The sequence below is a fragment of the Musa acuminata genome, chromosome BXJ3-6 (assembly GCF_036884655.1).
Source record: "Musa acuminata AAA Group cultivar baxijiao chromosome BXJ3-6, Cavendish_Baxijiao_AAA, whole genome shotgun sequence".
Taxonomy (NCBI): Eukaryota; Viridiplantae; Streptophyta; class Magnoliopsida; order Zingiberales; family Musaceae; genus Musa; species Musa acuminata.
Window position 1 is genome coordinate 12,639,139 of NC_088354.1, and position 70,167 is coordinate 12,709,305.

Consider the following 70,167-nt stretch of genomic DNA (forward strand, 5'->3'; position numbering starts at 1 on the left):
GGGAAAAAGTACTCAACAAGTTTGCTGAGAATACAAATATATTGGTCAGATGCTTTCACTTTATTCATCATAATACTTTGTTAATTATTTCATGTGGTCATGCATTTGGAGTGACTTTGTTTATTACTACAGGTACTTCTAATGTCACTGAAGGCTGGTGGTGTTGGAATAAACCTTACGGCAGCAACTAATGCCTTTCTTATGGTATGGGAGGTCATCAATTTTCTAATGCAGAGATTAAATCTCATATTATAGAGAACTGCTATGAGTTTTGATGTGTCATCCTTTTTGGAGGTTACAGTTTCTTGAAAATGTTGTATATGTAATTATGTATCATGATGAAGGAACTCAGAAAGCCATGCATGATACTAGTCATCGCGACTATTAATTTTTTAGGTAATCACTCATCAGAAAATCACAGAACATAAAAACTGTCATTATGCTTCTGTTAGACTTAAGATATGTCACAGAACGTTCAATCATTCTGTTTCACTATTGGTGTTAGTTATTGGAAAAATACAAAGCTCTTTTACTTGAGTTGTTTGTTTATGTGAACTCCAACAGCCTTTCCAAACTTCCTGTCTGATAAGATTAGCATGTGCCATGCATCATGGAATTATCATGTTGTGATCATTTGTATTTGCATCATCATGACCTGTTGTTATTGCAGTGAGCATAAGCTATTTACAACATACAGATTGTTAAGAACCATTGTATATTTGATCAGTTAATATTGGTAATAAAAGAGGTCTTTCGTTTGTGCTCCCGAATTCATGTGGTAATGTTTGTCGTTGTCTTCTATTTTATAGGGAACCGTGGAAGAAAGAATGGAAATGGTACAGGCTCGAAAGCAGAGGATGATATTTTGACAGGGGAAGCAGAAAGAATTAGGCGTCGTAGGGGCCTCTTTGCTCTTCGGGATGAGCCAGAGGTGGCTCGTGTATGGCTGCCTAATATTGACTCCCCTGGATTGGCAATGGCACGAGCCTTGGGGGATTTTTGTTTGAAGAATTTTGGTTTGATTTCTGTGCCAGAGATTTCATATAGATGCATCACAGAAAAAGATGAGTTCATCGTCTTGGCTACTGATGGGGTAAGATGGATAATGATTTCTCTCTGTTTCTGTAGCAGCCAACCAAAACACCATGTACTTATTGTTGAATGGCCTCTTTATAGTTTCCGAATGAGCATGACTATGCTACTGCTAATGCTTTTGCACATTATGTCAGGTCTGGGATGTCTTGTCCAACAGAGAGGTGGTAAAGATTGTCAGTACTGCTTCTGCAAGGTCCTCCGCAGCTCGTATTCTTGTTGAATCAGCAGTTAGGGCATGGAAGCTCAAGTATCCAACCTCGAAGATTGATGACTGCGCTGTGGTCTGCCTCTTCCTTGGTATAGATTCATCCAACGATTCCTCCGTTGCCAAGGCCGGTGAAGTTGGTGTACCACTGGATGTCATCGAGATTGGCCACGACAAACAAGAACCTGCACGGCCAATTTGTCTGAACCAATCTGGCACGATCAGAGCTCGCACTACAAATTATCAGGATAAGGAAGCAACAAAAGACCATGTCTAGATCTCAGTCACGTCAAGAACCTCCCGCTGCAGTGACATCTGAGTGCAGGGTGATGACGGGGGTGCTCTAGAGAGTTTGTGCCAAGTGAATACCTTAATGATGCTGCCAAAGTTCATTGCAGGGAGGAAGCTGTCAGCAACCGGCAGCTTAATTAGTGTCCGTGGGCTTGTTAAAGATGTCAGCGGTTGGAACTCTTTGTTTTCGATGAGAAGAGCAGCCCGACTATATTAGAATGTCCAGGTGTTCTCTCTCGTGTGATCTCTCCTATATGTCAGTGTGTTGGATTGCATTTTTTTGTTTGTACAACTTCAACTTGTTTACTATAATTTGTTCTATTTGTCATTTGAGATTTGAGAAATCTACCATCTTAACCATGTCAAACAATACGATGTTTATTTATTTATTTGTTTTGGTATCTCATGGTTTACATGAGTTGTACGAGTAATTATATTGCCTTTCCACAAAACACACTGTCATGTATCATTTCAGTTGAAACGAGTTGAGTACCTGAAACCCTTTCTTCAAACACATTATCATGTACCATTTGTGTAAGCATGAGTTGAGTTCCTGGAAGAACAAAGTATATTTTCAGCTTGCAGATAATAGATCACTTTTCTTGATCACTAAGTTGTCACAAGATGTTGGAAGATGGCAGACACTGCTGAATACAGTCAGTCGTAGAGGATCTATCATAGGCAGAGTGTGACTTGAAAGCGACAGTGAGTGGTCAATTCTGAAAGCAGGGGAAACACATAATTCAAGTAACAAAATATTTGAGGTTCTTCTATTTTCTTATCAAAATTAAGTACAAGGTGTTGGAGTTTCTTTTACATATCAAATATGGATCAAATAATTATTTTATAAAATCAAAATCGAATTTTGATCCAAAAATAAACTTAATAGATTCAAAACAATGGATTAAGAATGTTTCCATAAAATTTATTAAATCCATTATAATATACATAAAATCCTACGACAATTAAGAAACATATTAACACGGAAACGTACTTGATGAATCCATTAGAGTATTTTCTGAATTAATTGATGATTTGATAAGTATCATTAAGAACTTTAGATTTCTCCTTGACAGGTGAAGAGAAGCTTCATTAAATAAGGATCATAACCTTATTTATAGTCATAACTGATGAATCTACAATTATGATTATATTCATAATTAATGAATATGCAATTATACCTCAAGAGTTTCAGATTCCTAACTTATCTCGTCATTAAGTTAGAAATATGACTGATGGTATCCACACAATTAATTTTCATAATAATAATTATGTCCCTTAGCCAAATAACTTTACTTTAATTAGATCATTTTAATTTTGACTAATAAAAAATAATGGCTTAACATATTTAATTATACATGTGTGACCCTTAAAATTCTAACAATCTCCCACTGAGTCACATATGTATCCTTATAAATATGTTATATTTTATGAGCTCAAAACTGTTGCCATTATTAAACAGGACATATAAAATAATCTCGTCCATTGGCCATATTAATATAGAACTAAAGCGGTCTTCACTATATCAATCATAGCTAAACTCATTAATGATTACTAATATTAACATAACCAAATGACATAGATTAATTATGAAATGTGTAGCATGAAAATTACATAAATGTGATATGTACATGTTAATTTTCAACTGGTCCAACTTTATCTTTACGAGATCATTAATAACTTTAATAGCCATAATGTATAAAGTATAATAAACTGAAGCTTTATTTCTGATCAGAAAATATTTGTACAAATACAGAATCTAGCATAGAACATATAACAAACATATGACAGACTCCCACTAAACTAAAGTTTTCTCAAATTCTGATATACCCATATGAGCAATATGCTCATGAAAGACCTTGGGCGGTACACCTTTTTTGAAAGGATCTGCCAACATAAAGTTTGTTCCCAAGTGTTCTATAGAAATTTATTTATTTTGTACCCTTTCTTTCATAATTAGGAACTTGATGTCAATATGCTTTGACTTAGTCGAGCTCCTATTGTTGTTGGAGTATAAAACAGTTGATTTATTATCACAGTATATCTTTAGTGGTCTTTCAATCCCTTGTACTATTTGCAACCCTGTGACAAAATTCCTCAAGCAAATTCCATGATTGGATGCCTCAAAACATGCTACAAATTCTGCTGCCATAGTGGCACAAGCAATAAGAGATTGCTTGGCACTATGCCAAGAAATCGTCGCACCAGCCAACATATAAATGTAGCCTGAAGTGGATTTCCTACTATCTTGGCATCCAGCAAAATCGGAGTTAGAATACCCAATGATCTCCAAATAGTATGATCTCTTATATGTGAGCATATAATCTTTTGTCCTCTTTAAATATCTCATGACTCTTTTAGCTGCCTTCCAATGATCCATTCCAGGATTACTTAAGTATCTATCTAACACTCCAACAATGTACGCTATATCCGGACGCGTATAAACCTGTGCATACATTAGACTCCCTACAGCTGATGCATAGAGAATCTTCTGCATTTCTTGAGTTTCTAAATTTCCTTTAGGGTACTAATTGAGACTGAACTTGTCTCCCTTTGCGACAGGGGTGTCTCCTGATTTGCAATCCTACATGCCAAACCTTTTGAGTACTTTATCGATATAGCTCCTTTGTGATAATCCTAGAATACCTCAAGATCTATCTCGGTGTATCTGGATTCCTAATACAAAAGAGAAGTTACCAGGATCTTTCATCTCAAAATTTCTAGATAGAGATCTTTTGGTTTCTTGCAATAAGCCTATATTATTTGTGGCAAGCAGAATATCATCCACATATAATATCAGGAAAATAAATTTGCTCCTACTGAATTTGTGATACACGCAATCATCAACAGCATTCATCTCAAAACTAAATGAGTTAATTACTTAATGAAATTTGTGGTATCACCGACGGGATGTCTATTTTAGTCCATAGATTGATTTTATCAATTTACAAACCATTTTCTTTGGGTCTCCTGACACAAAGTTTTCTGGTTGTACCATATAAATTATTTCATCAATGTTTCCATTGAGAAATGATGTTTTAACATCCATCTGATGAAGCTCTAAATCAAAATGTACGGCTAGAGCCATAATTGTCCTAAAAGAGTCCTTCGTTGAAACCGGTGAGAAAGTCTCTTTAAAGTCAATACCTTCCTTTTGAGTAAAGTCTTTTGCCACAAGACGTGCTTTATACCTCTCCACATTACCTTTAGAATCCCTTTTGGTTTTAAAAATCCATTGACAACTAATGAGTTTTACACCATCTGGTAATAGGACAAGTTCTCAAACTTTATTGTCTTGCATGGACTTATACTCTTGATTCATTGCTTCAATCCACTTATCCGAATTAGAATCCTCCATGTCTTGACGGAAGTTGATTGGATCATCTTCCATTATACCACTACTTTCTTCATGTTCCTGGAGAAATACCATATAATCATCTGAAATGGCACTTCTCCTTTCCCTAGTGGATCGTCGCAAAGGTGCTGGCTCTTACGGCACAGATTCTTGAGGATGTTGAGTTTGTTCCTCATGAATAATTTCCTCATACTATATGGGAGTTGAAATGACTATATCCTTTTGAGGTACATATTTTGCCATATTAGTGGTAATTATATGAATCGGATCAGACTGAATCAATTCTTCCTCAAAGGTAAAGTCTTTAATCTTATCTCTCCCCCCAAACTCAATATCCTCAAAGAATGTAGCAATATTTCTTGATTTGGGATCATAAAATTTATACCCCTTAGATCGCACAGAATAACCAATAAAGTAACTACTCACTGTTTGGGATTTCAATTTATTTTCATTAGGCCTATAAGGCCTTGTCTCAGCTGGACAACCTCATACATGAAAGTGTCTTAGACTAGGCTTTCTCCGAGTCCAAAGCTCATAAGGTGTTTTTGTAGTTACTTTAGTTGGTACTCTATTAAGAATGTAGGCTGTAGTTTTTATTGCTTCTCCCCAGAGTGACTCTGGCAAAGTTGATTGAGGTATCATACTTCTTACCATGTCCTTAAGTGTGCGGTTTCGTCTTTCAACTACACCATTTATGCTAGGTGACCCAAGCATTGTATACTAAGAAACAATTCCACACTCCTCTAGGTATAAAGCAAATGGTCCTAGATGTTGTTCACTTGAGCCGTCATTTCTGTCATAAAATTCCTCTCCACAGTCAGATCTGACGCTTTTTATCCTTTTGCTGAGTTGATTTTCAACTTCAGCTTTAAATGCTTTGAACACATCCAAAGACTGAGATTTTTCATGTATTATATACAGTTATCTATATCTAGAGTAATTGTCTATGAATGATATGAAGTATTGTTGACCATTCCATGAAGGTGTAGGAAATGGTCCACAAATATCTATATGTATCAATTCTAAGACGTCTGTAGCTCTATATGCACCTGATCTCTTAGGTTTGGTTTGTTTACATTTAATGCATTCAACACAAACATCTAAACCTGATAAGTCAATGGGATCAAGAATCCCTTCTGACACAAGTCTTTCAACTCTATTTCTAGAGATATGACCCAAACGTTTATGCCATAATACACCAAAATTTATAATTTTACATTTAGTACCTCGTAATTCCGCATTCAAAGATTCATGATAGGATGCTATAGTATCAAGTAAATATAGATTGTCAAGTCATAAGTGAACCAGTTCCAATCATATTTGAATTTAAAGACAAAGTAAACTGATTGTTTCCAAATGAACAAGAATAACCAGATTTGTCCAAATAAGAAATAGAAATTAAGTTTCGTCTGACAGTACAACAAAAGTGTCTTTCAAATCCAAATAATATCCAGTACACAATAACAATCTAAATGTACCTATAGCTTCCACATCTACCCATTTTCCGTCCCCCACATAAATGCTTCTCTCAACATTATTGGGCCTTCGGTAGCTTAAGCAACCTTGCATCGATACACTGATGTTAATTGTTGCACCGGAGTCTAACCACCAAGTGTTTCTAGGTACTGAAATTAAATTGACTTCTGAACAAACCAAAGTAAGGAATGTTCCCTTTTTAGCATGCCAAGCATGATATTTAGCACAGTCCTTCTTTAAATGCCCAGATTTCTTGTAAAAGAAACAAATATCATCCTTATTTTGTTTCTTCTGTACTGGACCCTTATCAGCCTCATTCTTTCTAGATTTGTATTTTCTTTTCTTGCCCTTAAAGTTGTTTTCATTTAGAACCGGTACAAGTTAGCAGATATTTTTACAAAAGAACCTAAATAAGAGAACAACATACAACCATAAATTATGCTCATATTTATTACCAAAAACTTAAGTAAATTCAAATAATGATTTAACCCATCTCAAAATACCAAGTGCAATATTAGTATCTTGTCTTTAGACTTCAATATTAATTGCTAGTGGTAGTCTTGTTGTAATGATCAAACACTGATAATAAGGCATGTCAAATAAGAAACCCATCTTTGGATTGATTTATCATTTACATGTATAACTTTATAATTGTCACGTGTTTACTATTACAAGTATGTATAAAATCCTACCAGTGATTAACCTTCCTTTGAGCCAGGTAATTATAGCATGGATATAAATACATAATACATTTAATATTTTCATGAGAAATATTATATATGAGAGGTCACTTTGGCGACTTCATATATTAGATTATTCAATCTAATATTAAATAATCACTAATTGAATTTGAACCATATTAGTCAAATTAGCTTGACCTTAATTTATTGACTAAAAATATTTAAAGCATGTAAATCATTCAATTTATGTTAACAAACAACTTTATAGAACCAATATTATGTTTAAACCAACATAATATTATAATAATATTATTAAACCAACATAATATTTCAATAATATCTAATTAATTAAATTCATATTAATTAGATAAAATCCAAAAAAGAATTTAAAAAATTTATGCCTTGTAGTGCAAAAAATGAATTTGCATACCGATGAAAAGGAAAAGAGAAAAAGACATTTTAAAATTGAAGTGATATAACATCAGAAAAAGACACTAAATTGAATGTGAAGCATAATATAACATAATTACATAAAACCTTCATATTTTTGGATGATAGAACCAAATCACTCTAAAATAGCATGATTACATAAAACCATCATCTTTCCATGATAGAACCAAATCACTTTAAAATACCAATGAAAACATCATTAAAATACATGAAAAACAATCCTAGATGTTCATCAATTATTGTAGGAGGGCTCTGATACCGTTTGTTGGAGTTTCTTTAACATATCAAATATGGATCAAATAATTGTTTTATAGAATCAAAACTGAATTTTGGTCCAAAAACAAACTTAAATCCAAAACAACAGATTAAGAATGTTTCCATAAAACTTATTAAATCCATTATAATATGCATAAAATCCTACAACAATTAAGAAACATATTAATACAGAAGCGTACCTGATGAATTCATTAGAGTATTTTCTGAATTAATTGGTGATTTGGTCTTCCAATTGCAAGTATCCTTAAGAACTTTAGATTTCTCCTTGACGGGTGAAGAGAAGCTTCATTCGATACTGTAACCGGGGACCATAATCTTATTTATAGTCATAACTGATGAATTTATAATTATGATTATATTCATAATTGATGAATCTGTAATTATGCCTCAAGAGTTTTATATTCCTAACTTATCTCGTCATTAAGTTAGAAATATAACTAATGGTATCCACACAATTAATTTTCATAATAATAATTATGTCCCTTACTCAAATAATTTTACTTTAATTGAATCACTTTAATTTTAGCTAATAAAAAATAATGACTTAACATATTTAATTATAATCCTTAAAATTCTAACACAAGGAATATGAATTGATAAATCACTCGAAGCAGATGCCCTGTTAGCTTGACATATATTCCAAGGTGTGAAGAAACTATATTACTTGTCCCTTGAATTACTCGTGTCAGACTGTATGATACATCAATACCCTTTTTTTTATTATATTTTTTGGTCGTTGTCAAATGATATAAGTTAGCTTACCGTCTGATGTATGGACACCATATTGGCCAATATGATATGATGAGCTCACCGTATGAAAGTTCTTTTTCCGTAGGATCTCATCGACACGTTTCCGATTCCGAATCCAAGGCGCAAGTTTTACGTGGCAACGGAAACTACATGTCCGATTCCATTTAGGGCTAACTCCCGACATAATCCGATTCCATTTCCGATTCTGAGACCGGCATGGGTATAAATAAAGCTGCTCCCATTGGTCAGAAAGCCCGGCTGGCACAGGGGAAGTGCGAGAAGGCGGCGACGATGGAGGAGGGCCATCTTTGTTCTGACAGTGTTGCTTGGTTTCTCTATGCTAAGGTAAAGGCGTGGAGGCCGGCGTCGGAATCGTGTAGGCTATTGGCTCCGGTGGTGATCAAGCTCCACTACACTGTGTTGCACTTTCATGGAGGTCAAGTGATGCAGGAACCGCCGTGCCCCTACCACTGCTACGTGTTCACTCTCGGCGAGTTCCTCCACCATGAATCTCGCCGCCGGGCGATCTCGTTCCTTCTCTTTCACGGAGGCGTCTACGGCCGTGATTTCCTTGCCGCTAGGCAGTTGGAGGAAGAACTCTTCACCTTCTGCAATGATCCAGTTGAGTTGGCTCTCCGCATGGGCAGAGGGATCGAGATCACCTTCGGCCTACGCTTCTACCGCTACTCGATCATGGAGCCTTCTTTCGACGAAGGCGTCGGCGGGGGTGGGGGTTTCGGCGGTGTGCCGGCGTCGTCGGATGCGGTGAAGGAGCTGGCGGTCGTGAAGTATCAGCGTGGAGGAGATGTCCGAGAGCATAGTTGCATGATCTGCTTCGAAGAGTTCGACGAGGGCGTCGAGGTGACGCGGATGCCATGCATGCACGGCTTCCATGGCGGCTGTCTCACTCGATGGTTGGAGAGCAGCCATCTCTGCCCTCTCTGCAGATACGCCATGGCCGCTTCCGCTGGTCCCTGAAGCGCTTCTCGTCTTCATCAGTCTTCTTCCCGAGATTCACGGCCGACTTCTCTCGCAGAGTCCCTGTAGATATTAGCGTATGGTGTTCCACATATACATTGGTGAGTACTCGGAGCAAGTTATTGGGTCCTGTGGAGTCTCGAGTTGCAAGGTGCATTCATGTGGGTGATTGTGAACGGTGGGGAACTCAACAGCGAATAGATTGTTCTTAAGAGTTCACGCTCCTTTTCTCTCTCTTTTGGACGAATTATATCTGACCTAAACCAATCATGCACACATCTTCTTATATATGAATCCATAAAATTTATAATCAGGTGCTAATGTGAATAAACTATTACACGTGCACTTGTGGACATCAAATGCTGGTAAGGAGTTGGCTTTTCATTTAGTAAGTCTGTAATAAGGTATACCTGAGAAAGTTGCTTCACATAGTGACAGTTTTGGTAATCTGGATTAATGAGAGAATTTTCCCTTTGATTGTTGTTGTCATGTAGGCTATCCAGGATGCTCTTTTGTGTCTTGTAGGAGTTGACTAGATTCTATGTCTTGTAGGATTTGACTATATATTATGTGTTAAATCTTGATTGATTAAAAATAATAATATTTATATCGTATTCTACTTAAGTTAGAGTATTATCCGATAGTGGATCTCGATTAAGTTACATAGGAAATATGTAAGTGTTACTTTAGTTATTTTTTTTATCTTTGATGAACTGTTCGTATAGACCTGCGATATACAAAACCTTATCAACCAGTCGTCTATTCTTTATGTTTGAACATACCTTACGAGGGGCTTGTATTAGATTTGATAACTCTATTTTTCTTAAATCATTTAGTCGATGGAGTTTGCCAGCAATTGTCCAAACACAAAGCCTCTAACCTATAATTTGCATGAATTTTCTTATGCCGAGAGGAAATACAAAAACATTAACTACCTTGGTATCTTAGAACTCCTAGTAGCATAAGATTAGATGAGGTTTTGAGATATGATCCATGATGTTAGGACTTTGCACATGATGGACTAGACTTGGATCATTTATCGGACAATCATTCTAAGCAAGTAATGTATGCCTATTTCATTTGTTAAATGAAGTGTTTTCCTAAGTTATGGTTGTGTGATCTTAAGCCATGCTTGGATGAAGTAATAACGATAGTTTGCTCACATAATCGTTTGTTCATAAATCTTTTTTTTTATTTTTTTTTTCTGTTCTAGGTTCTTCGTGAAGCTTGTGAGATTTTAAAAGATTGACTATTTATGGAGTTTTTTATGGTCATGGTCGAAATGGCCATATGGTGGCGAGGAAAGTGAGAGATATTCTCCCTCTAAAGTTGCTTGCCAGTTGTGAAGTATATGTAGGTAACGATGAATGCAGAGAGAACAATATCAGTAGTACCAGAAGCATGAGTTCGGAGGAAACTTCATCTCTAACCTGTTTTTTCTTTTGTGGGTCCTAAGGGACCATAGGAGACTTCGAAGAGGCTGACTTTTACGGATGGACACGCAAGAATGCTGTATGACTTAGACAAAACCAACTAAGTCCATGACATGATGGTAAGAAAAGTGAGAGATATTCTCTCTCTAAAGTTACGTGCCAGTTGGAAAGTATATGTAGGTAATGACGAATGCAGAGAAAACAATATCAGCAGTACCAGAAGCATGAGTTCGGAGGAAATTTCATCGATGAACCTCAATGAAGAATCCAAAGCTTCTGTTGGGTTTGAAGAAAGAGTCAAGCATTCAGAAACATTGACAATATTGAAAGACTCGTTCCTAAAGGCTTTTAGAATAGTGGATAAAGAACTGAGACTGCATCCAAATATCGATTGCTTTTACAGTGGGACAACAGCAGTTACTTTGGTCAAGCAGGTTGGCTATTGGTCATTAACTTCCTATCATATTTTCTTTTTGAACTGATGAAGCATCTCGGTACAAGTTCTAGTTAATACAAAGCAAATTCTACTGTTTTATGTTGTTAATGTGGGTTTCCTTCATCTATAGGGTCAAGATCTTGTCATTGGAAATGTTGGAGACTCGAGAGCAGTGTTAGGCACAAGAGATCAACATAACACCTTGGTTGCAGTCCAGTTGACTGTGACCGTGGATCTTAAACCAAATATTCCCAGGATCTTTTTGTCTTTTGTTTATTCTTCTCGGATAGGATTTGATCTTAACGATGTTCGAACCGATCTTATCTTTGTTCAAAGCGATCCATTCGAATCTTTATGTCTTCGATAGATGATGAAGGAGCTTGCTCAATTGGATATGATTCCTCAAAGGGACCAGTTGGAGAAGATTGATTACTCTTAAAGATTGGTATTTCTGATTCTAGTTCAGATTGAGGGGGATCGGTTCTTCTAAGTATTCTAACCCATATACTATTTCTAAATATACATCTCATTTGATGAAATTGATTTTTATTTATAATGTTAAATCTATCTAGCTTTATAACATCTTCGTCAGATGGTATTGCAATATCGTAGGCATTAAGTATTCTAGTGATTATACTTATGCAAAAGGCATGTGCATCTATATATTCCATTTTTGACATTTGTTTGTAAATTTAGCTATTCTTCTTTTTTATGATGTTTAAATCTATACTGGATATATTTTTATACATTTATATACCAGTCATCTATAAGGGATGCCTATCGACCATTTTTGCTTTTTCTATTTATGGTCCTCCTAGTCAGAACCGAGTTCGTGGTGAGAATCAGAGGTATCTCACGTCCAAGATGCTGGGGTATCAAACTGATGTGCCAAGGTGACTCAAACTGAGTTGTTGAGGTGCGAATCAAAGACAGCTCTAAGATGGCTCAAGTCCAAGGTGCAAAAATACTCCGCTCTTTGACCTAAGGTCAAATTGACCAAACTGAACTGATACACTATAAGAACTGACTTTGGCCTTTGCTAAAGTGGATTATATACACATGTGATATCAAATATCTAAGATTGTTAATATTTGAGTGTTCATCCGAATCAAGGTAACATGAGTTGAGGGTGCCAATCGAGTCGAGGTAAAGTACTCTGAATCAGATGAAATGTACACCTAAGTGACTCGAGGTGGATACTACAAAATAATGAGGGTTCAGGAGTGTGTCTAGCAGGTCTTCTAATGCTCACCTTAGCAACGATTTTAATAATCGCTCGGGCGCTCGCTTAGGTGCTCGAACGAGATGAGGCGAGGCTCGAGTGCCTCATTTCATGTCTAGGCGCTTCGGTTCAAAGAGGCATCACCTAGACGCTCACCCGAGCCCAGGCGCTAGGTGCTTCGGGCGAGCGTCGGGATTAAACCAGGTGACCGAACCAATATTTTACGTCTAGTTTGGTCTCCGGTGTTTTCGAACCAACTAAAACACCAATATCAACCTCCCAGCATCCCTCTCGTGACTTCCCCAATCCTAACCTTGCTCGTGATTCTGACATTGACATTTTCTCTATGTTGTTGCCTCTCTCTGCTGTCATTGTCTCTCTTCACTATCGTTGCTTGTCGTTACTGTTGCTACTTATCGTCGCTACTGTCACTATCGCCGCTCGCCGCTCACTTCATATTTAGCATCTTTTGCCTCCACCGTCAATTTATGCTCCGTGATGATTGTATATTGTAAAGAGTATATACTTCACGATGCTCCATTATTAAAGTATTTAGAAGAATCAATCACAAAGAGCCAAAATAACACAATTTTTGAGGCAATATGGAAGAGTATGAGAACATGAATTCTTTTGAAGGCTATATAGAAGAACATGAAAACATGAATTCTTAAAGTGTTGGCATTTAGTAGGTAAGGATGGTAGAACATGGATACAACATTGTGTTTCCGGGGATAGTTTGGCCTTATTGATTGTCTTTGACAATTTCGATAAACTTATGATGGCTTCCTGAAAATCAATCGAGTTGCCATCTCATTGTCTTCTAGTCTTGTTAATGAGATGATGTTACCACCTTAGTTAATCCTTTTCAATTATGAGTTATCTAGGAAACAATCACTTAGCCATGATCCATCTGCTCTTTAATCTTCTTCTTTTGCTGTCCGAGTTTGCTGAGCCACAAAGAATCAGTGTGTTATGTAGTAAGGGTCTGTCCGAGTACTCTCTTCCGTTTCCTCATCAGCCGAAAGTAAAGGAAAAGGAATGATTTGTCGGACAAACTATTGTCTGTAAGCCATGAAATCAACTCTAAACTGGAATAAAAGGTAAATATAATATGTAAGAGTTATAATTATGTTTAACATTGGTGTACTCTCACAAAGGCAAATGTCATCTCGAATGTTGGTTGAAACGCTATCATTCGTTATTGAGTCATGTTGGCGTCACACCACAGCATCATTCAGTAGAATAATTGGAAGGGAAACCTCTACCACACGTGCATTCCACGTGATGTGATCCGCCCCTTGTTTCTGGAACGAAGACGGGCGCATTCGTGTCGGCCCAGTATTGGCATTTGGGCCGCCGAACAAGCCCGGGAACGCAAGCTGTCCGATCTAGGTTTTATGAGTCCGGAGCACATATATATATGCCCTCCGCTGCGTCGGTTTCTTGCCTCGTTTGCGTCCTCGCCGAAGCGGTTTCCTTTGCCTTGCGCTCTCGGTTCAATTTTGGGCGGAGGCGCATCGCTTGTCATGGCGAAGGGAGACGACGCGGTGAGGCGGAGGAAGAACAAGACCAGCCGCAAGCGGATGCGGAACAGCGAATCCGCCGTGTCCGCCCGCGTCGCCGCAATCATCGCTGCCAAGCGGCGCCGCAAGACCGGGAATCGCCGCATCTGCGAGGTCCTTCTGATGAACATACGCTCGCTTCTCTTGGATGCGACCCCAGTTCGATCGCAATCGGCCTTTCTCGGGTGTCCTGCTTCTCACATCATGTGTTTCGTGCAGGGGATGTGCTTTAGCCTCCCGACGCCTGACGATCCCTTCAATGATCGCCACGGGAAGGAGACGAAGCAGAAACCCAGCAAGAGTGTGTCACCTCCTCCCGTCTCCGCCACCGAGGAGAGCAAGAATCAAAGGTGTGATGCTGCTGTGAGAGCGGAGCATCGTGCCAGCGAAGGTGGTGGCGTCGGCAGCGACTGCGACTCGGACTATGGTTGCCCTTCCAAGTTCCTTATCCTGTGCTTGAACGCCATACATGACGCGTGGAAGGATCGACAAGCAGCGCCTGATGGTAGCTTGGATGGTTCTCTTTTCGCCTGCGACTGGGGTGTTGATTTCTGGAAGTGTTGTTCTTCCGGCTCGCACATCATCGACACCAGTGGGTCTTGCCCCACCACAGAGCAGGTCGCTTGGTTGGTGTCTACAGCTTCTGATATCATTACGAGGAAGGAGAAGCAGGGGCATGTCGTTCCCAGTCCCTTCCTTCTTTTCCTTGTGCCAACGCGGGAGAAGGCTGTTCAGGTATTTATCTGCTGCCTTTTGTTTCGATAGCTTTACCAATTATTGCTGTCTATAAATCACGGCACTCTGGTTATTGCCACAGCCTGATTTGCTTGTGCCTTTGACTTGTATTTATGTTCAGATAAGGTCAGTGTGCAAACCACTCAAGGCCCTAGGAATACACACAGTAAGCTTGCATCCTGATGCACCATTGGATCACCAGGTGCAGGGGTAAGCAATTGATTGGGCTTTTACTTCTGTGCTGCTGTTTAGCTATGTGCTTTTGGATGCTTGTACTAGAAAGAACTGCAACAAGATGAAGACCAAAGTAGTTGTGATTTAGTACAATAAGGAAACTAATATCAAGGAAAAGGTCTCCTTGTTTTAAGTAGTGATTTAAAAAGCGCTAGGTGTTAAAAGGCACCAAAGTCCCAAAACACCCGAGGCAAGCAAAGCGAGACGCTCTAAACTATTAAAATATAAAAAATAGATAATATTAGTAATCTAGTAAACAAAAATTATTTTGTATAGTAATTAATAATCTACTATTAACAGTATATTTACTGTTAATAGCAATTAGAAGGGAAGATTAGAAACCGATAGTGAGAAGTTGCGGTGAGAAGTCGTGGTGTGAAGTTAGCGGACAACAGTCGCAGCACCAGACAGCATCAGCGGCAGCAGAGTTGCGGATAGCAGGAGGCAACAGACAGCGGCGGAAGCTGTAGAGTCGCTGACAGCAGGAGGTAGTGGACAACAGCAACATCGGTAGTGGAGTTGTGGACAGCAGGAGGCAGCGGAGTCGCATCGTGGACAGCAACAGCGATAGCGGACAGCAATGGCAGACAGCAAGACTTGATTGGTGACAAAGGAAGACTCGGAGGCAACAAGAGAAATTGTTGGCGACGGAGGTGTCGGAGGTGAACATAGAGGGAGTAATCATTGGTGGCGGACGTAGAGGGAGAAAGCATAGGGTTGGGAGTCGGGGTCGCATGCAAGTTTTGATATAATTGTGTGCGTGCGTTGGTTCAACTAACGTAAATTTAACTGAATCAGACTTAAAAAGTTTGGTTCGGTCACCTTATATCAACCAAGCGCTCACCCGAAGTGCTCGATGCTTGGGCTCGGGCAAGTGCCCAAGCGTTGCCTCATTGAAGCACGTCGCTTGGCCCTTAAACGAGGCACTCGTGCCTCGCCTCACCTCGCCCGAGCACCTAAGCGAGCACCTTTTTAGATCATTGGTTTTTAGGAAGCAACAGTGGTCCCCAAAAGGTATGAAAACAAAATCTTCCTTCTTCAACAAGTTACTGAATTTAGCATACCAATTCTGGAACGAATGATTTTTCACTGAAAATGAGATTGTTCTCACAAAGTAATTCTAAGAAGAAATATGCGAAAGAAGGAAGAAGTTTATAGAAATGAGAGAGAGAGAGAGAGCAGAAAAGCTAAAGCCCCACTTGACATACTTGCAACATGCACAATGACTAGTAAGATATGATGTTTGATAAGAAGATGCTCTTATGATTGGAAGATTACAACTGATAGGATTATTATTCTCACATTCCGTTCATCCGGATGAATCTGATAGCTAAGGAAAAAAATTACACAAATTCAAATAAATATTTGTTTAACTTAGATGTGTTTTATAATTTTATGACTGTACAAGGTTTTCGAAAGAAGTTAAAACAACTAAGTTGATGATCTTGAGAATATAATACCAGAAAGAGCAAAGGTTCCCATCATTGTGAGGTTTCCACACGTGCAAAATATCATTCAAATTATAAAAGGTTTCCATAGGCAATGTCATTCAAAGAAAATCTTTACTATTTTAGTATTTTATTGGAATTGGATCGGGCATTGTCGGTCAAGCCTCGAGATATTGGGTCATTGGTTGAACTAGGTTTGATAAAAAAAATAAATTTAAATTTTAAAATTTTAAAAATAATAAATATAACAAAATATGTGTGAAATGACTTGATGAATCCAAATAACTCATTGGTCGAGCAAACATAAAAGTGTGAATTCTTATAGGAGTTGGGTGATGACAAGATAGGGAGAATTGAGAAAAAAGAGGGTAGTGATGAAAGTCCAAAGGAGAGACGATGATAATAAGAGAGATTGATGACAAGAGATAGAGGGCAAATGACTACAATGAGCGCTGCAATGAAAGAGGATGGTAGTGCAAGAGGAAGATGGAGGTGAGATGATGACATCAGAAGTGAGAGAATGGACCGGGGTGGTAGAAGGAGAGGATATTAGCGAGAGACAATGAAGGCGACGGTGTGGGAGCGCATGATAAGGGGATAAGATGATAGCAAATGCAATAATGTTTTCTTCTCTTTCATCTTTGTAATAAAAAAAGACATATGCCACTGCAAAAAATAAAATATTTTATTAACATATAGAAAATAAATATATTGAATCAAATGTATCCGCATATATTTTAATTGAAGAATTGTTTCATTGAAGAATTGAATTTCTAAGAAATACACAAATGCATCATCTATCTTGTGAATAATGGACATCATAATGGGATATGGAGAACTTTTGCATGTTTGCTTTCATGTATAGAAGATGCATTCAATTGTTGTTAGCATTATGGCTGTTACGGATATATTTGGGAAGACTTCGTTAAGTTTTCTTCTAAGACAACTCATTATTGGCTACAAGTTTAACAAGAGTTGCATATGCCTTGATTTTCTTAATTTTTGAATGAATACTCCTGTAATGTTGGATATGTTGTTTACAGCAGGAATTCAGCACATATTTGTTCAGTAGCAATCAAGAACTAGGACATCATATCTGTGAATTTTGCTTGAAAAGTATGGTGCCACTCATGCCACTTGAAAATGATTTTTCTTTTTACTGTCTTATTGCACTTTAGGAATTCAATCATGCTTTCAAGTTTGTTGTTTCTAGTGTTTTGCAACTTCTCCCTCTTTCTACATAAGGTCATCAGTTAATTACTACTAACTGCCACTTTTCTTAGTACAGTTTGAGAAGCTGCGAGCCTGAGTTTCTTGTATCTACTCCAGAGAGGTTGCTTGAACTTGTTTCCCTCAAGGCAATTGACATCTCTGGCGTATCACTATTGGTAAGCACATTTTGTGTTTTCAAATCTATTGCACTCATGCTTCATAATTTTCTTTATATTAAAATATATTCACAAGTATCTAATCATTCTCTGGCTGGCATCTAGATTTTTTAAGCATGTTTGCCATTCTATCTGGTTATTATTTTGTTGATTGCTCTAGGTCAAAAATTTTATTATATATTTTTAAATAAGGTATTTTATTCATAATCCCTTCTTTCATAAGTGAAATTACTTGTAAAAGAATCTTTATGTTGTTGTTTTTGTGTTTGTTATTGCTATTTATCTATCTAAAATTTTTGTATTCCCTTGTTTCTTGTAGGTACTTGATGGATTCAACACCTTCCTAGATCTTGGCTTCGTGGATAAACTTAATTCTGTCAGGGAAACTATATCTGGAAATCCGCAAGTCGTTCTCTTCAGTGATTGCCACAGTGAAGTGTTCACGTCGTTTGCCCAAAATATACTTTCAGGACCAGTTACAAGACTCTGTCAGAGCGATGTCGTAAGTTGTCAAAGTGCATTCATATCACAACTAGTGCACTTCCATACAACACAAGAAGAAAAAGTAGCTAAGGTATATTCATGAATAATTTCTCACAACATTTTTTCATTTTTGGTTCCACAGAGTGGTAGTTATTTTAAACTGTGAATATTGAAGCGGTTAGCCCCAAAGACACAACTTTGTGCTAAGACCGGCTGGTTATAACTAGCATGTTGGAGTTATGGGTTCCAGTCAAATCAGCTGCTTCATAGCAGTACACTACGCATGTTAGTATCATTTTTTGTTATCTTTATTTGTCTATGACAAGGATCTTCTTTCCATTCTTAATAAAATCGATGCTTTCATCATTCACTTCAAGACGATCCTACTGGCTCAACCACGTGAACTCATTGTTGTTCATGCTGGATTCTCTTTCCTTTTTGTCTTCTTTCTTACCATTTCCCATGAGCCCTAGTTATGGTATATTATTTGGATAATGGATTACAATTCTACTTGAAAGGCATGGATGAGTACCTTCCCTTTTATCATTTTGCCAGCAGTTTAGTTTATCAGGCAAAATAGTGTCAGTTTTAAAATTTGTATTTCATGATTTCCTATTTTTTCTGCTGACTCCAGCAATGTTTCCATTATTTTTTTTTTCACTCTTTATTGTTGCAGATCAAACAAATTGTTTCCGGAATATTCAGCAGTGAAGTTCCAATACCTGATAAGATCCTACTTATATCAAGAACTGCAAATAAGTTTCAGATGTTGAGATCTTCCTTCAAAGAAGAAGGTTATGAGATATCCGAGGACTCTTCATGTGCCTTTTCTATTATCTCTGACAGGTAATATATGACCTATTACTTTGTATTTTTGGATTTACATTTTACCAACACAAAATGGTTTAGTGAGATTTTGATCCTATGTTACATTCATCATGCAGCCCTATGTTTATACTGTTCAATAGAACAAAGTAATGCATTTGTTACTGTCAGCACACAAACATTTGTCTTAGATAATTTGTGTGGGAAATAATCTGATTTTTTTTTTAATCCAGCAGAAAGGCACTCAGAGTCTTCGCTACGGACGACGATAGTTTACACGAGCAAGATCTCGAGGAATTTGGTATCACCATATTCATGGATCTTCCAACCTCGATCGAAGACTATGTACATGTTCTCACAACGATGGCACGCCATTCAATTACTGGTGCCTTGCATAGTTTCTTCTGTAAAGGAGATGTCGCTCGTGCTCAACCCTTAGTCGAGGTTCTCATGCAGTGTGGTCAGATGTTGCCTGAGGTCCTTCGAAAAATATGATTATTCAGGTTAAAGATTTATTTTACTCTATGAACAGTTACTACCAATGGTTATCGATCTCATTCTCATTCTTTACTTGCTCTATTTTTATATTTTCACTCATGTTAATAGTGGAACGCATTAATTCGTCACGCCCTTGTGACCAGTGATGGATGTGTAAGACTTTGTTATTCTGTTTTATTTTTTTTTTAGTGGAAGCTTTTTGTGTTGGCAAAACCAAATTACATAAAACTGATTGATATACTCTCAAGAAGTTTGATATGACGTCACATTGGCATGCAATTACTTTTTGTTAGAATTTCCGTTGCAATTCTCTTTCTGGATTTCCAAATATGCTTGTTAGAAATAAGTTAAATTCCATTAGAACATCGTGTATCATTTTTGCTTCTCAGTATATGATCACTGCAGCTAACACTTGTCGTCCACGGCTGGATTGCATCAGCGTACTCGAGTAAATGATTACGAGTACAGTCAAATGTTATTGTGTTAGGGACCCATTCATTCGTCCGCTACGTGCTCGCGGCTACGAAGACCATTGGTGGCGTAGGGTTCATAAAGTCAACCTATAGTGACGGTGTCATTACGTCGAACAGCATGTTCTCTTAAACAGCAGGTGACGCACCACCTGCTGATCCATGTTGAAAAGTCTTTGTTTTCGTTTATAAGAAATAACCACCACGTGTGGTTGTTCACTCGTGAACAAGACACCGATGAATGGTCAAAAGCTCACGTGTTTCACCTAACTCTTGTCACAGTGTTGCAAATTTGATTGGGTCATTTTTTCTATGGTCCGTTGAGATAGAAAGAAAAATGGTATTGATGATGTATCCTTTGATTGCTATCCATGTCATCACCATCAAGCATGTAGCGGATCGGAATCCATCATAATAAAGAGATCAAAATTTCATGGAGAAGAGAGAGAGAGAGAGAGAGAGAGAGAGAGATCCTCATTATTTTATATGATATAATAAATATTCTCTCAGCGTATAAAAATTATATCATCATATACAAATTATATCGTCTTGATTTAGTGAAACCATGGTGGGTTTACGATAGGAATAAAATAATTAATCTTCCTTGGTGTCATATGCTAGATTAAACTATGTTTATTGTGTTGAAGTCATAATATTATTGTGAATTTTGATTGTTTAATATGTTCAAATAATAGTATCACGGATTTTGATTGTGCAAGATGAAATTAACCTTGATAAAATGTCTTGATATTATTGAGGTTTGATAAGCAACCTTAATTTTTATCTAAGCTTATTATAAGCTTATTGCAAGAAATATTTAAATTTCGTCGTGCAAAAATTATATCGCACGTGTACTTGATAAAAGTTTATTTGATTCTTAAGTTTATATCAAGAAATAAATGGACCATAATACATCTCTCTCATAAAATAATCTATGTAAGGTCTTTTATAATGGGCTTTAGTAACTATTAAGAGTAAGTTAGAGTTGATTTGTGGGAGTATTTACGTGGAATCATCAAATATTGTTCCAACACAAAGACTCAATTGACCTATTACATGTTAGGATTAATGCCTTGATCATATGAGATGCTTCGATGATATGTTGGGTCGATCAGTCACTCGGCCAACAGGTCCAGTCTTTACTCGAGTCGCGTCAGCTCGACCTCCGACTTACATACTTGCCGACCATAAACCTGAGCCCGAGATCAGTTACTCGACCAACAAGTCCAATCTTTACCCGAGTCGCGTAGCTCGACCCACGACTTGTGACTCGCCAATCTCAAACCTGAGCCGAGATCAGTTACTCGGCCAACAGATCTAATCTTTAACTGAGTCGCACGGCTCGATCCCCTGACCAACGACTCGCCGGTACCAACCCTGCCCAATGCACGGGGCGTCGCCCACCGAGCAACCCCACGGCGAACTAGCCCGACTTTCCCTCACAAGCAACAAATACGCACGCAGCACTCCGACCTAGGCGTGCCCCTCGCCCTCTTGCAAGGACCCCATGGCCTTGATACGGTATATGTTGGGCCCTGGCCAAGTCACCACCGATGTCCCGTCACACCACCATCAGGTTAGTAGGAGAAGCTCTCCAACGCGCCAGCCAGGACCCGTACCAAGGCATTCCTCGGTACATCCCATCCTAGAAAGCTCGGGGCAGCGTCGTATGGTGTCGTTCCGCACTTTCCGGATGGCGACCGCGCGAAGATACTTCCTTCCCCCCCGAGGATCAACCGCCACGCAAAACCTGCGTACAGCCAACCCTCGTATAGTAGTATAAGAACCCATGATTGGCATCTGGCCAGGGAGGAGGCAAAAAACAGAGACCAAACGCTGACTTACTTATCGATGGGTCATAGTCGGTAACTATTCGATGGGGGCCTTCTGTGCAGGAAAGCGATCACCCCCGAGGCGAGAACATCTCGATCGAGAGAGGCATTTTTCCTCCCGGTACGCTAACCAGTATCCAGGCGGAGAGTTGTCAACCAGAGTCCCGACCAAGAGCCACCAACCAGCATCCTGACGGAGAGACATCAATCAATATTCTGGCGCCAACGCCATGTCTTGAGGGCGTGATCGACCTCGGCAACCAGTTCAACCGATCGAAGACTCCCGACATCGACCCGTGGACCAGGCCATGCTGACTCATCAGCGACGACGCATCAATTCATCTACACTATCCATGTCATCACCAAAAAGCATGTAACCGATGAGAATCCATCAGAACAAGGAGATCAAAATTTCACCAGAAGAGAGAGAGAGAGATCCTCAGTATTTTATATGATATAATAAATATTCTCTTAGCATATAAAAATTATATCATCGTATACAAATTATATCGTCTTGATTTAATGAAATCATAATGGGTTTAAGATAGGAACGAAATAATTAACTTTTCTTGATGTCATATGTTAGACTAAAATATGTTTATTATTATGCTTGAAGGTATAGCTATGATTGTGTGGACATCATAATATTATTGTGAATCTCAAATAATAAATATTATTACATATTTTGATTATCCAAGATGAAATTAACCGAGGTCTTGATATTATTGACGATTTATAAGCAATCTTAGTCTTTGTCTAAGCATAGTATAAGCTTAGTGTCAAGAAATATTTAAATTTCTTAAGGAGTCATGCAAAAATTATATTGCAAGTGTACTCAACAAAAGCTTATCTGATTCTTAAGTTTATATCAAGAAATGAATGAACTAAAATACATCTCTCTCATAAAATAATCTATGTAAGGTCTTTTATAATGGGCTTTGAGTAAGTTAGAGTTAATTTGTGGGAGTAGTTACGTGGAATCATCAAATATTGTTCGGACACAAAGACTCAATTGAACTATTACATGTTAGGATTAACGCCATAATATGTTGCCTTGATCATATGAGATGCTTCGATGACATGTTGGGTTGATAGGGTGTTTGAGTAGGTATCCATCATATAGTGCTAGAATGTTTGACTATAAGTTAGATGTTTTCTTATCATAATACTTTCTAATTTGGGCTATCAAGACTAATATAGAAGTGTTGATATCTCTCAAGTATATTGATATGCAACTTAGTTATGAATAAAAAAACATTAAAATCGTAGCCTGAAATCTTTTACCCAAATCAAACCAATATAACTATGGGAGTTTGTATCATTCCCTCCAATAATCCAAAAGAGCGCCACGCACAACCAATGAATATAGTCAGACATCTTGCGATCATAATTGTTATGGTAAATAACTTTTTTAGCCGTGGCCTCGGGGTCGACGTGGCTGGTTCAGGGGTCCGAATGGCGGGGATCTTGCGTGGCGTGCCTCGGGTCCTTCTGGTGGCCGACCGCGGTGATCTGGATGTCCCGTCAGGGGGAGAGCTCTGCCGTAGCGTCGGGGAAGAGGCAACCTCGTGGCGCACCTGCACACTGGTCGGGTCGGAGGCTCGACCCGACCCCTCCGACGATCAAGTTAGCGACGTGGAGAGGGTGGTGGAAGAGGGAGTGCTTCTGTGTGAGTCGTGTCCCCCCACCTGTTTACGGTGCCAGGATATTTATAGGGAAGCTTACGATCACCTGATGTACCCGCCTGTGTGAGGCGGGGTTGCGCCTCTGATGGCGTCTGACACCGTTACTGGCGTTGCGTGGAGAACCGGATCGTCGCAGGGTATGGGCGAGGGTCGGTAGTCGTCTTGCACTGCCACGGTCAGCGAGAGTCGAGTCAGCATTATTGCCTTCCACATCGGGCAGAGTGGCGCTCACGTGGGGCCGTCGTCGTGACACATCATGTCGCCATTATTTCCCCTATCAATAATCATACATAAAAGCAACACACACGCACTCAACCACAAGTCACGACCCATTCCTGCATGTCATGCGATCACATTAATCACCAAGTCGCTACATCTGAACTCTATTGACGACGTTAGCACGCACGCGAATGGTCTGATGCCTTGAGCGCTCGCTGTATCTGCCCTCGCCCACACACTCGGGAGAGCCAGAAAGGGGCGACCAAGTCGTGCCCCCATCCCCTCCCCACACCTTCTCACGTCTATCACTCGACCCTGCTCTCGTTTCACTGTGATTCCGCAGCAGAATTAACGCTTGCTTTATACTTCCTTTCATCCTTTGGTAATCGAAGAACTGCGAATAATTTAATTATTATTTTTGGAATTATCAATAGGCAAAAAAAGGGATTGACAATAAATAGCAAGCTTTCAATGAAAGGGGGAATGAATCACGTTGTTTCGCTGGTGATTCAGTCCAACCACATATCAACACATCAACCACTCAGCTGTGGTCAACAAACCCAGCTAGAAATAATAGAAAGGAAGAAGAAGCTCTTGGGGTGTCGGTGAGCCCCACCTACCTTCCCCGAAAAAGCAACGGAACTAGTGGCGATACATGCACCCGAGTCGAGCCGAGTGGTCGTTTCCGCGGTTGGTGGAGATTTGACCACACCAAACCTCCTCCTCCTCCTCCTCCCTGCGCGTCTTCCTTCTCATGGCGGCCATCGCCCCACCAAACCTCCTCTTCCCTCCGTATAAAGTGCCCCCCTCTCTCAGCTTACTTCCCCTCAGCTTCACAGTAAGAAGGGCTTTTCCTCCTCCGCCTCCTCCTAAGCTGCCACTGCAAGCTGAACGAGCTAGCAGCTACTTCTTATGGCGGCCATCCTGACTCCTGCCACCACGGGCCCTCATTCGACTCGTCTTGCTCTCCCCATCGCCAAACCTAAGCTCCCTTTACAGAGGACCCACCTCGTGCGGTGCGTCCACCGGCCGGAAATCTCCCCCTTCTTCCACGGCGCCGTCGGGGCCAACCGCGCCGACTGGCAGAGCGCCTGCGCTATCCTCTCCAGCAAGGTCGCGACCGCCTCCCAGAACCATCAGCAGACGCCGCAGCACCACGAAGCCGGGGATGACACCAACCACAGCTTGGTCCCCGTCGTCAACGGTCATGGCTCAGCTGCCGCCGCGCTTGACCTTGTCCCGGTCCAGCTCCCGCAGCCGCTCACCATCGCCGACCTGTCCCCGGCGCCGAAGCACGGGTCCCAGCTCCGGGTGGCGTACCAGGGCGTCCCTGGGGCTTACAGCGAGGCGGCCGCCGCCAAGGCCTACCCCAACTGCGACGCCATCCCGTGCGACCAGTTCGAGGCGGCCTTCCAGGCCGTGGAACTCTGGGTCGCCGACCGGGCCGTCCTGCCCGTGGAGAACTCCCTGGGCGGCAGCATCCACCGCAACTACGATCTCCTCCTCCGGCACCGCCTCCATATCGTCGGCGAAGTCCAGCTCCCTGTCCACCACTGCCTTCTCGCCCTCCCGGGTGTCCGCAAGGAGCAGCTGACCCGGGTCATAAGCCACCCGCAAGCCCTCTCCCAGTGCGAGCACACCCTGACGGCGATGGGCCTCAATGTGGCGCGCGAAGCCTTCGACGACACGGCCGGGGCCGCCGAGTACGTGGCGTTGAACGGGCTACAGGACACGGCGGCCATCGCGTCGGCTCGGGCAGCGGAGCTGTACGGGATGCAGGTGCTGGCGGACGGGATCCAGGACGACAGCGGCAACGTGACGCGGTTCGTGATGCTGGCGCGGGAGCCCATCGTGCCCCGGGTTGACCGGCCCTTCAAGACGAGCATCGTGTTCGCAGCCCACGACAGCGAGGGCACGTCCGTGCTGTTCAAGGTGCTCTCCGCGTTCGCCTTCCGTGACATCGGCCTGACCAAGATCGAGAGCCGGCCGCACCGCCAGCGGCCCATCCGGTTAGAGGACGAGGCCAGCAGCGGCGGCGGCGGCGCAGCCGGCACCGCCAAGCACTTCGAGTACACCTTCTACGTGGATTTCCAGGCCTCCCTGGCGGAGCGCCGGGCGCAGAACGCCCTCGCCGAGGTCCAGGAGTTCACTTCCTTCCTCCGCGTCCTCGGCAGCTACCCCATGGACATGACACCCTGGAGCATCACTTCCTCCTCATCCAACTCCTCCTCCTCCTCTTCCTCCTCTCCTGGTTCGCAGCAATAACAGCAACCTCTAGTTTTCCCGTTAACGGTGTGCGTTGTCATTGTTGTTGACCGAACGATGGACCTTCCCCCCCGCCCCCCCCCCCCCCACTATTGTACTTCTATCAGTTCACCGGCCCCATTCCTCAATACTGTCACCCTCATGATGGTCTTCGTCTTCCTCTCCCTCCCTCGCGGACCTTTCCTTTTTGTTTCCGCTTATCATGTAACGCCGTGTACATTCCTTCGGATCAGCTTCCATTACGATTGCAATCACCGCCTCAACTGATCCGACGGCTGAAGTTGGTCAGATCAGAGTACCACAGTAAGCACAGCAGTGAGTGGTTCATGTATAGGCTTAAAAGCAATAGTTGCATTATGATGATGATTTCATAAATTATTTGTTCAATAATTTTGTTAATTACGCATATAAATAGTTGCAATTATAATGTCATAAACTGTAGCAAGCAATCGTTGTTGATGGGAAGCTCTCTTCCTATTGTGGATTTACGAAGGCCCAGAGCACACCAAACCTCAATTGGGCCAAGAAAGCCGAGACGTATTGAGGCTCATTTAGAAGCCCATATCGTGTGACTGAAGGCAGGTTCTCAGCCGTTGATCTAAAATAGAACGGATCGGATTTATGATCTCCTCCTTTCCCGTGGTTAGTGGCCGACGGAGTCGACTCAACCCGACCTACTTTCGGCCTCGCTTTCTCCCCACCCTTCTTTCTACCTCCCCACGCTTCTGCTTTCTCCCCCCCCATAAAACCGACCCTCGAGTCCCTATCGCCGAACCCAATCCACGAATTATTGTCTTCGTTGACTCGAGTGTGGTCGAAGCCGAACCGGCTTGGTTCGTTCGAGCTCGCACGGAACAGATGGTGGGATGGCACATCGCATTTGCTGCCGACAGGCTTTGCTTGGTAGCAGCGAAGGCACGCGTCTGGAGGTATAAAGCTCGAGCATATTCCCTCGGCTTCTCTTCTTTCCCTTTCTCATCTTTCTTACCAGTATTATTATTATTATTATCATTATGCGTCCCATTTCTTAGTGTCCCGCAAGTTACCAGATCAGCTTTTTCCATCTCTATCCTGTGCGACTCTTTGTTTAAGTGGATGGCTCTGCCGTTTCATGCATCCAATCCATCACATCTGACGCCATATCTGCTGCTGTGGCGATAAGTAGTGGCCTCAGACGAGGAACACAAATTCGGTGAAGGGTATCCGTTCTTTGCACAGGGAAATGCATAAAGAAAGCTGCAAGCGGCGCCGATGTGCCCATGACAGTAGTTCCTCTTCCCAACACGTGTGCGTGCGTGTATAAATCTTGGGAACCTCCACTTCGGTGATCGATGGAAGCATGGCTTGTCACCGACCGCCACCACCACTACGAGCACGAGGACAGACACGTCCTTACCAAGACTAACATGATAGACATTCAACATAATGAACGAGGCCAGCAATATGTCGCATGTGCCCACTGCAGCAGTAGATGAGTATGGGTTTACGATGTTTAGGATGCTTGTTGATGGTTTGGATCGATGAAATGGTCGAAGTCCCATTTATGTTCTTTTTGTTTGCATAGATCTCTCTTAATCTTAACTTGGTGTTTTTTTGTTTTTTGTTTATGTTACTAAAGAAAAAGAAAACCATTTTATTGGCATCGTTAAGCAAAGAAAAGAAGATTGTTCTCGAACGAGAAGGTATTGTGTTTTATACATTGAAACCCTACTATACTTAGTTGTCAATAGCCTAATCTCTCGTTGTTTCGCTATTTAACTGACCCATGGGATGAGTCTTAGCAAATATATGAATTTTGCGCATTTGCATGTGTTGTTGGCATGATAGATTATTTAATATTTGGTCATTTGCCATATAAAATTGACTGTACAAATCAATAATTTAAAAGCTTAAACATATGAATTTTTGACAAAGTGACCAAAGAAAAGCATGGTTTGATTAACCCCAAAATAAATCCCAAAATCTTTATGCTTCCTTCCTATGCGGCAAAGTGATACTATGAATAGGCTAATGATTTTCTAATTAGTTAATTTCATATTTATCTACATTTTTACAAAGGAAATACAAACTTCCACATACGTGTGTGTATATACATATATATTCCATTCCATTGTAATCAATCTCCATTGGTTGATAAATAATTTTCATACCTATTCCATATAAGAGATGTGCTTACGGAAGCGACATATATAGATCTTAAGGGATGCAGAGGAAATATCTAAATATTTGGAAGGGATGTATGAAAATTTGGAAGAGGAAATGTCCAATTTGCAAACACCGAAAGGCCTTTATGAAAATAAATGAAGTTTAAGTTTATATATGAATTGACCGAGGAATAATAAATAAAACACGAATAAAAAAGGAAAAAGAAACATTTCATTTTGAGTTGTGTGTGTTTGCTGGAGAGAACGTTTATAAAAGATCCGAAGTGGGGCGTAACCGGGGTTGTGTATCTGATTCAACGGAGTGAGACACGTGGGGGCGTCTGCATCAGATTCATGTATGGGAGTCAGAGAGAGACTCCTGTGGTGGGTGGGTGGGTGGTCCCTCAGAGCTGTTGTCTGAGGTGCCTGCCCGCCTGCCTGCCGGCCTGCTTTGTGCTTCTCACTTCATGTGACCCCTTTTCCCTTCCCTTCCCTTCCCTTCCCTCCCCCGGTGCTCACGCGTTTATATAGACTCACCCCTGGTGACCTTCCCCACCCCATCTCATCTCCCCCTTCTTCTTCCCTACCTGTGTTTGTGGGTTGCAAGAAACCAGGAACAATGAGACACGGCTCGCACAGCTCTCGGGCACCTCTCGGCTTGCTCCTCCTCGTCATGATCCTCCTCTCCGTCCAAAACACAGCTGTTGCTTCTCGTTTCCTGCGGCCACTGAAACCAGGTTAAAAAGCCTTAACCACATCACCTGCATGTGATAGTGCATACAGATGAAGACAGCTTTGTGTTCTCACATTCTCTCTTGCTTTGGCACGCAGACCATGTGAAGATGAAGGATGCAGGAGGGGTGGAGGAAGAGGAACCTTGGAATGTGAGTGAGGCAAAGGACACAACCTTGATGGAGTGGTTTCTTTCTTTGCTTTCTCACTCCTTTTTCCTCGTTTCAGCTCATGGGCATGGAAGCATGCGAGGGTGGAACCCAAGAATGCCTTGAGAGGAGAATGATGTCCGAGGCCCATTTGGACTACATCTACACGCAGCGCCACCCTCAGCCATAGAAGAGGAAGGCAAGAAAGAAGCAAAGCCAGGATGAGCAGTGATGGGATCTCAACAAGTTGCTTAAGAGTATCTAATGCTTATTAAAACCATCTCTCACCGAACAATGTCATATATAAAAGGTGTGATGCAATCACTAGGTGGCATTCAGTGCTATCAAAGGTGTTTTGTATGGCTTTGTTACCATGTAATGTCAGTGAGCGCAGGACTAGTTGAGCCAACACCACCTTACTAGTATAATGATATAAATTGCTTTCTCTATTCCTGCTCCTTGTCTTGTCAAAAGGTTGTGGTTTCTCGGACATATAAACATATATAGGCTTGCCATCGTAATATTCAAGCAACAGTACATACATGTCTGAAGAAAGACTTACAGATTCTCCTGCATATATTTTCTGGTTCAGGACCTGAATCACCAGACCACTACAACAATGTCAACGCATTCATACAGGTATGGACCAAAAGTCCAAGACAAAATCTCTTTCATAAATACAGATGCAGAGATGAAACTTTGATGGTTACCACGTAGGAAGACACTAAGAAAATATCTGTCAGAATCTTATCATAAAAGAAGTGGGCAACTCTAATAGCTAGGGAAACCAAAGTGGGAGTTTGAAGAGTGATTTATGATGTCCCACCTACGATTTATAATGTACAAGGCAGTCAGATATGTAGACCTCAGCAACATCTTCCTATTTCAGCTCAAGCATGGGGTTTAGATTAAGAAACTTCTAGGCGTTGTTACCATGTCGCAGGGGTCAATTTCCATGGTGAAGTTTGCTTTACTTCCATTGATGCAGAAGAAAGTTTGGATCCGGCAGATCTTTTGCCTCTTACCACTTCAAATAAAAAGTAGGCAGCTACTTTTTGTAGAAGTGCTTACACCATTATCAATGGTGGTGAAGTGCTGCTGGTAGTGGTGGCAGTGGAAGCGGCGCAGGGAACAACTCCGTCCATAGGGCAGGTAAAGATGGAAACCAGATGTGGATCTTCTCGAACTGTACTTTGCTTGAAACTCAAACTAATCCTACATTGGCTATGAACTGTATGAGTTGCTACTAACTCAAAATGCACTGTCTGACTATCCTTTTTGGAAGATTAATTCTGTGATTTTGGACTTGAATCATGATGACAGATTTGGTATAAGGTCAACTGGTCCTGGTGGATGGATCACATTGAGACCTACCATGCAACACAGTGAATTTTCGGTTCGATGGAGACAAGCACCATGACCAGTGACAGCTTGACCGTCCATGACAATTCGATGTCCCACATCACTTTCGGAAGTCCTAGCTATCCATGCGGATTCACATGCAATGTGTGTGAATCTGATTAGAACATCAATGATTTGACCCGATGAGATTTCGATGCTCCAAAATAATCCCATATCTAGTGAGAAAATACATCTATAAATAGAATACTTACTTCCGAGGGTTTGACTTGTGTAGTTTAGTTTTCATGCTTAAGTTGTGAGACACTAGCCCAAAATTTTAATAGATAGAAGGGGAGTAAAGCCCTGACAAACAATGTCATGCTAGCTAAGGTTATGTGCTACCTATCTAAACAATGCATGGCTGACAGCCTGATTCCAAGAGAGCAGAACAAGTGATGGGGCATGACCAGGATCCAATCAAGCAGACTGAGTTTAGGGTGATTTGGTAAGGTCATGATACCCCTCTGCCTCTGCATGCTAACCACATCTGGGCCAACCAAAAGCAGTGATGGGTGTGTGAAGTCCAGTCTCAGTTTTTTCTTCTCCTGAACTAGAAATATAGTTGGATAATCATTGCTAGCATGCAGAGAAAGCATAACCTAACAAGGAAAAAATGATAGCTTACTGGTGATGGGTAGCACCACTACAGCTGTAACTTGGCATGTTATCATGGTCCCAATAATCTCAAATTCCTCTCAAGTCTTGGTGTCAAACAAATGATCATATAAGCATGTGCTTCCAGATACACTGCTTTCCTTACTGTGGCCTACATGAGAAAATGATGCTCAAATGAAAGAAAGAGTACCAATTACTCCATCTAAATATCTCAAGCAAGGCTGGATCATGAAAGCGAGCTTATATTGTTTCATCCTATTTCTTATAAAAGGAAAAGGGAAAAATGAAAACCTAGAGGTGAGAATTGCAAGGCATCATCACCTTAGTTCCAACTTAAAAGTGAAAAAACCTAGAGGTGAGGATTGCAAACCAACATTGACTTTAGTTCCGACTTAAAAGCGATCACCAGTTTCTCATTAATACGTGAATGAATATAGGCATCAGAAAACATCAAGAAAGCAATAAAACACAGGTACCGAATTCCTAACCAATTTGACAAGAGAGGGACATGTCAACTAAAAAAAGAAGGCAAACCAAGTGTCTGCCAACATGGGAGATCGGGGATGATCAATATGCATTGTTTCATCCCCCAAATAGAGAAGTCATTTCTGTGGCTAGAACCCTATCACCCAATTCCCAAACTATTGCACACTTTAGGGACAGGGCAACTGCTACAAACAGATTAAAAAAAATACCGAACGGATTATTGCGTGTAATTCTAGGAAAATAAAAGCAAATAATGTGTCCCTACCTATATTTATGGTGTGCTTTTAGGACAGATTCTACAAAATATAAACACCAATACAAAAGGAAATGACATTCACCAACAACAAAAACAAGATTAAGTTTGTAGACAGGCAAATATAAGCCCAAGTGAACAAGCTATCGTATCCATGGGAGTATTAAATTCTTAATAGACTTAATTGGATGTGTTTTCAATTAGCTTTAACAAATCAGTCTAAAAGAAAAAAATAAAAAAGGCAAATGCCAATTCTACACCTGAAAAAGAGGTTTGTAAAAAAATGAGTCCAATTCAAGCTAAAAAAGAGTGCCCTAAAACCTTTGTGAATGCCGAAGCTTGAGACTCCATAAATATTTAGAGAAACCAAAAATGATGCTAAAATCTATGAACGAATAAACTTTTGATCTCAAAAGTCAAGTACGCACGACATCAGTGGTAAGCACTTGTAATTCCATAAGTACAACAATAGAGTAGGCTAACTGCAGAGGCAAACTTACCTAAAATTTGTGTTTCTAAATTATTTACAGCAAATATTCTTCAAATGTAGCCAATCACACAAAATGCATGCTGGGCAAAGCAGATAAAGCAAAGAGTTCTACAAACAGAAGTATGTTTGCAGGGGAGATAGACTACATTGACTATGAAAACCATACCTGTTGGCATGCACACAATGAAAAAAGCAAACCATCAGCCACACCTGGATCCACACCTTGATGAGCAGCTTGGCGAATAATCATTGTTTAAACAACTATCTTGTCCTGCAAATTGCCACTGACACAAAGACGCACACAAATAACAAAGTAACAGTATTAACTAAACAAAGTTCAAACTACAAGAACTCTCATGTGACATGATTGTGTCTCAAATTATTATTTCAAATTTCAATAAACTTTGACAAAGAGATGTCCAAATATACGATTTTTAACACTAATTCACTTATGTCACCTTTCAATATAAGATACTAATGCAACAAGTATGTCAATTAAGAAAAAGAGTTTAGATATTGTGCACTAGAAGGAAACACTTAAAAAGAAACATTCTAAAGGATACATGAACCAAACACAAAATGGTTAGTTCTTGATGGTTCTGACATTAATCCATCCCATTGTGATGTTATAACTGTTTATGGTGTCAAAAGAAATCGACTGCCAAAATCACCCAAGCAATACAAGCACCAAGAGTATAAATTCCGATGCTCAAAGTTCTCTGTTAAAATTTATGCAAAAGTAGGTTATGATGTTAGATATCTGGAAGGAAAGCCAAACTAGAAGTTTGTGATATTATCATATCCACAGCCATATCATCAATTTAACTTCCTGGACTAGATTTGGTGGAACAGGCATTCTAGTATCACCCTTCCTCTTGGATAAGTTTCATGTGTTATCTCTATATATCCTCGCATCCTAATGGAAGTATAAATCTTAAAATGGACCTCCAAGACATACACAATCTGCCTCCACCAGAAACAATTCACAATTTTTAACTTGTTAGATTTATCTGTCACAGAAGAGATATACACAGGCACATTGATGGACCAGCATGCGATATGCAATTTCTGGAAAATATAGGGCCTGTAGATACTCCTTAAGTGGAAAAATAAAAAAATACTTCAGCAAGAATGCAAATACTTCTTTGCAAATACTTCAAGTGGAAAAATAGCATACTATCTTTGCAAATACTTCAGCAAGAATGCAAAGAACAAGGAGAACCATAATATCATCATAGATGAATGGACATGCTTGTTGACTGATTGACCTAATAGAAACTGCCATGCCACGAGTACAGTACCTTCAATGATAACACATCCTCTAAGAAAGTTTTTACCAATTGAAACAAGAAAGAAGAATCACATCAGCGCCAATAGGATTCAAGAGGATTAGTTACTAGAACTCTCTATGCACTTCCCTCACTTGAACCAATAGAACTACCTGCATCACCAACCATCTTTATTATGCTTAATACTTCGCAGGACTATTTGTTGATTTGGAGCTCATTTCATCCGACACATGTTCTTCCTCAAAATCCTTCCAAAACTGAAAAAACCCTTGATCATTTATGCTTGCATTAAAGCTAACAAAAAGTTAGCTAACAAATAGCTTGAGTAACCAGCACCAATATGATCTCCTCAAGCAGAATTTGAACAAACAACACTATTTACTGCCGTCATTTTACTCTGCCGAAGGCCACCAAGCCCTAACAGGGTCAAATCCATCTATCTTTTTACATCTATAGCCTTTCATCAATTTGACGAAATGGCAACGCTGAAGTTCCAAGAAAGAAATTACCTCCCCATAAACAAATTCATTCATCCACAAGTTCATTGATCAAACAACGCTGTTGAAAAAGGAAAACAAATCAGAAACAAATTGTACAACGGAATTAACGGAAGCACAAAAGCATATACAAAATGAATGGATGTGAATGAAGAACACAGTGTGATCCTACAAGACCTCAGCGCCCATTAACATGGCAAAGTGGGAAGTTAAACCAGAAAGGGAAAATTTGCACAGAGATTGTACCCACATAAGCATTGACTTGGCGAACGAAACCAGAGCGGCTCTTGGCGTTCGCTCGGCCCACACCACGGCGACCGACGAGATCGTAGGCCTCGGAGAGGACGAAGCGGAAGCGGCCAAGTCGGGTAACGGAGCAAGGGCAGGAAACAGTGTTGGGCCTAACAAGATATATCACGGTGGCCATCCTCTCCACCCGCGTTCTTGGTGCCGTTAAACGAAAATGAACGGACCATGATTGATCAAGCGAGACCTAAGTCAACAAGATATGGAACGGCTGCCATCCCCTCTACCCTTGTTCTCGGTGCCGGTAAATGAAAATGAACGGTCCATGATTGATCAAGCGAGACCTAAGTCGGATGAGGATCGATTTCTTGTACCCAATTGTCAAGTAATGTTAACCGTGATATTAATGAGACAATTTAATTTGTACGTGACAGATGTCACGTAATCAGCGCCATGCAGAATGGGCAAGCGTTATGTTTGATGATCATATAGGGGTAGATCAGTAGTCCATATTTCTAATTATTCGGATTGGGTTTGGATCGATTCAGATTGGGTCCGAGTCCGATCGGCTCACCTGATGATTGCAATATGTGGCGAAAAGTCGAACAGACATTGTGCAGAAAAGGTGACCCTGATTCGGTAAAACTCACCAGGTGATATAGGCGGAGGAGAGAGAGAGAGAGGAGAGATCGTCTTGTTGGCGAGAGAGGGACGACAACGTGAGATAATTAATGATAATGAAAGAAATAAAGATAGCCCAAGTAATAATGTGAGAGTAAGTAGTAAGAACTGTTCCCCTATCTCTGTCGCATCTTCCGCGGCCGCCTCCTCTCTCTGTCTTCTTTCGCTTCCTTTTTCTTGTATTCTTATCTTTCTTTCTTCCGTAATAATTCGTGTTAAATTGGTATTGTTTTGAGGTGCTGTAGAGATTTGGAGGAGGTGTTGCAGAAGAGACGAAAGGGAGGAGGTCGACATGAAGAGGAGCAGAAGATTCCAGTCTTCTTGATGGCTTCGTCGCCTCCTGTCAAGCGCCGAGTCCACCGGGTCTCTGCCGCTTCGACTCGCGTCGGCGCCTCCAAAGCGCAAGCGGCCTTGGCTAAGATCATAGACATCATCTCCACCGTCACTGCTCCGCGTGCAGAGACCGAGGCCCCCCGCCATGGTTGCGATCGAGAGACCGCCCGCGGGACGCTGCCGCCGGCGAGAGAACACGGCTTCGGCGTCGATCTGAGGCTCAGGTTGGGCCCGCCTCCGGAGGTTGGAGGAGGATCGGCTGAGGGAGACGGCCCCACGGAGCAGAGCGACGTCGTGGACGACTCCGCGCCGGCGGACCCCGGGAGCGACGGGGAGAAGGAGGCCTCCGTTGCGGTCGCGCCTGCGTCGGCCGTGAAAGAGAACTCGTTGTCGCCCGCGGTGTCCGTTGCCGGCTGCGGCGGCGGCGCTTTAACTGCGGCGAAGAGCTCGGAAGGCGAGTGCGATCCGGATGAGGAGAACGGCGGAGAGAGCCACGAGGACACAGCAGCAGACGGCACCAAGGAGGCGGATTCCGCACCACAAAAAGAAACGAAGGGAACCGAAGGGGCGGACGGCGAGATTACCGCCACCATCGTCATCACCACGACCACAACCAGCAGCAGAAGAGGCCGCCGAAGCGATGGTTGCTTAGACTTGCTGCTGGAGGCGGTTCGGCAGGTCTCAGGCGGCCTCTTCGACGACGACGGGCCGGAGGCCAAGAAGGCCATGCCTGCTGCAGCTGGGGAGGAGATGGCACCCGCGCCGTCGGGGAGAACAAGGAGGTCCACCGGCGACGGCGGTGGGGGGAAGAAGCGGAGGGAGACGGACGAGTGGACGATCCCGTTCCATGTCTACCAGGAGGACACTGCGCCGATCGTGCGATCGAAGCGGGGAAGGAGCCAGGCGCTGCCGTCCAGGTACCGCGACTCCATCCTCGACCCGTGGAAGAAGTCGCCCGCCCTCACCCGCCACTCGACAGGGCGGCGCGGCCACGAGAGTGCACCTGCCGCCACCCGGTGAGGTCACTGGAGCCACACCAACGCTTTCGAGCTGACGCAGTCATGTCTTTCGTTTTCCTTTTTCCTCCCTTCCCTTACGTAATAATAATAATATGTTCGCTGTTTAATGGAGGAGAAAGGTAAACAGTAAGGTCGTAATCGTAATCATGAGCTGCTGCTGCTGCTGCTGCTACAAAGCCTCGTTGCAGTCACTAACTTCACATGATTTAGTGCCGCCGTTGTTTGTAACGTGCAGTCTATTTGTGGGGAACAACGCAGTTAACACAGCGGCATGTGTGTGAGAGCAGTGCCTGCGTAGCCCTTCGGGCGACCTTTCTGGCTCATTGACTTTGACTTTGACGAGGAAATAGCTGCCCTTGGTGTGCGACGTGCAGGCGCGGCCGTTGGTCGAGCCTGCGACCATCAGCTCAACAAGGGCTATTGTTCATGGCAGGCCATTGGAGACTCCGACCATTACGTACAGCGAAGTCTCCGGTCAAATCCCTGTTCTAAGATCAAGCAAGCTATCGCTCCCTCGTGAGTAAAGAGATGTGGAAGATGCTCTGACACAGTCTCCTGTGGTAGCACACTTGTTCTTGAACTTGCATCGGTCTCCAGGAATGATGTTTTGGCGGCCTTCGCTCGTGAGGAAAGATGTCCCAGATGCACTCGGGCAAGTATGATCGATCGAGTCTCATACAGGCTGTGGGAATACTAGCTGAATCTGCAAACAAGAAACAGGTTGACTCATTTCGAGAACAAGTTTAGCAACCGCTGCATGCACATTGCCCCATCACCCTTGAACTGGAAATGTTGATATATCATCTGCATCTTGTAGGGAATTCCAATGTCTTCAAGATCTCAATCCCATTTCTGCTTACCAGTTCCTGGTTCCAGAGACAACCGATTGGATCAGTGAGAATTCCTTCCACCCCCAGATTGCCTTATGTACTCGTATGACATAAGGAGCAAATCTACTGAAAGACTTCTTGTGTCAAAACATTCTCGTCATTCGTTTGAAGTTCATTAAAAACCATGTAAATAAGGAAAAACAGAAGTTCAAACATCTGGTAATTTATGCCTGTCACCAACATAATTATGTCATCCATCGTCTCCTTCCTCAACCTTTATCTGTCGTCTAGTCATACTTTAGACTTGGTGATCCACAAGACACAACTCTGCGTCAGTCTGACCAAACATGTCAGTTTTCCTTCCCCCACCCAGAAGATGCAGAATCACAAAGGAAATCGATGCCCAGACCAAACCCACAGACTAAGCACCACGAGTCAAAGTCTCTTAACCAGATCAGACAAAACAAGATCGTTTTCGTTATGACACGAACTTCTTATTAGATTCACAAACGCACATGAATTCCCCCTTTGATGGAAAACATAAAATGGATCCACACAATGCCATTCAATGAATTTAGGTTGAAAAAGAAACACTTTTGTTTAAATATACTAATCAAGGATAAAGGTAAGCTCATTAAATATGCAACAAAAGACGTCAAGATCGAACTTTACATGTCAGCTCAAATTGCTGAGATCAATACTTGATATTCGAATCGTATGGAACGATGAAATCCCGAGGGCAACGCTGCATCGGAAGCACACCTCAGGTGGATGGGAAGAGGAATCACCGGTGTGGATGAGGTGTGAGGGTTATGGTCGACCGAGGAGGAATATAGTGACCCGATAACCCAAATCCGACATTGGTAGAGGTCAACTGAGGAAGAAGCTAAACTTGCTACGAAAGAGGAATTGCATCGCATGCAGACTCTAGAATAATAGATATATCATTTTTTGAGTTCTGAACTGAATAGAGATAGCTTTTTGCATCCACTAGTATGCATGCAAAGTGCCCCACCTCTACTTAGGTAGAACCTGTTAACCATAGTGTATATAAAGAGATACTTGCGACAGACACTCCCTCTCGAGTAGCTTTGTTCTAAAGTCTACATGCGATGCAATTCCCCCCTTCGCAGAAAGTTTAGCTTCTTCTATTTTTCACTTCTAACAGGCGCCTGCCGTCACCCACTAAGGCCGGACCTTTCGACCAAGACATAGAACCACCGGCCACGCTGTGAGGTCACCGGAGCCCCACCAATTCCCGAAATCGTGACGTTACAATACGTAGAGTAGTTGTTCTATATCGAGTGCATTGTTTTTGTTTTGTTAAGTAAGCTATTAGAAAACCATTGTGCTCATCTATACAGCAGAAGGGTTGCATGCGTCCTCCTGCACAGCAACACAGCCAATCGTCGAAGCATTAGGTTGTGTTCCGCACTGCTATGACTGTGCACATCAGATGACTTGGAGAGAACAGGAGGCTGTGATCTGCAAAGTTCTTGCATGAGAGAACCTGATAACGAACCATTGTGCTCATCTATATGTTGTTGGATCAACATATGATAACGCTTTGGTGGCTCATTCAGCAATAGAATGAACATCCATTTCTTTAATGGAAAATAACAGCATACACATTCACATCTTATTTTTTTATCCCACAAAAAGATAGCTTATATCAATCCCTTACTCTTAATTTATGATAATGAATGAAACGCACCACCATACTAATTGGTTGGTTATAAATTATTTTTATTATATTAAATTATGCACAAATTATTTATTATAATATTCTAATTATAATGAACTCATAAGAATATAATACATATATAATTATTTTAAAATTAATAAATTAATAAATCAATTATCTCATTAAAACACTCCCTCCCTTACTACATAATCCAAATCTATTTATCTATACTTTTGGTACCTAAAATTCACATTACCAAGTTTATGCAGTTATTTATTATATATATATTTATTTATTTATCAATATTGTGGAAGGCCGAACGCTTGTACGGACAGAGGCGGAGTCGCGGACCGATCTTTTCCATCGTCAGATTTGCTCACGAATCTAAAAGTCATACCGTTACCGTTAGATCGTATCAAGTCTCCTTCAAGTTTGATGGACCTGATCTCATATCGAACGGTGAAAAGTTCGACCTTATTCGAAGGCTCGTCTTCGCGACTACGAGCTCGAAAGATTTCTTTTCGGCGGCGAGCGTCCTCCGACGAGCCGTCGAGTGAGATGCCGCCCAAAGAACGGATCGCGTACTTCTACGACGGTAGTCTCCTCTCCTCCTCCTCCTCCTCATCTCTCATCCTCCAAAAATAATGCTTCTTTGAACGATCAAAATTAGTAAACCCTAAATGGTTTCTATTTCTCCGGTTTCCATAACGTGGTGCGTTGATTTGCCCTCATTGTTGTACCTTATTTATACCGAAATGAACTCGTTTTCATCATAATTTTCACTCTCGAGGTGTTGTCCGTGGTTTCTTGATATCGTCTCGTCCATCTCACACACAAGTCAAACGAGTCGAGAAGTCGCCGTGTCAAAATTGCATTGGTTTTCACGCACCAGCTTGTGGAACGGATGCCAACCCTCCGATAAGTGCCGGCCGGGTCCTGAAGGTGATATTATAGAGCTGGATAATCCCTTGTTAACGTTAAACTCCTCTCGCTAGGGAGTTGCCTCCGTTTGGAAATCTGTATGGAGCTTTCTTGATTCCTAATGCGAAGAGCATAAGGGGAAGAGTTATGGATACATGATTTAAATTAGCAACTCGTTTCTGTCGTGACTTGTTCAATCAAACTAGGGTTATGGCTAGAACACAAACACATAATGCTGGCTTTAGCACTTGGTGAAGGTCATAGTTACGTGGACCCCTCTACCCTCCTTGGAACACAATTTCGGTTCGTCATTTTGATTTATGATAGTTCTATGTCTTGGATTACTAGTATATGCTATCAGGGATGCTAAATATGAAGATTCAATCTCGTCTGTTTCACTCCATCGAGAAACAAATATGTAAACACTCATAGTTTAGAATCCTCTAGAGAATCTTGTATCGTTATTGAAAGAGGAAACTTGCTGTTAAGCATGTAGGGACTGATCAAATCATGATTAATTCCAACAGAATAAGGTGAGGCTAGAACACATTAACATAAATGCCGACGTCAAGGCTTCATATAGGGGGGTATTCGATCTATCATGTCTTCTGTCGTACTTTAAACTCTGCTTTTTCTCAAGTTGTTCTTTGACCTTTGCTGAACTTCTAAGATCTGTAAACACAATCTTTGTGCTAGATAAATAACTAGGGGGTTAAGCATGAGGTCATGCTTTAAATTGATCTGTGTAAACTTGTTCAGTTAGTTATGCCTTATTATGATCAGCCATTTATATATAATATAGGCAATTAAAAGTTGTGTTTTGACCTTTTGAAATTTTCTTCTAGATTTCTTGAAGTTAATATTTTTTGTAATTTTCATGTACCAAATTTGCAGGAGATGTTGGGAATGTATATTTTGGACCAAATCATCCAATGAAACCACATCGTTTGTGTATGACACACCATCTTGTGCTTTCATATGGTCTTTACAAGAAGATGGAGATATATGTTAGTCTTGGTAGTCCTTTTCCAGGTTCTGGTATTTCTTTAAGAACATAGAGTTTTTATTTATAACATATCATTTGCAGCGGCCACACAAGGCATACCCCGTGGAGCTTGCCCAATTTCATTCAGCAGATTACGTGGAATTTTTGCACCGGATAAGCCCTAATACACAACATTTGTTCGCTGATGAGTTAGCTAGATGTATGACAGAATGAAATTCATGTATCTTGAAGTTTATTTTATACAATTTTTTAAATATTTTTGTACAATTTAAATAATGATTTATAACTTTTGTTTCATGAAATATTGGTTTTGCCATGTTTGTGCAACTGTAAGGTGAACGCCACTTCCAGCTTGGTTAAGCATAATAACTTTTAACCATTAGCAATAATTTGCACCATATGTTGTATTTCCATGAATTGTATAATAACAGTATGGGAAAAAAAATCCTAAATTTGGTTTGTGATAACCAGTTAGCACTAGTAAACTTCCTAGAATCATATTAAAGCTTTGTTGGTTGCCTTAGTTAGCAGTGAAATCAGGTTACTGAGTTTTTCATTTTGACAGAAAGGGTCTAAGATGTAAGGTAAGCTATAATGGTTATGCACTAAGGGCTGACAGCAAGGGAATATCCTTTGTTTCCTTGGAAACATGTTTAAATTCTAGTAGAACTTGGAAAATCATTTTCTGGAAGGTCTTGGGAATTATTAAAGAGACTTGCCGATTATGATCCCTAAGAAAAACTGAATTGGTCACTGAAAATATTGAACCTAATTGTTGAAATGAATGTGACAAGTGTTGGGTCGAACAATCTTTTTGACATTATCCAGTCACTTGTGAAATTAGATGGAAACCAATATGCATACTTCTTAAAACAAAAGAGATGAATTATTATCAGCTCACGATATCATTTTGTTTGATGTGATACTAAAATAAAATGCAGAGATGAATTATTATCATCTCACGATATCATTTTGCTTGACGTGATACTAAAATAAAATGCATCACCATTGTTGTTTGATGGTGCATTGCATCACCATGTCTAATCCTTCGAGTCACTTTGTTATCTAAGCTTATACGTTTAATATATCTCTACATTGTTCTACATGGCTGAAAGTGTCATGCACTTCAGTTTACGTGATAGTCTTGACATTTAGGAACACCAGATACGCTAATTTATTTCCCTAGTGGATGATACTTGCCTAACTTCTTTACTTGGTTGGATAAGAAGTATTCTTTATTCTGTATTAGAAATATGTTCTTTTGCTCAATTCGTGCACCAATTTTCATCAAGAGAAAATTTTCAGTAGTCTTATCTTGAACTCTGTTTCATTAAGTTTTCCTGACAGATGTTTCAACTCTGTTCAATGTCCTCTCTCAGATAACCTTGGAGAAGACTGCCCTGTCTTTGAGAATCTTTTCGAGTTCTGCCAAATGTATGCTGGTGGCACAATTGGTAACATTCATTGTTTTGAACTTTTAATAAATTGATTTTTTCTTAAACTGATTCAATTTTTTGTGTAGATGCTGCACGAAGGTTGAACCATCAACTCTGCGATATCGCTATAAATTGGTCTGGTGGCTTACATCATGCAAAAAAGTCTGCGGCATCAGGCTTCTGCTATATCAATGACTTAGTCTTGGGAATTCTGGAACTTCTTAAGTATCATGCCCGTGTTCTTTATATTGATATAGATGTTCATCATGGTGATGGCGTTGAAGAAGCCTTTTATTTCACAGACAGGCAATCAACTTATTTTACTTTTCAGTTCAATATTAGTAAACTTGAGTATAAATTTATGACTTTAGTATTTATTCTTGACAAAATCCCTTTGGCAACTATATTATGATTACATAATCAATATTTTGACATGCATTCCTGAAGTGTTTATATGTTTTCTCATAGTAAACAACAAAAGTATTTAACTGTTTACACTCTTATCAGGGTAATGACTGTGAGTTTCCATAAATATGGTGATATGTTCTTCCCAGGAACTGGCGATGTTAAGGTAATTTTTCTTGGTTGTTTACTATGCTGACTATATGCACAAGTTTTCTTCCAAATGTTTATCTTGTGTGATATGTATGTCTATGCCTTTGTACCGTAGACATCATGATATATTAGTTTCTTCACATAAATCAGTAACAAAATCTCGACTTAAAGATTTGCTTCGAAGGAGAGATCATGGACTAGGATGACAATGGTAATTACATATTTCATCCGCCCCCTACTTTATTTTCTCTGAGAGCACTGCATGTACAAGCAATGGGAGGATCCAAGGAAATGAACAAAAGGTATTAATCTGGGGCTAGATGGCAGAATGTAGTAACTCTGTTTTTATCCATCATGGAGATATTCAGTTTCTGTTTGCTAGATTTGCTATTTAGTAACCATTGTAGGTTTCTTTAGGTATTCAAATTTCAACACATGTTCATGGTAAATAGTTTTCCAATATCATTGGTGGCATCTTTCTTAAGGATAAACTTTCATTTTTCTTTCTCCCAGTAGGTTTTGGGACTTGAACTTGTAGTGACGTGTTGTCTAGAGTTCTAGATTTTGTTGGGTGCCAACATTACAATTATCTCATATGCTAGCATAATTTGATTGCACGATTGGATCCATGGTCTCTTTTGTGTGCATGTGCACATGTGTTCATCTACCTGACAACATGCATTTTATGACAGAATGATTTGGAAGAAGAAAATACTCATATCTAGTTACAGCCTGTCTAATTAATGATTTGTAAGAAGAAAATACACATTTCTAATTAATGGGAATCTGTTGGAAGATATCCCTTATGAAGTAAATTGAATATGGGTTTTTTTGTGGATTGTTTATTGGACTAGATTCATCCTTGCTCCATTGTAGAAAAGAGTAGAAAGTTTAAAGGTAGCGTTTTTGTTGAAATTTTGGAGAGGAAGATAAAGACTCTTAGCTACATGTTCTAATTTTGAACTCTGAAAAAGAGCTGTCTGCTAATAGATTAATGCATTTTGCAGATGCTCTTTCTCATCCTTAATTGCAATAAAATTCCTGAGTTTTGTGGTATATGTTGTACTGTGATGTTGTGTCAATCCTGAAAAATTTTCCTATCCGTTTCTGTGCTACTTTTAAATTATCTCCATATGTTAATTTTGCATTTGTAACTTTGCTTCTTAATATCTCTTTCTGGATAAATATTTGTGGCATTTTGAGATTGATAAGAATGTATTGATTCAAGGATATAGGTGAAAGAGAAGGGAAATATTATGCCATTAATGTCCCACTCAAGGATGGAATAGATGATGCTAGTTTTACTCGACTATTCAAAACGGTAAGACATGAGCAAGCATATACAAATTCAATTAGTTATATCTAGGTCAATTATTTATCTTCATTGTTAATAAGTCACTTTCTTGCATTGTTCATTTGTGTAGATTATTGCCAAGGTTGTTGAAACATATCTACCAGGTGTAATTGTTCTTCAATGTGGAGCTGATTCACTTGCGGGTGACCGCTTAGGCTGTTTCAATCTCTCCATTGAAGGTGTTAAATCTTTTTATAATGTTATGTCTCTTTCTTTTATGTACAATGAGCTCACACGACTGTAGTTTTGATATTTTTACCTAAAATTTTCATTGGTATTGAATTGTTTTAGGTGATGTTGCAAGTACCTCTTGTATATAAATTGCAAATGTGTATCATAAATTTAACTTTCAGATCACAAGGAATATATCAGAGTCACAAATAGGATTGTGATCCTACATTCGTTGTTGAGTTTATATTTCTACAATTTAATTTTGCATATCTATTTATTGCTCATTTGTTGGTTGCTAACAGGACATTCTGAATGTGTAAAATTTGTGAAGAAATTCAATTTGCCTCTGTTGGTAAGTGTCAAAGCTAGATAGATATGTTAGACTGAACATGGTTTAAGTATCAAAATATTTCTTCTTCTGCAGGTTACTGGTGGTGGAGGATACACAAAAGAAAATGTTGCTCGCTGCTGGACTGTTGAAACTGGTGTTTTGTTAGACGCAGATCTTCCAAATGGTATGGGAATGGATTTAGTTGAACATAATGCTTTGGAACTTGAGTAGAAGATGTATCAAGGAAAAGTGGCTATCCTTGATCTCTTTATACGAAGTGGCTAACCGGCATGAATTTAATTTGCAGTTGCTTTTGTTTTGGTCTTTCATTTTTTTCATTGCTGGATCTGCACTTTTAAGAACTTTTATTGGATCTACTTGCTTCTAAGTTCTGTTTATTCAATGTTCACTTTGCTACTAAGACATTATCCAAGTTTTTAAATTTTGTTGCTTACAGAAATTCCAGAAAACGAGTATATCAAGTACTTTGCACCAGATTATACTTTAAAAATCCCGAATGGCAATATGGTAGGTGCTTTTCTGAGTAGTCTCTATGTCTTTTTAAAGTAACCCATGCCATTTAGAATTTTGTGATGCTAGTACCATGATTGTCTTTCTTTAGTCAATCACATACCATTAGACAAGAACCAGAGCTTTGTGTCAATTAGTTGGATCTCAGATATTCTGTTTGACTCTCTACCAATCAGTATATGTCATTCTAAGTGTTGTAGGCTATATATATCAAGGAGCCATGGGTATTCACCACTTCTAATCTGTTCAGTTTACTTTCCGGAACAGGAGAACTTGAATAGCAAGTCATATCTTAGCACAATCAAGGTGCAAGTTCTAGAAAGTTTACGGTGCATACAACATGCTCCTGGGGTTCAAATGCAGGAGGTCAGTCTCTATTTCTCATCTTTATATAATTCTGTAGCTTTTCCAGTGATTCTTGGCCAAGTTTCTTCCTTGACATCAGTGGGTTTAACATCATAAAATTTTCAACAATGAAGAGAGGTGACGATCTGCATGTTTATTGTAGTGGTGGATCCTTAGTAGATGTAGGATTCTTAATTGCAACTTAAATAATAAACTGTAAGGAAAGTTGTGATATGTATACTGCTGGAAACTTACAGCAAAAAATAGGTTTTCAAATAAACCGATTTGATAAATTTCCTTCTCTTTGCATTTGTTATCAATACTTGTAATGTGTTACTAGAAGAACACAGGTGACGATCTGCTTCATTATGGTTGAAACCTAGTGGCCAAATTGACCTTGGCATGTACACAATGAGGGTTGAGGTAACCTCCATAAAATTGTTGTTTGCTTTCTTGGTATGGCAGTGATTTGACATGAAACACAAAGCATGCAGGTCTCTTATTAGTAGCAATTTCTGGACATTAGCTTTTCAGCATTTTGGTCACTACAGGAAAGCTCATAGAGTCTATAATTATAACACGTGGGGATTTGAGTTCTGACACTGCACTAGATGCCACATTCTTGTCCAAGGGAGCTTTGTATTCTATCTTAGGTTTCAGATTTGGTTTTGGAACCTTTCTTCTTTATTGTTACATATTTGTTTGTAGGACTACCATCATATCTAGCCTTCTCTCTTCTACATGATAGCTTGTCCCTATGATTTTTAGTTTCTTCTCTTCTTGACTTTCTTTCCCCTTTTCTGATAACAATTGGTATCTGAGTTCTAATTTGTGGTCCCTTTTCTTCTATTTGTTATTAGAATGATAACTGACTATGTCTACTCTAGATTATTGAATTTTGAGATATGTAAATCAGAGAGTTTCATAAACACTGAAAGACCCATCAATATTTTATTAGATGGCTATGACTCTGTTAAATAAGAGTGTAATCATCTTAGCTAACTGATATCTTTTTTTGTTATCGAGGATTATTGATCTATACATAGAGAAAGCTGAGACATCTTGTTGACTGAAAAAATTATTGTTAAGATAATTTATTTTGCAGGTTCCGCCAGATTTTTATATCCCGGAATTTGACGAAGATGAGCAAAATCCTGATGAACGAGTTGATCGTAAGTGCTAATTATTTACTGTATTATTTGATGCTGCATTTCCATATCAATAATTTTTCTTTAGTTTTCTTCATATTTGCAGTAATTGGTCTTAAAACTGCCATTAATAATCCAAGTATTTTATGTAATTATTAACCTGCAATTTGTCCCTTAATAAGGTTTTATATTCTATAGATTATCATGTAGAAAATATCGGCTAACTTTTCACATCCTTATGCCAGCTAATTTCCTGTTTGTCTATGGGTATAAGTGATGTTGCCACACTAGGTTATTGTGTGGAGAAAAGCCCATGATGTTTTTGCTTTGTAAAATTATCTTTCAACTATATATATATATATATATATATATATATATATATATACATAGGCTAAAATAATTTCAGTAATTTAGGTTTAACTCGCAAAAGTTACTCTTTTGTGTGTGTGTGTTTCTCTCTCACTGAAGCAATCTAAGTCTTCTTTGAAATGTTAATTAGAGCATACTACCGACAAGCAAATTCAGCGAGATGACGAGTATTACGAAGGGGACAACGATAATGATCACAACATGGAGGATGGCCCTTGAAATTTTGTTGCCTTTGTTATGCTTCTCCAATGTATACTCATTTTTGCTTCTTTTGGGCAGCAAACGAATTTGTGCACATAGATTTATTGTCCAACTCACTTAAAATGTATTCGTATATAATGAATGGATCAGTTTTTGTTTGTTGGTTTTTGGTAGTGTTTCTTTCTTGTCCTCTACTGACTCACAGGCGACGCTAACCACAGCCACGAGGTGATGTCTCCTCTCTCTCAAAAACATGATGCCATCTGTTCGATAAAATTACGTTTTGAATGAGATATGATTTCACTGACCGAAAACACACCCTTTTGCCGTGAGGTTAGTTGCTACTTTTGCTGTAGGCCGATCATAAATTGCTGATGACGGACCTCTCTGCAACACCTGTGGCCTCGTTCCCAGCGCAAGCACGAGCAGTGGTAACTTTCAGATCATCACGGTGAAGTCATGTCGTGTTGAGTAATGCTGCAGGTCGAGGTAGATGCCATGACGAGTCTCAATTGAACCCTACACATCAAATCAGGTCAAGGTGGGCAGTCGAGGTTCAATTTGCATAAAATCTAAAATTATATGGTCACAATGATTTTTTTCTTTTTCCTAATTTCTTGTTCTCTTTAGTGGGTATTCTAATTTTTCTTTTTTCTGAAAGTGAATTGGGTGACAATGACGTACGCATCCACTTGCATCACGATCACATTTTTTCTTTTTGCCCCGCCCTTCTCGTTCTTATCTGTTTGACGGCGCCGTTTCCACCCGTTGCACAAAAGGCTATGAGGTGGTTAGAAGACGCGTGCGCGCTTTTTATTGCCCTCGCTTCCTGCATTCGTCGTCTAATCGCCGAGGCGGAGGCGGGTCGGTAGTAGTTCGCTTGCGTAGGAATAGCGCTCTGCCGTCCCCATACATTTCACCAACCACCACCTGGGCCGAGATCGTTCGCCACCAGGTCAGTTTCCTCCGCCTCTTCCCTGATCGTCGTCGATCATTTCGTGTCGCGAGACTAGGGTTTACAGGTTCCTTGATCGATGCATCGATATCAAGCAAACCACGAAACTTCTGCTGCTTTTGTTGTAGTTACTTTTGTTTCTTGAGGATCGTTGAATCCGGTAGAATAAATATCTTGTAGTGAACTCCCAATTATTGGTGGTTGCTAGTGAAACGGGAGAGCAAATGGCTCGATAATCCTTATTTTAATTCAGAATAAAAGGGAACAGAGATTAATTTGACATGGTGGGAGTTTCTTGTGCTTCGGATTCATTTTTATTGTCCTGGAGCCTAATATTGATCTTTTCTTGATTGTAATGGCATTCCTTTGTGATCCTTGTACTCAGGCCTCTGGATCGTGTGCACTGATAATTGCTGGCTTGCTTTTGTTGTAACATTGAATCAATCAGATCTATTGTTCTTATCTGGATTTCTATGATGATGGGGACTACAGAAATAGTTCGTCATGCCATATTTGGGGCTGCACCTGCCCATTCTTTTGCTGGTTTTTTTGCAAATACTCCACAATTAGATGTCCACTCGAAAGCTCACGGGAAGTACCGGAGGAGAAGTTCTTCGTTTGTTTCACGATGTTCCGTATCAAGGATGTCGAATAATTGCTTCAGGGATTACAGAGTCAGGAACATCAATGACCGATCACGGTCTTTGAAATGCCAGTGCCAGCGAGTAGACGACGCTGATGGAATGACCAGCGGGGATGCCAATAGGACGTGGTTCACGGAGTCTGTGAGTCAGGCAAACCAGATCCTTGGTGATCTTAATGGCCAGAAAGTTATCAGTTTCGAGAATGGTTCTGTCATGCCTAACAATGAAGCATCCAATCATTCGTCATACAAGACAAGAGGAAACTCTATTGAGGATGAAGCATGGCGTCTTTTACAGGATTCTGTGGTTTATTACTGTGGCAGCCCTGTTGGAACAATTGCCGCAAAGGATCCATCTGATAGCAGTAGCAATTGCCTAAATTATGATCAGGTGTTTATTCGTGATTTCATACCTTCTGGAATGGCTTTTCTTTTGAAGGGAGAATATGATATTGTTCGCAACTTCATTCTTCACACTCTTCAGCTACAGGTAATTCTTTCTGCTGCCATCCATGATTGTGATTTGAAGTGTATGTGGTTGGCCATAGGTTATGCTTTAGCATGACCGTGATCTGAATATGTGACCAAGAAAGTGAGCTAGAAGTTTCATGTTGTCTTTAGTCTTTACAATAGTTATTGACAAAAGTAGCACAAAAGTCCTTAATTCAGAAAGGTGCCAGGGTTGCTTTCATTTTCTTATTCAGCACCTAATTCTCATTTTGTTGTTTTGCCAGACATCCTTATTTTCCAGGTTTTTTCCCCCTTTTTTCACCCTTATAGCACTACAGTTTGATTTCTGACTGTGTGATGTGGTATTCTCTGGTAAAAATCTGACTTTTATGGGTGATTTCACTTTTGCTGATAATTTTACCTATCTGATTAACTCTGAATATTATTTAGCTTTATTCACTTTCATTTTCTTTTAGTTCTTCCAGTATATCCATTTCTTGTTGAGAAACTTTATCATTTTGACACAGCACCTCTTGGTGGTGACTTTTCTTTCAACATATTTTCACTAGCATCATATATTAGCATGGTTTTGGACTCATTACTTATCTAAAAATGAAGTTGTAGGACCGACTTTATGGTTCCACATTTCACAGAAAAATTTGAGAATTTTCCTGCATCACCCAAAAATCCTATAGGCTTGTAGTTAGTTTAACATTGTAAATTAAGAATTTAGGAATAAGGACATTCATATTATGGTGTTTGGTGGTTGCATATACTGTTTTGTAGATATCTTCAGTTAAAATTTTGTTTCTAAATATGTAGAGCTGGGAGAAAACAATGGACTGTCACAGTCCAGGCCAGGGATTGATGCCTGCTAGCTTCAAGGTGAGGACAGTTCCACTTGATGGCGATGATTCTGCCACAGAAGAAGTCTTGGACCCTGATTTTGGAGAAGCTGCAATAGGACGTGTGGCACCAGTCGATTCAGGTGTGTTTTCAAGTAGTGCTGCATAACTGACAATTACCTGTAAATTATTCATTAGTACTTAATGGTCTCATGCTGCACTTAGTGTTGATAAGAGGTCTTTTGCCCTTTGCTTTAGTTGGGCCCTATGTTGTATGCTATTTTATTGTGGATGTTTTATGGGTTTTATTCAATTTTATTTTTGCAAGTGTGCTAAGTATTGGCCAAGTGTTAAAGATGCTATCATCTTCAACTGTAGGGTTATGGTGGATTATACTACTACGAGCTTATGGAAAATGTTCTGGTGATCTCTCAGTCCAGGAAAGAATTGATGTGCAGACGGGCATTAAGATGATTTTAAAGCTTTGTCTAGCTGACGGCTTTGACATGTTCCCAACATTATTAGTAACAGATGGTTCATGCATGATAGATCGACGGATGGGGATTCATGGCCACCCTCTTGAAATTCAGGTTTGGCCTCTATTATTATAACATCTATTTTTCAAATATAAGATCTTATACCTTTATAAATTTAAAAAAAAATTATAAGACAGTTGTGAAATCAACAATGCTTTATGGATCTAAGTGCCGAACAATTAAGATAATATATACAAAAAGTTTGTGTTGTCGAAACGAGAATGCTGAGATGGATGTATCGAATTACTAGAAAAGATAGGAAAAAAAATATTTTTATTTGTGAACAATTACGTATCGTCTCGAATGAAGATAAGATGCAAGAAAATCTTTTAAGATGGTATGAGTGTGTTTAGGAGACATTCGGATGCGCTAGAAGAAGTAAAATTATTAATGTTAGTGGTATGAGTAAAGGTAGAGGAAGACCTAAATAGACCTTAATAGAAACTATATATAAATAAAGATATAAATACTCTTAACTTAACTAAATATATGGCTTTTTACATATCTCAATGGTGGCCAAAGATTCATGTAGCGAACCCCAAATAGTTGGGACTTACGACTTTGTTATTGTTGTTGTATACCTTTATGCATTTGCTTTTTCTTTTTCCCAAAATCTTTCAAGGGAGGAAATAAGGAACATGACGTTGTCAAGCCATTTATGTCAGAATCTTCTGGGAATATGCTTGGTAAAGGATATCCACATATAGTTCTCAATGTATTGAATGGATGACATATCAGCACCTTCCTAATGGGCTTTTTTACATTGTTCTTTAACTGCTGCAGTATATTTTATTTTAGTTCATGTATCAGGGATGTATTTAACTGAGGTTTGAATGTGCCAGGCACTGTTCTATTCAGCACTTTTAAGTGCTCGTGAGATGCTTGCACCAGAGGATGGATCAGCTGACCTTATTCGAGCATTGAATAACAGGCTAATAGCATTATCATTTCATACTCAGGAGTATTATTGGGTAGACAAGAGAAAACTTAATGAGATTTACCGATACAAACAAGAAGAGTATTCTTATGATGCTGTGAACAAGTTTAACATCTACCCTGATCAAATTTCTCCGTGGCTAGTGGAATGGATGCCTGATAAAGGAGGTTATTTCATTGGAAACTTGCAGCCTGCTCACATGGATTTCCGATTCTTTTCTCTGGGAAATCTGTGGTCTGTAGTAAGCAGTCTGGCAACAACACATCAATCACATGCCATTTTGGATCTTATTGAGGCTAAATGGTCTGATTTAGTGGCAGATATGCCATTTAAGATTTGTTATCCTGCTCTTGAGGGCCAGGAGTGGCGAATTATTACTGGAAGTGATCCCAAAAACACGTAAAGCCTTAAGATCCATTGTAGGTTCTCCCCATTCGAGTTTCCAGTTCCTTATGTTAATCTTTGATTCTACTTTTTTTCTGCAGGCCTTGGTCATACCACAATGGAGGTTCATGGCCAACATTGCTCTGGCAGGTAGGAAAGACACCTCTATCACATTTTCAGTTTCTTTTTTTTAATCTTCGGTGGTAACATTAGTTTGTTTGGGATTATTTTTGTTCTGGCTGCATTGATGTTCTTGGCATTAGCCTGAGATCTTGTACATATTTATGATATGCATATAAATAGCTGACTTTTGCTGAGTTTGAATATGAAAACCTATTGTAGTGACAACAATATAGCATCAAGAAGGCATCTTATGCATTATCAAGGTGGGTCCTCTAATAAACATCTTGCATCCATAGATTACTGACGGTCATTAAAGTAGCCAGATTGGTCTCCAGAGATATTTGGATAATGGATTTTATAGAAAGAGTAATTCTATATGCCGAACCTCGTAATGCCTATTCTCTCATTATTATGGCCTGATTTCCGCACAACTGCTTTCAGGCCCTCATGAATTTGGTATATTAAGAACCACATTCCACCTGTTTAGATTTCATAATGCTTGAACCCTGTTTTGTTGGTGGAAATAGAGTTGTTGCAACTTGAGAAGATCCTTAAGTTATATTTGTCTCTGATTCATTTGTTTCCGAGAGATGATCTTCACAGGAATAAGCTAAACTTTTCATTTTTTTTGGTGTGTTAGTGAATGTTAAAAACAATCTAGGGCTGACTTATCCTTCCTTGATTGTTGTAGCTTGCAGTTGCATGTATTAAGATGAACAGGCCAGAAATTGCTGCAAAAGCCATTGACGTTGCAGAGAGGCGCCTAGCAGCAGACAAGTGGCCTGAATATTACGATACCAAGCGAGCACGATTTATTGGGAAACAAGCTCATCTGTACCAAACTTGGTCGATTGCAGGTTTCCTGGTGGCAAAGCTGTTGATTGAAAAACCAGATGCTGCCAGAAACATTTGGAATGACGAGGATGCAGAGATTGTTAATGCCTTGAATATCATGGCTGATTCCAACCCACGAAGGAAACGAGGCAGGAAAGTCTTAAAGAAAACCTATATAGTTTGAGAAGATGCACAATTTATTTTAATCATGGAAGAAAGTTGGCTGAACTCATAGTTAGCAGCTTTGCTGCAGTAGCTTCATGTAGCATATTCAATGAAATAGGTAAGGCCCATCATTTGTGGCATACAGATAGATCTTATTATATTGTACCATATTAATCCCTTCATGTTAGCATTTATTTTCCCCATACTTGGGGCATGGTGGCATAGGTCGTTATGATGTATGAATTGTGATGATTATATAGAAGATTTATATCATACCATCAATCTTTTCATTTTTGCAATGATTACTAACATTTTTCTCTGAGGAAACAGCAAGCTGACTATTGGCACCTTGCATCTACATGAAGATTATTGGACCAAGCAAATGATCTGATTCTGATTAGAGATGGGAAGTTGCTCTTCAGTAACTTGGATGATTTGATTCATTTCTTAAACATAAAACTGCCTGTATGATTCTTTTAATATACTGTGTTGGTAACAACATTAAGGATTTATCTTCTGATGTTTTTCTGATGCGTGATTTTTGATGCTACTCAACAAGTTTTTATTTGATCTACGGACGCATCCTCGTCCGATTCAAAAGTTATAGTAATATTTATCTAGACTCGTCCTCTCATCTCTTTTTATTTTTTATAAGATTATTATATCCGATGTATTAGAGACGGAGGAGAAGATAAAAAGTTATAATATCTCATTGACTGATTCGCATGACTAAGGGGAGATGAGAGAAGATATAATCTTTTAATAATATCATGTATCATCGTATTATGTTTTTAGTTCTTATGATATTATATTTATTTATGGACTGAACGAAAGTATAGGGTTTAGGATAAATAATTATGAGTGTCATTCTCATCAATATCATCTCTTGAAGAATTCTATTATAATTGGACTTCCTTTTTCTTGATTGATAATCGTAATCAAAATCTAATCATATCTTTAATATATCTTACCTAATTAGACAAGATCACATAATGTAATATTTTTTCACCTAATCTATTAATTAATAAGATATAAAAAAATTTATAATTAAAATAAATAAAATAAAAGTTTATTTAAAAATAATTTTATTTAATTGGAATTTGAAACTTCAAAAAAAATATTTTACACATGCGCACGAATTTTATAAAATAGGTCAATAAGCCTAATAAATATAATACCACATTAAGTTTGACTATCAATGCAAGCCATAATAGTTATATGTCATCAATGTACTATAACATTATTAGCTATTCGTAATGTAGTCCAAAATAATTCATATAATTTGTTTTGTCAAGATAATCATGTTAGTACATTAAATTATAATATGTATATACATAAATATGAATAAGATAGTAGAAATAAGTAACTTTAATTACATAGTAAGAATGTCAATTATAATGTCTACTTAAATATGTATTATCATATCTTTTATTGATTGATTACAAACTCAATCATAATAATATGTTCTTTCAAACACTTAAAGTCGAATCGATCAACAATCAATATAATATAACTCAAGTTCTTAATTAATATTAATTATTTTTGGACTCTTTTTCTTTAATCATCAAATACTTTATATCATAATACATAGAGATACAACAGTACTTGTCATTCTTACAAAAGAAAACTACTATGATATGTTCCAAAGTATTTTTAGTGACTTAGCAATTGAGTCAGACCATGCCAAGTTCTGAGATAAAATTTTGTAGTCATAAAACTTAATTAGTGACCTCAAAACATATCACAAAATCAACTTATATTATTAATAATATAATAACATATTACTTTATTTTTTTTCTTAAAAATTATCGTTTCAACTGATATAGATATAAATTGTAAAATGAACTTCCTATTATCTAAACAATTTACAAAATCAACACCTAAAAATACTATTATTTCAAGCTAATCTAATTTTATATATGAGTATATAATCCTTCATCCCTTCTAGATATTTTACTTTTTTCTTTATAGTCTTTTAGTATTTTCATTTCTAGGAACTCTAACATCTATTTAGTATTTTAATTGTAAGACTAATAGACTTGAGCATATAATAGACTTCCAACCGTGCATAAAGAATATTATTTATCTAATTATTTCTAAATAATTTTTAAAATACTTATTTTGATTATTTTTTTATTTATGGTATTTATTGAATTTACTAAATCTTTTCAAAATTTGATCAATATATCCTTTCTAAGACAGTCTTAGTAATCCTTGAGACCTATTCCTAAATATCTTAATGCTAATGACATAAGATACATCATTCATATCAATCATCTTAAAATTCTCGATGAGAAATTTCTTAGTTTAGTATAATAAACCAAAATTACTACTAGCAAGTAAAATATTATCTAGATATAAAATTAATATAATAAATTTGCTCTTACTAATATTTAGATATGACTACTAATAAATAGTATTTTTCTTAAATATAAAGAAAGTAATAATATTAAGAAACTTTATATATCATTATCTAAAGACTTATTTAAAGTCATAAATGGATTTCCTAAATTTGCATATCAAATTTTGTATTTCTTTTATTTTTTTTTAGAATTGTTTAGATTGACCCGTATAAATCTAAACCCTCATTTAGAAAACTTATTTTTATATCCATATGATACAACTCAAAATTATAATGAGTCACTAATATCATATCGATTTTTAACGAGTTCATTTTAAAAATTAAAAAAATAAAAAATATCTCGTTATGATCGATGCATTCTTTATGAGTAAAACATTTGATTACAAATCTAGCTTTTTTAAACTTCGATCTTGTCATTTAAGTTATATTTATTTAATAGACTTTTTTTTTATAGTAATTGGACAAGTTCTTAAACATCATTTTATTCCATTAATTTTAACTCTTTTTTTATTATATCATACCACTCTTAAAAATCTTACTTTCTATAACTTATGAAAATAACGAGAAATCTAATTGATTCATATATCATAATCTGATTCTTATAAATATATAATATAATAATTATAGATATTATCAAAATTACCGATTGTAATTATTCTATAAATTCATCAACAATTGTTGGGAAACCGAAGAGAGCATCATATGTGTAACGTAAAATAAAAACAGAAACTAGTTTCTCAAAAATAAATTTATCAAATCGTCGTGTGAAGATCGGGAGCGAAAAACTCGAAAGTGATGAAAACCACATAACTACATAAAGTAGTTAAGACGTTCTCACATAAGGGAGATTGTATATCCTCTCATCTATATATCCCAATCGGTGGATGAAGGAGCTTTCGCAAACTTCTCTCTATCGGTGATCTACACTTCCTCGCACAACACGTTGTTTCCTCACATTCGTGCACCATCACACCATAGCAATCAAGGAGGGATTAATCCCTCTTGTTATCCTCTCACACCAAAGAGGGGGTAGTCGACTGGAGGAAGGGACAAGAAAGAGATGTAGGAGGTGGCAATAGTAAGAGTCTAGCCTATGATCCTTTAAACCTCAACTTCTATATATAGAGAGCCCTCTTGCTTACCTTAATGGATCTTACGTTAAAGGGTACCAAATCTTGATCTAATTATCCTAGTTTAATGGATATTGCATTCCCATCCAATAACTACTCTAATGCTTATTCGATCTCATCCAATGGATCTAATAAAATATGAGCTCATCAGATATCTCATATTTGATCCTCTATTCATCGCATTGTCCACCATATATGTGTAACCCTCTAGGCACAATACCGAGTTGGCCGTGAGTTGCACTTATAAGAACTTCTTCTAATTTAGTAAATTATTATCCTCATAATAATTCATTCAACTCATTGATTATGGACGTACTAAGCCACTACGTCATAGTCCCTAGCCAATATATAAGATCTAATCCATTAGACATATCTGCCCTCAATTACTATGTATCTATAGTTCCTTATCCATCTAATATCCCAGAGATCGTATGCCGGGCATGGCACTATCAGGCCTATACGAAATTCATTCGGGTCTCACTCTAATCGGATTCTTCTAGAGAACTCATTTTCTCTTAATTTGAATCTCACACTTATTGTATTCATCACGATTCGATTAACCCTGGATAGAGATTTGCTTGAGCGAGAGTACATGGGATATTTCTCTCATGATACCGAAAGTGGATGATCCTTTATTGATACACAATTACCATTGTAAGGTTGGCTACCACTCCCGATGATCGGTTATGCTAGATATGAAACTTTCAAACCAAGTCTAGTATCAAAGAGTATAGTACTCATATATGATATTCTATGTGTCTCAAGTCTAAGGACCAAATACACAATTGAGACTATAGAATTGCTGTATGACAATGAGGTATCATTAACTATCAAATATTTCATAAGCAGATCATTCATTGAACTCATTCTCCAATGAACACCTACACTATATCCCTGGTATCCCCACACAAGCAACTACGAGACTAGCTATCTCCATCATATGGACGGATATATAGCACACCAGTCTATCCGGCTATCTCGATGTTCCTCTCGAGCAACCTATGACAGGGAACATTTAGTGATCTGTGTTTATATATGAATTAGTCTTATTATCATGATATCATCATGATCCAATTCTAATTTTACAAATTCAAGGACATCACAATATATATTTATTACATAATATAAAGTGAGAAAATATCATAATAATAATAAATAAAAATATTGTGCCACGTGTCATCACTCACATGATTGGCTTATAGGACATCTGTAACCAACATCAATGATATCAATATTATATTAGAGTTTTCTAATATTATTTTATTGTTTGCTTTTATCAAATCATTAATGATCTAAGAAACAATAATCTCTCGAATATAAAATGATAAAATAATATCAACATATATTTTCTCAATATCAAAATTAAATTTTAAAATTTTTCACTCCCACTGATTCGTTATTTTTTTTAAGAATCCTATATCACTAGATTCAACTATCCTCATATTATGATTAGAATAATAAAATATATACCCTTTTAAATTTTTCTAAATAACCAATAAAATATCTATAATAGTCCCTGAACTCAATTTATTTTCATGTGATTTTAAGATAATTATCTCTATAGGACAATCCTAAATATATAAACATCTCAAGTTAGGTTTTCTATCAATTCATAACTAAAAAGAATTTATGTAATTGACTTACTAGAAATTCTATTCAAAATATACATAATTGTCCTTATAGCTTCTTCTCATAATAATACGATTTTACCTTTCAGCAATCTTGTTCTATTATGGTATAAAACATATTGAGTGTAAATATCTTACTTTTTTAGAAATCTAGCAAAAAGAACCAAAATTATGATCCGTTCATCATAACTACCATAAAATTTATCACTCTATTTAATAATTTCTATTTAATTATCTCTCTACTTCATTTATATATACTTAAAAGTGTCAATAGGTAATAGGTAATCTATAAAGATAATAAATTGTATCTCTACTAAAAAAAGAAATATAGAATGACATGTAGATGTAAGCAAATATAATATGGAGTTCTTAAAACTATATTTCATTCTAATATTTAATTACAATATCATTATGAACTTAAGATTTATATTAATTCTATATAAACTATCATATAAAATTTAAAAGTTAATTTTTATTGAGTTTATAACCACCGAAAGAAAAATAATATCTTGACAATTCTAGATAATGAACCTAAATTTTTAAAATTATAAAAATATAACATGCAACCTTAATATCCATAAGATGAATTGTCTCTAGCATAGAAGATAAGTACCTACTACTATCGTTTTCGTTGAACATGATTCATTATAATGATGAATATTTTATTTTTTTTTAGTATCTATGATAAATTGAATCTCTATTATTGGTAACAAATGTTAAATCGTCAAAATCAATCCACCAAGTATTACAAAAAAAGCTTTTGTAACGTTTGATTTGAACAATACCAAGGTCAGACTTATAACTTTTCCTTTCAAATCAAACCTTATATTTCTTCTTCACATGATTTTTTTTAACACAGAAGTAGTACCTTACTATAAAAAAAAAAATTATATAATTTTATATAGTATTTATAAACTTCAATGATTTACATTTGAACCTTCTTTTATTATTACTCCTTCCTACTCAAAATATTATAAATTTTTCTTACTTTAATCATATTTTTTTAAACACATATACTAGTCAATTTATTTAAATTTTATTTATCCTTAATTTTATTATAGTAATTTTTAAATGAGTCAAACTAGAAAAAAATAGAAATAAAAATAAATTATACAAGAAAAAACTTAGTTATATTCATGCTTAATGTTCGTGAGCTTACAACTTTATTAGCTAGGATATAATTCTAAATTCCTCAAATACTATCATATTGAATTTCAGTCAATTTTATTTTTAATATATCAACTAATGACTTGTTAATAAATTTAAATTAATTTTAAATATTTTAATATTTTAAATTATAATGAAGTTGAAATATTATTAATAATTATTATAAAACTGAGTTTTTATAATTTTTATCATTTATCTTAATTATTTGTATCATAGAACTTTTAGTAAAAAGAGTTTATGATCTTTTCAACTAATTTGATTAAGATACACATAGTGTAAATTATATATGTTCAAATCATTTATAATAATTTAATTTTAATAATATAGAGTTATTTATCAGAATATAATCAGGAAACGTGCTCTCTCATGCACCAAAAGAATCCCGAACTCGATTTTGCCACCCTTTTGTGTATCATACGCATTTGGAGCACCACAATTTTGGTAACGTGTCTGGAAGGTGAAGGACCTAAGAGTTTTGTCTCATCTTTGCTCAAAATCAGGATCTTGTCATCCCATACATTCACCGATCATCGATCATCGAGCTTAATGTTTCAAATGCTGCAACCATCATGCATGCATGGATTCTCACCTTTTATGACACGGGAAAGAGACAAGAAACTTCTTTGATTGATATATATATATATATATATATATATATATATATATATATATATATATATATATATATATATATATATATATATATATATATATAGTTATTTTTCAAAAGGTATCTTCTTTTTATCTTTTAAAATTATACCCGTAATTTAAATTATCTAAAATACCCCTAAAAAGTTTGCTTGTTAAATTATTTATTTATTTTTTAAAAATTTAATTATTGTATTTTTATTGACTCGTTTATCATATTTTATTTTATGTATTAAAAATATTATTAATATTATTTAAAAAAAATATTATTTATGTATTAGTTCAGTCTGTTTTCCTGTGTCACATCGGACTTGTGGATGGTCCCACGCGGACTGGTGGGGCCTCGCATTAGCGGATGATTGAGATTTTATATATAAGATTGAGGATATAATTGACCCCTGCCCGCCTAATCTAATTTCGATTTTAGAAACAAATCAACCTAAAATCGGAATTATTTTTAGATTCTTTATTTCATAAAATCATTTGACATTGCCATAATAATGTGTTCATATCGTTCATTATATTTGGAATTGAGACTCACTTCCATTAATAAGTCGTTGCCATATAAATTTAGCTTTGAAAGATCATTTTCTCCCCCACACTTGACTTAATTGCTTGCCACGAGATTAGCGGCGGGGAATCGATCAGGGCCGTCCAGCATCGGACGATTTGATGCCATTATCCGCGTCTCGCCAATGTCGAGACACCACCGCACTCGACCGAGTCCGCACAGGACGCGGAATGCCCGCTTCCCGTAGGCCCCACAGGTCCCATCATGGAGACCCACCATGAGGCCCAACTATCACCGACCGGCCCACGTAGCCGCGTCGTTCACAAAACCCCTCCCTTTTTGTCTTCTCTCTCACACTGTCCCTCGCCCTTCTACGAATTTTGTGGGGCGTCCTCTCGATTGCTACCCCCACTCTCGTAATTTCGCCGAGCACCTTCTTCGTCTGCTGCTCGCGGTCGCCATGCCGGACGACCTCGCCGATGACCTCGAGAGCATGAGCTTCGGCTCGTCGGACCGCTCCGGCTCCTCCGCCCTCTCCACCCTCTCCGGCTCCCTCTCCTCCTCCTCCTCCTTGTCCGGCACCATCCACAAGTCCCGCCCCACCGGCGACCCCGTCCTCGACGCGATCCGCCGGCTGAAGTCCTCGTCGGCGCCACCCGCCGGCGGGGGCGACCTCCTCTCGATGTCCGATCTGAGGTTCGTGCGGCGGCTGGGCAGCGGGGACATCGGGAGCGTGTACCTGGCGGAGCTCAAGTGCGCGGGGGCCGAGGGGCTGCTGCTCGCGGCCAAGGTGATGGACAAGAAGGAGCTCGAGGGTCGGAGCAAGGAAGGGCGGGCCCGGACGGAGCGGGAGATCCTGGAGTCCATCGACCACCCCTTCCTTCCCCGCCTCTACGCCTGCGCCGAGAACGACCGCTGGTCCTGCCTCCTCACCGAGTTCTGCCCCGGCGGCGACCTCCACGTCCTCCGCCAGCGCCAGCCCGGCAAGCGCTTCGACGACGCCGCCGTCCGGTATGCGTCCCATGCGCACATTAGCGGCACCCACCCACCTTCCTTTCCTTTTTTATTATTTTAATTTCAAATCCTAAATTTACGCAAGCAATATTGTTTTTATAATAGCTATAATCATTATTATTATCATTATCATTTTTAATTTCCTTTATCTACTTTCGTCTTTTTCTCATTCGAATTTATCTTGGGATTCGAGATTTAGCTTTAAAGAAAAGCAAGCTGTAGCCAGGGATTCGGGAAGTAACCTTCTTCGAGAGCGTCGATTGAGGAAGACGGTGAACCAATTGTTTCGATGAGAGGCAATTGGTACGTGGTTTCGGTTCTTCATTCCCGACCCGAAACAAGGGCACAACCCAGCTCATCTCCCCTCCCCCACCCCTCCTTGTCGCCGCTGTTCTTTCTCCTCCTTCCATGTCGTGCAGCCCATGGCGAGTTCTATCAATTACATCCGCCACCGGGACATGACCTGTGGGGGCATGGCCAGTGTGTCTGTCATCTACAGAGAACAGTGGGAATTAAGTCGTGCTTGTTGGGGGCTCGTTTTGGAGCCATGTGTTCGACATTAGCTGTCGGATGGGGACGGTGTCTGTGGCCCGTGTGACACCATCTGCTTCGAGATCTTAGCTTCCTACTCCTCCTGACGTGATTCCACCCATTTCTTTTGATACGTTCACACTTTATTACACGCTGTGTACTGTCTGTCTTAAACTATGGTGCAGAGTCTCCCGGATACTACGACGTCGGAGTGGGCTGAGCGACATGTGAAAGCTCTCGGACTCCAACAAGCACTTCACATGCTCGTCCTCACCGCTCTCCTCCCAAATGCCAGCCTTCATCTCGTCCTGTGGACTTGGCTGTAGGCGCACAGTCCCCACTGACCATGTTTGTTGGGCCATGGTTTTCATGTTAATGGGATCGCTTGCCCACGTCTACTATGAAGTAAGCCGAGTCGTGCAATGGAAACAGCTTCACGTGGAATCCCTCGTGAAGAAAGCAACAGGCTTTTTGTAGCTTGTTTGCGTCATTTATGCATGCATGCATGCGCAACCTGCATCTCAGTTTAGGTGACTCGATGCATGATTTGTGGTGGCTTTAGGATGTGTTGGATTGTGTTGAGTTGTGTCGTCTGCTTCTGCAGGTTCTACGCGTCGGAGGTGGTGGTGGCGTTGGAGTACGTCCACATGATGGGCATCGTGTACAGGGACCTGAAGCCCGAGAACGTCCTCGTGCGCGCCGACGGCCACATCATGCTCACCGACTTCGACCTCTCCCTCAAGTGCGACTCCGCCACTCCCACCGCAGCGCAGATCGTGTCCGACCAGAACCCGCTCCCCCTCCCGCCCCAGTCATCCGCCGCCGGCGCAGGCGGAGGCGAGTTCTCCGCCGCTTCCTGCATCCTCCCGAGCTGCATCGTGCCTGCGGTCTCCTGCTTCCACCAGCCCAGGCGCAAGCGCAAGAAGAAGCCCGGTCGCCGCGGACCGTGCCTCGAGTTCGTGGCCGAGCCGGTGGACCTCCGGTCCATGTCCTTCGTGGGGACGCACGAGTACCTCGCACCGGAAATCGTCTCCGGGGAGGGGCACGGCAGCGCGGTGGACTGGTGGACCCTCGGCGTCTTCGTCTTCGAGCTCCTCTACGGCGTGACGCCTTTCAAGGGCCCCGACAACGAGCTGACGCTGGCCAACATCGTGGCCCGGGCGCTCGAGTTCCCCAAGGAGCCGGCGGTGTCGGCGTCGGCGAGGGACCTCATCGTGGGGCTACTGGTGAAGGACCCGGAGCGGCGGCTCGGCTCCACGATGGGCGCGGCCTCGATCAAGCGCCACCCCTTCTTCAACGGCGTGAACTGGGCGCTGCTACGGTGCGCACAACCGCCGTACGTGCCGCCGCCGTTCAGCCTCGTGGGTCTCAGCCGGGACGCCTCGGACGACAGTTGTCCGGGCACGCCGGTGGAGTACTACTGAGATGAAACACCATCCTATAAAAGTTTTGGTCAACGCTAGCGGTAGGTCAGAAGCTTGGGGTGTTCACGTGGATGCGTGGCAGTCAAAGCGGTCAAAGGGCAAAGGAACCGGCCACCGACACGCGTCGGTGTTCCGGGTCGGGTTTCGACCAGTCGAGGGGTCTTTTTGCTGGGTGGTGGCCACCGACGTGCATTGTTTGGGCGGTAGGGAAGGGGGGAGGCCGGTTTTGTTGATCCACTCTTTAAGCTTTTAGATTATATATATAGATATATAAATATATAAATAAGAAATATAGATTAGTAGTTTCTCTCTCTCTCTCTCTCTCTGTGTTCCTAAACAATGCATGTCTCGTGACTCGGAGGTTGTAATAACATGTCACGTGGCGCTTCTCGACACTGCTAACTCGGAGGTTGTTAGAACTACGGAGTCAATCCTAATCCTTTTCCTAATTTGACATAAGGTTGGTTCCGTAAAATAATTGGTTCGGTAGGAATCCTAAGTGTGTCTCAAAAAGATTCCTCAAATACTTAGGCTAAGTAATAGAAAGATAAGTAGGATTTAGATAAAGTAACATTGCTTGAGGTTCTTTTTTTTGTATAGTTGGCTTTGATAACTGTTGGAAATAATTGAGAATAATTCATACGAATGATTGCGTAGAATTATTGAAGGTTACTCCATAAAGAGTTGATCAAACTATCAAACAAACATTATAATTAATATTATCATGTGCTATATCAAACAAGTGATGTGATTGAGTGATATAGGAGGAGGTTGACAGAGCTTTGGAGTTACAAAGAGTCAAGCAAGCTGATAATAATATTATGACATTCGAATATCCATATATCATATTTCCTTATCAAGTTCGTTTTTTCAAATGTTTCTCGATGCTAAAACCTTTAAGTGTTTTATATTAATACTTCGTGTCAATCACTATATTCTTCCTCTTGTCAATTCCCTCGATGCCTTTCATATGTCACTGCAACAAACACTTTTGAGGCAGTGAGACATCTTTTCAGTCACAATAAGCATTTATCATAATTAGTATAATGTACATGACTGGAGCATAATTATTATAAGATTTCTGTACATATCCAATCAAGTTCTCCAGTAAACACAAAAAGAGATTCCCCTTTTCAGCAAACTACAAATGAGGTTCACATCAGTATCAGCCATGAAAGCTCACCAACCGGAGAACTCTCCATCAGATCTCTCCGGGCTCGCGTCCTCCGAACCAGAAGAGTATTGGTGGAGGAGTAATAATTGTGTTGCTTTCGTGCCATGTTAATTTATAATAAATTATTAATATAATAATATGTATAATTTATAATTAAAATTTATTTTAGTCTTTCTGGTTTTGACCATTAATCTTTTAAGCTCTTATGATTTACTTATGTTTAAAATAATTCTTATATTTTAAAAAAATATAATATATAAACCTCTTCTATCAAATTTGAGTTAAAATATGTTAGAATCTGCTATTGTGATGCTGATCGATAATAATCTATTAATATAACGATATGTGTAATTTAATTTAATTTTTTTTAAACTAAGACATCTCATCAATGGCGGGAGGAGGCATAATCGTCGAAGCGACCACCAACAACAACACCAGGCCATTGCTACCTAGTAAGGTGTTGTACACATGCAGCCTCTCCCACGTTGACAACAAGTTTAGGAGCTTTCGGATGTCATTCGCTAACTCCAAGGCGCATGCCACAATGGCGCTGCCTGCCACCGTGAATGACACCCGCTCCGATCCCGACGAGTACCACAATACCTTGTAAGCTACCTCCCCCACGAATCACGATATCACGAAGACGAAGAGCAAACAAAAGGAGCGGTTGAGCTAGACCATGTAGCCCTCCCACACCCGCTCGTTCTCCTCGATCGGCTTTTCGAGGAAGAGAAAGCAGCAAAGGTCGTAGTAGCGAACGAAGGCGGAGAAGCAAAGATATGAGAGGTCAAAGGCGGAGGTGAGGGAGAGCTAGACTACCACATCGTAGACGTGGTAAGTGGGGGAGTAGGAGAGGACGAAGTGAAAGGCGATAGGGATGAAAACGTCCAAGAGGAGGAAGAGGGACTAGAAAACAATTGCATGCCTAACTTTAGACTAATCGACGCACATCCACCTGCTGTAGGACCAAAAGCTCCTAAGCACGTCGTTAGCGCGAGAAAGGCTACGTGTATACAATGCCTTATTAGGCAATAGCGACTCGATGCTATTGTTGCTGGTTGTTTCCACAACAATGCCTCCTCTCATCATCGATGAATGTCTCAATTTTATAAAAAAAAATTAAATTATACATATTATTATATTAATAATTTATTATGAGTCAACATATCACATAAATAGATTCTAATATTTGTTAACTCTGGCTTAACGGAAGAGACTTATATACTATGCTTTTAAAAACATAAAGATTATTTTAAATACGAGTAAACCATAAAGACTTAGAGAGTTCATAGCTAAAACCACAAGGGATAAAATAGATCTTAATCTAAATTATATGTATCATTATATTAATGATTTATTATGAGTCAACATATCACGTAAGCAAACTCTAATGTCTGTTAACTCAGACTTGACGGAAGGAGCTTATATTTTTAAAAATATAAAGATTATTTTATACATAAATAAACCATAAAAACTTAAAAAATCTATAACCAAAATTACAATGACTAAAATGAATCTTAACCCTACGTTTTTGTATAGGATCAAAATCTATATTTTTTATATGACGACATTGATAGTTTATCTATACGTTCTCTCGTTCACTATTTTTTTTTCTTTGTAATGCATCACCAGGATCCAAGAAACTTCATCATCTAGATATTTATTAGCTAAACAGAAATTAGCATATACAATTCATCGTATTGTACATGCGAGTTATTGCATGTATCATGAAGACACGGAATTAGATCGGCTCGCCTTTTTCTTAATCCAAAAAATAATTATTTTATGAATCTAATTATTGATCCCGAAATTTCTGTTATAAATTTGATAGCTACTATGGTGGCGAGCTTTATTTCTGGGGTCTGAGCGGCGTGCTGTCTCAGTGTGTCGATGGAGATGGAAGGATCGGCGTCCGACACGACCGCCCGCCGTGGGGCCTTCTGCGTCGATCTGCGTCGAACACGGTCGAACGGGTCCCACGTCATCAACGTCGGCGTGCTCGTCTCTTGCTGCTCCCCACAGTGGCCTTTTCTGCTCTCTCCTAATGGCCTCCTGCAATCATAATATTTCATCTCCTCGACGTGTGATCATTCCAAGAGCCAGATGCTGTGTTCCTCGTCGAGAAGAAAAGAACTCTCGTTTTGCACCGCCGTTAGGGAATTGGATTCCAGCGCATGTCACCTTATCAAAGGTTGATAGAGAGATATAAAATATAATATTTAAGGATAAATTATACATTTGAGTAGCTGATTTGATTAAATGCATGATTGAGAAAAATCTCTTATTCAAAACCCTGTATAAATATTCATCTTCTCAATGAATAAAATTAAGTCTCGTAGTATATTCATCAATTCAATATGACATCAGAGCTCTTTTACCTCGAGTAAGAATTCCTTATCTTCGTTGTCCGACACTGGTATGCCGATGACAGCATCTGCTGATCTACTACCACTTCCTCGACCCTCTCCGTGGTCGTCGCCATTCTGACCTTCCTCCCTCCTCTCGTGCCACGGTTATCCCCCGCCTACCTTGTTTTCGCTTTGCCATGCAATCTTCGTCGATCGTCAACCTTGTTGTCCAATGACAACAATCCCTCCTCTCCCACTACATGGAACCTCGCCGCCTGCTTCTTCAAGCGAGCTGAGCATTCGCCTCTTCTCTCACTGATCTGCTGACATTAGCAAAACCTTTTTTTTTTCTTCGCTGTCTAGCGACAACAATCTCTCATCTACCGATGATCGATCGACGACAGCAAGATTTCTCTGTCATTGCTAATTTCATCTCTACCCCGAGCGCTCTATTACCAAGCACTCATCTTTGCACCAAGCGCTCGTCTCACCCTTGGCATCCATCGTTGCTCCAGCCGAGGAGCCCACTGCTCCGGCCAAGGAGCACTCCCCCTTACACCTCACAGCAGCGAGTGCTCCCCCTTCCAACTCACCACAGGGCATGCTAGCCGCCATCCGCTCACGTGGGTTTCACTGCCCGGCTCCCATCGTTGCTCGCAGTCGCCCGCTAGCTTGCAGACAGCCGGAGGCTCGCTGAGCCCACCGCCTCCTCTCAACGGTTGTACAGCAGTAGGCCAAGCACTCCATCTCTTGCTCCTCCTCCGGTGGCATTCCCTACCCCTAGATCTCGTGGAGCTCTACCTCGCCTAACCTAGTTGCAGAGCGCACTCTGCCATCCAACATATTTTCTTCACTGAGCGCTGTCTGCCCCAAGAACTCTTTGCCAGCAAAGTTGTTCTTCCTCACCGATGAAGCTCTCTTTGTGCTACTCATTTGGGGGCCTACTCATTGGGCCGACCTATTACTGCTACTACTACCATCCTCTCATGCTCCAATCATGGGACGATCTCCGCCGAGTTCTCCAGCGCTCGATCATTAAGGCCGAGCAACCGTTGCCTCCTCTCATCCTTGGAGGTTTACAATATCGCCGATTGCGACGATCCTCCCGCTACTCGCAATGCTCTAGAAATCAAGCCGATGGACTTCAACCAAATCACAACATCTTATTGTCATCTTCCTCGGTACCAATCCAATCCAGTGTTCCACTTACGTATGAAACACATTGTCAATAACTTTCATTTTCGTCAGCAGATCTTGCATGAAAAATCATGATAGAAAGATATATAAAAATCTAATATTTAAAGATAAATCATAAATTTGAATAGATGATTTGATTTGAGTGCATGACAAAAAAAAATTATTCCTCAAAACCAATATAAATACTCATCTTCTTAACGAATAAAATTAAATCCATTTCGTAATATATTACTCGATTCAACATCCTTTTCAGAGAATTCTTGTGGATGCATAGTTTCCTTCAAACTGATGTCAAGGTCAACTACAGGGAGCTGATGACAAGATCACATGCATCAATGGGTGATGGCTCAGTCATCACAACAGAGGTTGACTGACAGCATCGATTAGCTTCTTATTAGATAGGAGGGCATTAGAATATATCCCAGCCTGCAAGTAGCTAAAAGTAGATTCCCCTGGAATGACGCCCAGCCCGTGGATAGATGGTAAGCTGATGTGATTATTATTATTATTATTATTATTATTATTATAGTGGCAAAACTCCTTGAATAAGCCTTGGATAGTAAGGTAGAGTTGAGATATTTGGGAATCTTGAGTACCTTATATCCGGAATGCAATTGGTGTAGTAGGACAAGCTTTGATGTCAAATCTCTGTAGAAATATAATTGAGGTTAGAGGAAGAAAAATATCATATTAGTGAAAGATAATAGGGAAAAAATAACTATCAGATAAGCATTAAAACAAATCAAACTAGTTTAGAAGATTCGAGAGAAAAGTAACTCAGAATAAGAAAGTGCTATCATTATTCATCCCTGCATGCTCATCATTGGTATAATTGCAGGGAACCTAATGACATCTACAACTGGACAATATATACACCCTGTGTTACTTCTCAATACCACATTTGGGGCAACACTCACTGCCTCAGACACAACAGAGCATAAACCAATGAGATTTAATACAATTTCTATGAAGTTGATCAATTTGCATAAAACGAAAAAATATAATCACCGAAAAGGTTTGAGATTGACAGTCTACTTTTCTGCGGGGCATAACACATTTTATAAAAAATAACCCTAAGTACATAATGAAAGTGGTGAAATAGGAAACTGTTCGTGTAAACAACTTTATGCAGTGGTCTCGGGGCCGACACGGCTTGTTTCGGATCCGAATGACGGGGATCTAGCTCAAGATCTCTCGGGGTTGCTGATGTGGGCGGCCGTGCGAATCTGATCACGTCGAGGCTCATTGGGACGTCCCGCGTGGAAGGGTCCCTCTCCTCGACGTTGATGGGGAAGTAGCTCCGTCTTCGTACCTGCACACAGGTCGGGTCGAAGCTCGACCCGACCCCTCCGACGATCCAGTTAGATGATGTGAAGAGGCATTTTTGTGTGTGTTCGGCCTCCCCCTCTCCTCTCAGGAGTGGGGTTTTTATAGGGTGACTTACTGTGTCTGATGTGCCTGTTTTGCAGGGAGCAGGATCGTACTCCCGACCACGTCTGACAGCGATGTTGGCGTGACATGAAAGATTGGGCCTGAGCAGGACGTTAATGCGCCTCGGCCGACGTTCTGGTCCGTTTGATCAGGTGCTGTCGGGTCGATTGAGGTGTGAGGCGTCATCTGGGACAACTGACGTCAACCCGAGTCTTATCGCCA

The 70,167-nt window shown here is 39.6% G+C and overlaps 8 protein-coding genes and 1 long non-coding RNA gene across 22 annotated transcripts; 8 read left to right on the top strand and 1 right to left on the bottom strand.

The window, feature by feature from the left end:
- Positions 1–781: 781 nt before the first annotated feature.
- On the top strand, positions 782–1,715 carry LOC135641349 (probable protein phosphatase 2C 33). Its single transcript, XM_065156708.1, has 2 exons — positions 782–1,093; positions 1,230–1,715. Exons 1-2 carry the CDS (start codon positions 782–784, stop codon positions 1,575–1,577), a joined length of 660 nt encoding a protein of 219 aa, XP_065012780.1. The 3' UTR covers positions 1,578–1,715.
- A 12,374-nt stretch (positions 1,716–14,089) lies between these two features.
- Positions 14,090–20,099, top strand: LOC103988037 (DEAD-box ATP-dependent RNA helicase 14). Of its 2 annotated transcripts, none has more exons than XM_065153563.1 (7): positions 14,090–14,323; positions 14,429–14,944; positions 15,066–15,154; positions 17,915–18,014; positions 18,334–18,588; positions 19,174–19,343; positions 19,556–20,099. In XM_065153563.1, the coding sequence occupies exons 1-7, from the start codon at positions 14,174–14,176 to the stop codon at positions 19,815–19,817; spliced, it is 1,542 nt and encodes a 513-aa protein (XP_065009635.1). In that variant the 5' UTR covers positions 14,090–14,173; the 3' UTR covers positions 19,818–20,099. The 2 variants fall into 2 exon arrangements, with proteins under 2 accessions (XP_065009635.1, XP_065009636.1); XM_065153564.1 differs by having other exon boundaries at positions 19,559–20,099.
- A 4,685-nt stretch (positions 20,100–24,784) lies between these two features.
- LOC103988038 (arogenate dehydratase/prephenate dehydratase 6, chloroplastic-like) lies at positions 24,785–26,681 on the top strand. The gene has a single exon (XM_009406534.3). The coding sequence runs from the start codon at positions 24,939–24,941 to the stop codon at positions 26,289–26,291; it is 1,353 nt and encodes a 450-aa protein (XP_009404809.2). The 5' UTR covers positions 24,785–24,938; the 3' UTR covers positions 26,292–26,681.
- Positions 26,682–28,652: 1,971 nt separating this feature from the next.
- On the bottom strand, positions 28,653–34,804 carry LOC135641764 (uncharacterized). Of its 3 annotated transcripts, XR_010497788.1 has the most exons (4): positions 34,598–34,804; positions 34,360–34,408; positions 29,243–34,107; positions 28,653–29,153 (listed from the first exon to the last, which is right to left on the bottom strand). It is a non-coding gene; the product is annotated as an uncharacterized LOC135641764 (long non-coding RNA). The 3 variants fall into 3 exon arrangements; XR_010497786.1 differs by having other exon boundaries at positions 29,243–34,408; XR_010497787.1 differs by having other exon boundaries at positions 29,243–34,408; positions 34,594–34,804.
- Positions 29,037–29,765, top strand: LOC135641763 (putative phytosulfokines 6). Its single transcript, XM_065157458.1, has 3 exons — positions 29,037–29,172; positions 29,267–29,319; positions 29,396–29,765. The coding sequence occupies exons 1-3, from the start codon at positions 29,055–29,057 to the stop codon at positions 29,504–29,506; spliced, it is 282 nt and encodes a 93-aa protein (XP_065013530.1). The 5' UTR covers positions 29,037–29,054; the 3' UTR covers positions 29,507–29,765.
- A 576-nt stretch (positions 34,805–35,380) lies between the features above and the next one.
- On the top strand, positions 35,381–36,773 carry LOC135640599 (uncharacterized). The gene has a single exon (XM_065155222.1). It carries the CDS (start codon positions 35,599–35,601, stop codon positions 36,625–36,627), a length of 1,029 nt encoding a protein of 342 aa, XP_065011294.1. The 5' UTR covers positions 35,381–35,598; the 3' UTR covers positions 36,628–36,773.
- A 2,833-nt stretch (positions 36,774–39,606) lies between these two features.
- LOC103988040 (histone deacetylase 9) lies at positions 39,607–47,666 on the top strand. Of its 11 annotated transcripts, none has more exons than XM_009406537.3 (14): positions 39,607–39,735; positions 40,956–41,068; positions 41,149–41,266; positions 42,447–42,521; positions 42,590–42,809; positions 43,011–43,074; positions 44,287–44,379; positions 44,483–44,591; positions 44,886–44,935; positions 45,008–45,098; positions 45,372–45,442; positions 45,713–45,811; positions 46,896–46,962; positions 47,438–47,666. In XM_009406537.3, exons 1-14 carry the CDS (start codon positions 39,699–39,701, stop codon positions 47,524–47,526), a joined length of 1,296 nt encoding a protein of 431 aa, XP_009404812.2. In that variant the 5' UTR covers positions 39,607–39,698; the 3' UTR covers positions 47,527–47,666. The 11 variants fall into 11 exon arrangements, with proteins under 11 accessions (XP_009404812.2, XP_065011178.1, XP_009404813.2 ...); XM_065155109.1 differs by having other exon boundaries at positions 39,655–39,735; positions 40,956–41,012; XM_065155111.1 differs by having other exon boundaries at positions 39,655–39,735; positions 40,956–41,012; positions 42,447–42,501.
- A 522-nt stretch (positions 47,667–48,188) lies between these two features.
- Positions 48,189–53,662, top strand: LOC103988041 (neutral/alkaline invertase 3, chloroplastic). The gene is made up of 7 exons (XM_009406541.3): positions 48,189–48,463; positions 48,849–49,596; positions 50,379–50,544; positions 50,780–50,991; positions 51,780–52,273; positions 52,360–52,408; positions 53,073–53,662. Exons 2-7 carry the CDS (start codon positions 48,937–48,939, stop codon positions 53,397–53,399), a joined length of 1,908 nt encoding a protein of 635 aa, XP_009404816.2. The 5' UTR covers positions 48,189–48,463; positions 48,849–48,936; the 3' UTR covers positions 53,400–53,662.
- Positions 53,663–61,170: 7,508 nt separating this feature from the next.
- LOC135640068 (serine/threonine-protein kinase D6PKL2-like) lies at positions 61,171–64,106 on the top strand. Its single transcript, XM_065154188.1, has 2 exons — positions 61,171–61,837; positions 62,976–64,106. The coding sequence occupies exons 1-2, from the start codon at positions 61,287–61,289 to the stop codon at positions 63,793–63,795; spliced, it is 1,371 nt and encodes a 456-aa protein (XP_065010260.1). The 5' UTR covers positions 61,171–61,286; the 3' UTR covers positions 63,796–64,106.
- The last annotated feature ends 6,061 nt before the right edge of the window (positions 64,107–70,167 follow it).

Excerpts from the sequence above, each read along its gene's own strand:
- LOC135641349 (XM_065156708.1), top strand. The coding sequence starts at position 782 with ATGTTTGTCGTTGTCTTCTATTTTATAGGGAACCGTGGAAGAAAGAAT. Across the intron at positions 1,094-1,229 it reads TCGTCTTGGCTACTGATGGG|GTCTGGGATGTCTTGTCCAA; the intron begins GTAAGATGGATA and ends ACATTATGTCAG.
- LOC103988037 (XM_065153563.1), top strand. The coding sequence starts at position 14,174 with ATGGCGAAGGGAGACGACGCGGTGAGGCGGAGGAAGAACAAGACCAGC. Across the intron at positions 14,324-14,428 it reads GGAATCGCCGCATCTGCGAG|GGGATGTGCTTTAGCCTCCC; the intron begins GTCCTTCTGATG and ends TGTTTCGTGCAG. Across the intron at positions 18,015-18,333 it reads TCTCTGGCGTATCACTATTG|GTACTTGATGGATTCAACAC; the intron begins GTAAGCACATTT and ends TGTTTCTTGTAG.
- LOC103988038 (XM_009406534.3), top strand. The coding sequence starts at position 24,939 with ATGGCGGCCATCCTGACTCCTGCCACCACGGGCCCTCATTCGACTCGT.
- LOC135641763 (XM_065157458.1), top strand. The coding sequence starts at position 29,055 with ATGAGACACGGCTCGCACAGCTCTCGGGCACCTCTCGGCTTGCTCCTC. Across the intron at positions 29,173-29,266 it reads CCTGCGGCCACTGAAACCAG|ACCATGTGAAGATGAAGGAT; the intron begins GTTAAAAAGCCT and ends TTTGGCACGCAG. Across the intron at positions 29,320-29,395 it reads AGGAAGAGGAACCTTGGAAT|CTCATGGGCATGGAAGCATG; the intron begins GTGAGTGAGGCA and ends TCCTCGTTTCAG.
- LOC135640599 (XM_065155222.1), top strand. The coding sequence starts at position 35,599 with ATGGCTTCGTCGCCTCCTGTCAAGCGCCGAGTCCACCGGGTCTCTGCC.
- LOC103988040 (XM_009406537.3), top strand. The coding sequence starts at position 39,699 with ATGCCGCCCAAAGAACGGATCGCGTACTTCTACGACG. Across the intron at positions 42,810-43,010 it reads GCCTTTTATTTCACAGACAG|GGTAATGACTGTGAGTTTCC; the intron begins GCAATCAACTTA and ends CACTCTTATCAG. Across the intron at positions 43,075-44,286 it reads CAGGAACTGGCGATGTTAAG|GATATAGGTGAAAGAGAAGG; the intron begins GTAATTTTTCTT and ends TATTGATTCAAG.
- LOC103988041 (XM_009406541.3), top strand. The coding sequence starts at position 48,937 with ATGATGATGGGGACTACAGAAATAGTTCGTCATGCCATATTTGGGGCT. Across the intron at positions 50,545-50,779 it reads TGTGGCACCAGTCGATTCAG|GGTTATGGTGGATTATACTA; the intron begins GTGTGTTTTCAA and ends CTTCAACTGTAG. Across the intron at positions 50,992-51,779 it reads GCCACCCTCTTGAAATTCAG|GCACTGTTCTATTCAGCACT; the intron begins GTTTGGCCTCTA and ends TGAATGTGCCAG.
- LOC135640068 (XM_065154188.1), top strand. The coding sequence starts at position 61,287 with ATGCCGGACGACCTCGCCGATGACCTCGAGAGCATGAGCTTCGGCTCG. Across the intron at positions 61,838-62,975 it reads TTCGACGACGCCGCCGTCCG|GTTCTACGCGTCGGAGGTGG; the intron begins GTATGCGTCCCA and ends CTGCTTCTGCAG.